A 72,089-nucleotide genomic window follows, 5' to 3' on the forward strand; every position below is an offset into this window, starting at 1 on the left:
ACTTGATGCCTTATAGTCTATTCTATGCAACATCTGGAGTAAAACTTTTCAGAACTGAGGACACCGCCCCTAGAAACACTACAGTGTTGCCCTCTCATACCTAGAATAAAATTCAGTCTTCTTAATAATTGCTTCTGAGGTCATGCAAGATGACGCTCTTGTCTATGTTTTCAACATCATGTCGTTCACTCCCTTCCTAACTTATCATGCTCTCGCCACACTGGAATCTTTTCTATTCCTTGAAGATTTGAAGCTTTTCTACACCAAGCCTTTTGCCTCTGGAGTTCTGGGTCTCAGTTCAAATGTCACTTTCTCATAGAGACCTTCCCTAAATTCTTTATTTATAGGGGACAACCTTAAACCCCTGTGTAGTCCCTACCTCCCACATCAACTTATATATATATATATATATATATATATATATATATATATATATATATTTTTTTTTTTTTTTTTTTTTTGCGGTACGCGGACCTCTCACTGTTGTGGCCTCTCCCGTTGCGGACCACAGGCTCTGGACGCGCAGGCTCAGCAGCCATGGCTCACGGGCGCAGCCGCTCCGCAGCATGTGGGATCTTCCCGGACCAGGGCACGAACCCATGTCCCCTGCATCGGCAGGTGGACTCTCAACCACTGCGCCACTGGGGGAGCCCCAACTTATATATTAACTTGATAGCACATATCAATTTATAATTACCTTGCTTATTTATTTATTTTTTTATTTAATATTTCATCAACGGTATACTTTTCAATATTTTTTTTCACTGCTTTTTGTCAAGTGACTCTACTCTGTGTTCAATAGCTACATATGAAAGGAATAAAAACGTATGTATCTGATGTTTACGAGAGATGTCTAAGTTGGAAATACTTAGACTTGTGATAGAGGTAGTATTTAAAATTACAGGAGTGGGGGACTTCCCTGGTGGCACAATGGTTAAGAATCCACCTGCCAATGCAGGGGACATGGGTTCGATCCCTGGTCTGGGGAGATCCCACATGCCACGGAGCAATTAAGCCTGCGAGCCACAACTACTGAGCCCACGTGCCACAACCATGGAAGTCTGTGCGCCTAGAGCCTGTGGTCCACAACAAAAGAAGCCACCACAATGAGAAGCCTTCACACTGCAATGAGGAGTAGCCCCCGCTCGCTGCAACTAGAGAAAGCCTGTGCGCAGCAATGAAGACCCAACGCAGCCAAAAACAATAAAATAAAATAAAATTACGGGGGTGGGATCGGGCCAACTCACCTCTTCTCACGGGCACATCAAAATTACAATGATTTACAGAACACCTATCAATGAAAAAGACCAGAACCTACAAGAAAACATCTTCTACAACTAAAGATATAAATAAGAAACCACAACAAGATGGGTAGGAGGGGCAGAGTCACAATACAATCAAGTCCCATACCCCTGGGTGGGCGACACACAAAAGGGAGAATAATTACAACTGCAGAGGTTCTCCCCAAGGAGCGAGAGGTCTGAGACCCAAATTGGGCTCCCCAGCCCAGGGGTCCTGCACCAGGAAGATGAGCCCCCAGAACATTTGGCTTTGAAGCCCAGTGGGGCTTACTTTCAGGAGAGCCAGAGGGCTGTGGGAAATAGAGACTCCACTCTTAAAAGGTGCACACAAAATCTCACATGCTCCAGGACCCAGGGCAGAAGCAGTAATTTGAAAGGAGCCTGGGTCAGACCTACCTGCTGATCTGAAGAATCTCCTGGAGAGGCAAGAGGCAACTACAGCTCACCCTGGGGACATAGACACTGGTGGCAGCCATTTCTGAGAGCTCTTTCTACCATGTTGACACTGGTGCTGGCAAGCACCATTTTGGAATCCTCCCTCTAGCTTATTAGCCTCAGGACCCAGTCCCGCCCATGCCCACCAGCCTGTAGGCCCAGTACTGGGACACCTCAGGCCAAGCAACTAACTGGGAGGGGACACAGCCCTACCAACTAGCAGACAGGTTGCCTTAAGACGCCCTAAGCCCACAACCACCCCTAGACAAGGCCCTGCCCACTAGAGGGCCCAGAAGCAGGCCCCACACACCAGTACATGCAGCAGATCTGGGACCACCAGGTTCCTGTGGCCAGAGACCCTGGGACCAAGCTCCACCCAACAGTGGGCAGACACCAGCCTCAGAATCCCAGGCCCTGCCCACCAGCAAGCATGCTGTAGCCCAGGGAACAGCCTCACCCACCAGCAAGAGGACACCAGCCCCACTAAAACCAAAGCCCCACAACCTGTATACCCAAGTCACTCACCAGCAGGCCAGCTCCAGCCCTAGTACTAGCTGGGGCCTGGCCCTGCCCACCAGCAAACTTCCTCTAGCCTCAAGACAAGCCTCACCCTCCAGCAGGTGGACACTAGCCCCAGGAAAACCACAGCCCCGCAGCCTGCAGACCCAGACCAACCACCAGCAGGACAACACCAGCCCTGGGACCAGCTGGGCCCTGGTCCTACCCACAAGCAGGTCAATACAAGCTTCAGGGCACTCTGGGACCTGCTGCTAGCTCTGTCAGGAACCAGCTCTGGGACCTGAGGCCCTGCAGCCAGATGCCAGGACCTGGCTTTACCCACCAATGGGCTGGCGCTAGCTCCAGGACCTTGCTTCATGCACTGGTGGGTGGGCACCAGCCCCAGGATCTCCTGGACCCCAACTCCACCCACCAGTGAGCCAGCACTAGCCCCAGGGGCCCACAGGGTTCTGCAGCCAGCCACCTTGTGACCTAGCCCCACCAAGCAATGGCCAGCAGCCTCTACAAAAGGCAGGGTCTGGCAACCAACTGGATCAGGGGCCAGCCAAGCCTACTGGACCACCCACAGTAGCCACAACAGAAGGACCCAAGCAGCCCCACATAGGGGGCGCCCCTAGAACATATAGCTCTAGTGACCAGAGGGAAGTGTGCTGCTGGGATGCATAAGACATCTCCTATAAAAGGCCACTTCTCCAAGGTAAGGAAACATAACCAACGTAACAGGCACATAGAAATAAAAATGCAAGTTAGGCAAAATAAAGCAACAGAGGAACATATCCCAAATGAAGGAACAAGATAAAACCCCAGAAGAAGAACTAAGTGAAGTAGAGACAGCCAATCTACCTGAGAAAGAGTTCAAGGTAATGATCATATAGATGATCAAAGAACTCAGAAGAATGGATGCACAGAGTGAGAAGTTAGAAGTTTTTAACAAAGAGTTAGAAAATATAAAGAACAACCAAACAGAGATGAAGAATACAATAACTGAAATGAAAAATACACTAGAAGGAATCAACAATAGACTAAATGATACAGAGGAACAGATCAGCGAGCTGGAAGACAGAGTAGTGGAAATCACTGAAGGTGAACAGAAAAAAGAAAAAAAAGAATCAAAGGAAATGAGGAGAGTTTAAGAGACCTCTGAGACAATGAGACAACATCACTGTTTGCAGATGACATGATACTACACGTATAAAATCCTAAAGATGCCACCAAAAAATTACTACAGCTAATCAATGAATTCAGTAAAGTTGCAGGATACAAAACTAATATACAGAAATCTGTTTCATCTCTATACACTAACAACAAACTATCAGAAAGAGAAATTAAGGAAACAATCCCATTTACAATTGCATCAAAAAGAATAAAATACCTAGGAATAAACCTACCTAAGGAGGTAAAAGACCTGTACACGGAAAACTATAAGACACTGATGAAAAAAATTGAAGATGACACAAACAGATGGAAAGATACTATGTTCTTAGATTGGGAGAATTAATATTGTTAAAATAACCATACTACCCAAGACAATCTACAGATTCAATGTAATCCCTATCAAAATACCAAGGGCATTTTTCACAGAAAAAGAACAAAGAATTTCAAAATTTGTATGGAAACACAAAAGACCTCAAATAGCCAAAACAATCTTGAGAAAGAAGAACAGAACTGGAGGTATCATGCTCCCTGACTTCAGACTATACTACAAAGCTACAGTAATCAAAACACTATGGTACTGGCACAAAAACAGATACTTAGATCAATGGAACAGAATAGAGAGCTCAGAAATAAACCCACAAACTTATGGCCAATTAATCTACAACAAAGGAGGCAAGAATATACAATAGAGAAAAGACAGTCTCTTCAGTAAGTGGTGCTGGGAAAACTAGACAGCTACATCTAAAACAATGAGATTAGAACATTTTCTCACACATATATAAAAATAAACTCAAAATGGATTAAAGACCTAAATGCAAGACCTAAAACCATAAAACTCCTAGAAGAAAACATAGGTGGAACACTCTTTGGCATAAATCATAGCATTATTTTGGATCTGTCTCCTAATGCAAAAGAACAAAAAGCAAAATAAATAAATGGGACCTAATTAAACTTAAAAGCTTTTTCACAGCAAAGGAAACCATTAACAAAATGAAAAGACAACCTACTGAATGGGAGAAAATATTTGCAAATGATATGACTGATAAGGGGTTAATACTAAATAGCTCATACAACTCAATATCAAAAAAACAAACAACTTGATTTAAAAATGGGCAGAAAACCTGAACAGACATTTTTCCAGAGGAGACATACAGATGGCAAACAGGCACATGAAAAGATGTTCAACAGCACTCATCATCAGAGAAATGCAAATCAAAACAACAATGAGATATCACCTCACACCTGTCAGAATGGCCATCATCAAAAAGGCCACAAATAACAAGTGTTGGTGAGGATGTGGAGCAAAAGGAACCCTTGTACACTGTTGGTGGGAATGTAAATTGGTGCAGCTACTGTGGAAAACAGTATAGAGGTTTCTCAACTAAAAATGGAACTGCCATATGATCCAGCAACTCCACTCCTTGGTATATATCTGAAGAAAATGAAAACACTAATTTGAAAAGATACATGCACCTCAATGTTCACAGCAGCATTATTTAAAATTATTTACAATAGCCAAGATACTGTAGCAACGTAAGTGTCCATCAACAGACAAATGGATAAAGAAGATCTGAGATGGACTTCCCTGGCGGTCCAGTGGTTAAGACTTTGCCTTCCAATGCAGGGGGTGCAGGTTCAACCCCTGGTCAGGGAGCTAAGATCCCACATGCCTCAGGGCCCAAAAACCAAAACATAAAACAGAAGCAATACTGTAACTAATTCAGTAAAGACTTTAAAAATGGTCCACATCAAACAAACAAACAAAATCTTAAAAAATAAAGAAGATCTGAGATACACATACACACACACACACACACACACACACACACACACACACAGGAATATGACTCACTTATAAAAAAGAATGAAATTTTGTCATCTGCAACAACATAGGTGGACCTGGAGGGTATCATGCTTAGTGAAATAAGTCAGACAGAGAAAGGCAAATACTGCATATTATCACTTATATGTGGAATCTAAAAAATAAGACAAACTAGTGAATATAACAATAAAGAAACAGACTCACAGATATAGACCACAAACTAGTGTTTACCAGTGGGGAGAGGGAAGGGGGAAAGGAAAGATACGAGTAGGGGATCAAGAGGTACAAACTACTATGTATAAAATAAGCTACAAGGATATATTGTACAGTACAGGGAACATAGCCAATATTTTATAACTATAAATGGAGTATAATCTATAGAAATTTTGAATCACTATGTTGTACACCTGAAACTAATATAGTTTTGTAAATTAACTCTCTCTCTACATATATATGTGTGTGTGTGTGTGTGTGTGTGTGTGTGTGTGTGTGTGTGTGTGTGTGTGTGTATAATATAACCAGACAGGATCTGGGGCTGTGATTGGGCACAGACTGTTAGAACTATGACTCCACACCACCACTATTATGACTTCTCTTAGCAGCAACTATCTAATCATTGCAATAAGAATTAACATATTATAAACACTTTATAGATTATCATATTTAATCTTCACAACCCTATAAAGTAGGTCCTATATTCCCATTTTACAGCTGATGGAATTGAAGCCCAGAGGAAAAAAGTAAAAGTAAAATAAAATTATAGGAGTGAATAAGCTCATCCAAGGAGAACATATAGAATGAAAAGAGGAGGGGTCTGAAGACAAAACTGGGAAAATACTAACTTTGGAGCTGTGGGAAGAAGAAGAATAAATAGTTCAAAGAAACAGAAAGATAAGCCAGAGGAATAGGAGGAACATCAGAAGAATTTGATGTCACAGAAACCAAGACAGTATTGAGTGTCAAGGACGGAATGGGAAAGAGAATCAAACCCTACTGAAAAATCACGTGAAAACTAACTTTCAAAGTATCCACTCGCTTTTGTACTGAGGTAGGGACTGCTGGTGACCTTATCAGAGAATTTTCACTAAAGTTTTGGGGGATGAAAACCAAAGTGCAGCAGGTTGAAGGGTTAAGGGAGCACAGTGAAGTGGACATAGTGTAGACTATTCTCTAATGAGAAGAGAGAAAGGCCAGGACTTGGGTTAGAGGGAGGAAATTATTCCAAGTACAGAGGGAACTTGAACAGGTTTACCCTCTGGGAGAAAAATATCCAGTAGCACAGGAGGGGGGAGGGGCGGCAGAGAGGCAGGAAATACAGGGGAAATAAGATGTAATGAAGTCCCTGAGGAAATGGAATAGGAGAGACTGGGATCTAGAGCATGAAGGTAGGGTTTAGCAAGGAAAACCGAGGGGCTTCATGGCTCAGCCACTTGATTTTCTTGATGAGACGAACTCCAAGGTTGTCTGCTTTAGGATGAGGTAAGAGAGCAGACAGCTTGAGACCATATAGAAAGTTTGAGATAGCAGCTGACAGTTAAGCGAGAGGGAGCTGAACCAAAAGAACCCCCCCCACGCCCACTCACCTGACTTCCGGGTTTGAAATTTGTTGCGCCGTATCCAGGTGCCGTCCTTCAGAAGCTCTTGGAAACGAGAATCATTGTGAGGCGCACTGCGGTCCCTGGGAGCACAGTCACCAGCCAGCCTGCCCTGTAGGAGGTTCTGTGCCAAGGAGAGCGCGTCCCAGGTGGACCCTGGAGCAGTCACCCAACTTGCCCGCCCAACAGGGGCCGCTGGGTAGAGTACGGTGGTTCCCAACATGCTTTGCGGCGTGAGTCGGAGCCCACATCTGAGAAGTGCTAGCTCGTCGCCCTGAGGGGGTTTGGTATGGCGAGTGGGTGGCTTCACTCTTTGTTAGGAGAACGCACGGGTGAGAGGGGAAGGAGGCTGAGGAGGAGGCCAGGACTGAGCTAGGGCTGAAGGAGGACTGAGTGAGGAGCAGAGAGGCGGATCGGTTGAGGGCCACCGCTCACCACAGAGGCAGTGGCTCTGCCGACGAGGCCACGGCGGCCATGGCCGTGGACTTCAGAGACCCCAGCAGCGGTTTCCGCCACAACGAGGTAGTTATGTTCATCAACGAAGAGGTGCTCAGTAATGGAGGCGGCCCAGACTTCTACTTGACCTTCCGCTCACGGCCCTGGAACGAGATCGAGGACGAGCTGCAGTCCATCCTGGCCAACCTGTAGGTACCACTGGCCATCAAGAGGGCCTGCGCCTGGAGTGTGCTGGCCTTGAGCGTGCGTGTGGCCACGAGGCACCAGGATCAGCAGGCCCGCCAGGTCCAGCGGCTGCAGGAGCAGGTGGGGCAGCGGGAGACGGCCACCTGGGCTCTGACCTCTCAGCTGCAGCGCCTGCGCGAGCGCGAGGCGCGCGAGGCGCGCGAGGCGATTGTCAGGCGGTTGCGTTGCACCCGCAGCTACCTGCAGCAGATGCTGAAAGAGCACGAGGCCCTGCGTAAGCAGCTGCTCCAGGCCGAGATGCAGCCTCAGGAGTTCGTATCCCGGTCTGAAGCCCAGCAGCTCTGGGCTGACATGTGGCCCCTGACCCCAGAGGAGCGAAACACGTTGCTGGTCTCGATGTCGCAGCGCAGGCAGATGGAGGAAGCCCAGAATGCCTCGGCAGGTGGTGTGCTTTACGTGCCGCTACCCCCGAGTTCCTGGCCCCACGTTGTTCAGCCCCCTCCTCCCATGCCGTTACACATGCCATTCCCATACCCACCACCTCCCGCACCTAGGGTAGTCTCAAAAGCAGAAGCAGCAGCCGCAGCAGCAACATTCCCACCCCAGATGCCTGCTGGGGGGATCTACCAACCTGGCATGCAGCCTGCAGTCGTGTCCCAGGAGGAGGTAGCCCTGCAGTGGGACCTGAGGATCCAAGGCCAAGAGGAAGGTCCTGTGAGGCCCCCACTTCGTAAATCCCTCGGGGCACAGCTGGAGCCAAGAAGACCCAATGAAGCAACAACCTCAGGAACAGACGCCCAGGCCACCAGAGGTAAGAAAGCCTTTAAACCCCAGCAAGAGGAGAAACCTGCCCCAGACCTCAGGAGGAGGGATTGGGACTGCCTAAGGTATAGAGTGGGATTAATTTTTCCTGATACTTGCCTTGCAATAAATGCCAGAAAATCTAGATACTAAGTGAGGTGGAAAGTCTTGGCCAAAACAAGCTCCTCATTAAATTCAGGGATGGGATGTAGAAAAAGAATGGACACATAGTCTAAAGAGAAATCAATTTCTGGAGGCCCTCTTCTGCTCAAAAACTAACTCTTTTATTTACATCATAAAAAATTTGAAAATCCATCAAACAAAAATTTTCATTATCCTACCATCAAGCAATAACAGATATAACATAATATATCTGTTTCTACATACGGATCTCTTTCTCCCACTTTCATATTATACATGTATATGTATATGTGTGTATACAATGTGTATTGTTTTAAAGGAAGATGAGATTCTATTGAATATGTTAATTAATCCTTTAAAGGAAAATTTCTCCAATTGCATTTAAGTTCACAGGTTGGTAGACTTTGGATGGCTGCTACCGATTGGTTGACACCCTCGAGAGGCTGATGTGATTAAACCTTCTCTTTTTCTCCTTTCTGTATTCTTCTAACTTCCTCTCTCCCATAATACCAGGTCTTTGGCTGAGAATAACCACGCTCTTAGAACATAAGATACACTTTATTCTAGGAACACTGCTTTTCCTTGAGAACGCTATTGTTATGCTGTATTCTGCGGCAGTGTTCATATTTGTTTCTTGATTTGTTTTTATAACATTCATTGGTTTGGGCCTGTTCTTTGTGTCTCTAAGCTCCAGGAACTTCGTGTGAAGCTGAAGGAGGTCCAGCTCCCAGTGTGTGAATCCTTAGGAAATACCCTTCTGGCTCTCAGCAACCTTCACCTCAGTGAGATCTCAACTGGCTGGAGGTAAAGAGTATCAGAGAAAAGGAAACATTCTGGCACACATCTTGCAACAAGGGAGGGCAGACAAATTTTGTTAAACTTAATGCTTCTGTTGGGGACAAGAGATAGACATAGCAGATTTTCAAAGAGGGGGTGGGAGGGTAGTATTAAACTGTAGGGGTTACAGAAAGTTTGTCAAATTGCATTCATTAATTCATCGAACAAATAGTGATTGATTGTCTATTATGTGCTAGGAACTACTATTGTATGTTATTATCTGGTACACACATTTTAACTCAGTTGGATAAGTTTGGTTAGATGACAGGAGAGAGCCTAATTTGGCGTACAAATTATATCAGGAGTGACTTCTTTGCCTTACACATAGTATGGCTTTAGGGTAAACCCAATTGAAATAAAGTCAAGATCCATTTCTACGATTCTGGGGGCAATGTCAAAGAGACTTTCATGGAAGGATTTGAATGACTGAACTGCTCATCACATTGATCCCCGTGGAAATGAATGAGCAGGGGCATATATTGGGAATGTAGCCTCACAAAAGTACAGGAGGACTTTTCTCATACTCCTGCTGATTTCCCCCCTTGAGAGGGACAGCTATTTTCTCAGTTGTCTGAAAGACGACTGCACTGTCTTTAAGAAAGACAGTGCTTTGGGAGAGTGTTGGCTACACACTCGAACCCTCAGCTTCAGGCTGCCCCCATCCCGAGCCCCTTTCCAATCAAGAGTAGGTGAAGAATGAAATGGATTCCAAGGACAGGCATTATGCTATGGATGGTGCTTCCCCTGGGAGTACCTACTGGATTAAAAATAGAACTGGACTGGGACAAGCACCCTAAGTCTTGACAATGCCCCTGGGCCTTTCTCTTCCACTTGGTGTGTTCTCTGCAGGCTCTCTGCTCCCCTGAGGCAGCTGCTGCAAGCCACGGGGAGCCAGGGTCGAGCCCAGGGGCTGGGAAGTTAGGTCAGCCTCCAGGCTGAACAAAAAGTGTCCTTGAGTTCCCCCAGGAGATCCCCATTCACCAAGCTCAACATTTGTCAGAGGTTTTCTGATTCTAACTAGTAATGAAGAGTGTGCACTTACTTGCTGTGTCTTCTGTGTAGTGTGTACCTCGGGGCAGGTTTGCTCAGAAGCGGCAGTTTGAATCTGCATCTTCCCTCCATCCCACTGAGGTGACAGAAAATCCAATCTCATTCACTATTGAAGGGGCCCTCCTCTTCCTGTGAGTTACTCAAGAATGGGAGGGCAGAGGGTGTTCTACAGGGTCGTCAATCCATTGTGATTGTCCCTGCTCCCCTCACTGTCCAAGTCCCCACGGTTCCTTGAAGGTGGGCATCTCTGCTACTCCTGGGCCCGTGGGGCACGAGAGGTGAGGTGAGGAGGGGGCTTCTGCCTAGGCTGGGAGCCCTAATGCCTGGTGTCCAGCCTCCCTACAGGCACCGAGAAGCCATTTCCCTGAGGCCCTGTATCCCAGAGGTCCCTTGAGCAGAAATTTCCCCCCTGCATTTCTGCCCTGCAAGGCACTGCCCCCTCCCTCCTATGCATAATCCCATCAAGGTGCTCAGGATTCTGCAGAACAGCCAGGCTTAGACAGTCAGCTAACAAGACAAATGTTCCCTGAGGCAAAGGGGGGTAGAGTCTGGCTACCTGCTTGGTGTAGAGACAGGGAAGGGGCAGAGAACAGACGTGAACCTGACCCACCAGCATTCTCTCTTCCCTCGGAGTCCTGATTACCAGGAGGCCTGGGTAACTCGGGAGGGCGCTGGGGAGGAAGGGGACCATCAGGGACATCCACCCAAAGCTAGGCTTTCTGGGTTGGAGAATGGCTTTGTGATACTTGTGTATGCTGATAGCTCCCTGGAATTTTGGGAGGATGGGACACAGATGAGACTTGGGAATATTATAGTACATTTTAATCTGGCAGTTCTCAATGCATGGTTTCTGAGCCAGCAGCATCAGGATCACCTGGAAACTTATTACAAATGCAAATTCTCAAGCTCCACCTCAGACCTCCTGACTCGGGAAGTTGTGGGAGGTGAGGCCTAACAGGTGTTTCTGGTGCTTACTAAAGTTTGAGAACCTTTGTAACCCCTAGTGTAGTGTGAACAAATCACCCTGGATCTCGTTATGGTTGGTTCATTTAGGGCTTCACAACACACTCTGATGTCCATTGGAACATCTGTAGACCTGTATGAAAGCAGACAGCCCAGGCACAACTCTTCCATAGCTCAGTGTGATCACCTAATATTTCAGGGCTGACTTTTTTCATAGCAACCTGCATGAATCTTTGGCCAGAATCACTGAGGTTGGCTGTCAGTCATCCCTTTGTTCTAGGCTGGGCACATGCAGGTAAAGGCAGCAAGTTGTTTAAGAGCCTGGGCTTTGGAGCCAGAGAGACTGGCTTCATACATCTGCTCTACCATTCACTAGCTGTGTGACCGAAAACAAACTAGTGAATTTCTCGGATTCCCGAGAAATTGTATTGGCTCCCTTCCCCCACTGTTAGGGTTCTTCTCTGTGATGATGGGGTAATGGGTATAAAGGATGCCCACTGTGTGCCTTCTCATACCACTGAGTACGTACTATGTGACACTGTATGGCCATTATCCCATTGGTGACCATCACAGCTCCGGAAAGTATAAGTATAATAGATAGCTATCAATAGTTCTTCAAGGAGGATATTTTACTCCCATTTTTACAAATGTGGCAACTCAATAAGTTACCCAGAGTCATTCAGTTGGGAGTCGGTGAAGCCTGGGTTCTAACCCCAGTCTGCCTGGCACCAAACTCCATGCCCTTTCTACTATATCACAGAGCCTCAACCTTGTACCCTTACCAATTAATAGCAGTTAACAGGGTCTGTCAATACCTTGATGGATATAATTGACGATAATGGAAGGACTCTGAATCATAGGCCGTCTGGTGGAGAGGGAAGTGAGTGGAGATGGCAAAAGAGTCAGGCTTGGTCGCTGTGGAGTGTTGGTGCTAGAAAAGAAGGTGCTGGAAGGAGTGTGGACATGGCTTCTAGGGGTGTCAGCCTGGTGAAAGCTGCAGAGACAGAGATGCAGAAGGCTGAGGCAGCATGCGGTGGCTGCCACGTTCCCTGCCCCACCTCCACCGAGCCCCTTGCCATCAACACTTCCACTCCCATTCGTCTCACTCAGCTGCAGAAGTAGTGGGCTCCAAGCTGACCCTTCCTGCGGGGGCCTCTGCAGGCAGCAAGTGTAAAGTTTAGGGATTGGGAGAAGCACCTCAGGTGTCACAGGAGGCAACAAAAGACCGATCGATAATAGGTGTGCCTCTGCATCCCTCTGTGGGTGAGAGAGCTGTGCCCGATGCATGGCAAAGGGCAGCTAACCAGACTAATAAGCAGTGTCAAATAAAAAGTTTCCTTTGATAAAAACAAGTTTCAAATGAGGGCAGAGCCCTGATATATGGTAGGAGTGGAGGCTTTGTCTTCTCACAGAGCCAACTGTTATTTATAAGCAGGATGCAAGAGAGAACCAAGGAGATTAAAACCCACTCTCTTGGGAAATCATTTTCCTGAGGGCCTTTCTGACTGTCAAAGTAAACTAGATTCACCAAAACAAGAAGTAGGAAAAGCAATTAAAACCATGCACAATCCCAAAACCTGGAGGCAACTGCTGTTTATATTTTAATGTATTTACTTTATATACACACACATATGCATATATATACCCACATACATATATACCAAGACACAATACGGTACATACTTTTTTGTAGCCTCCTCAACTGTGAAAGTAGTGGCTCAAATCTGGATCCTTTCTGTGGTGGGCTCCGCACCCCGCATGGGGGAAAGTATAGGGATTGGGAGAAGCACTTCTTGGATGGCAGAGGAGCAGTTATAGATATAGATACATAGATATAGATTTATTTACCAAAACAGAAAAATGGTACATACTTCTTTCCTACATTTGTTTCTCACTTAACAGTAAGACACGAACATTGTCTCATATTTGAATTATTTGAGAATGTGACTTTAAATGGCCGTGTAACGTGCTGTCATGTCAATGTTTCAATTTATTTAAGCTGTTCTATCTCATTGGGCATTTAGATTGTTTCCAAATTTTCATTTCACACTCAACACTGGGTTAGTGTGCAGAGTTTTCTGTACTGTGCCCAAGAGTAAATATAATCATTTAAAATATCTTTAACCAATTTGAAAGATATCTTGTTTTGATTTATATTTCTTTGCTGATTAGAAAGATGGAGTATTTTTTCAAATTGCTTATCCATTTGTATTTCTTCTGTCATGACTTAGCTATTCATGTCCTTATTCCAGTGTACTCATGGAATATTCATCTTCTTTTGTATTTATTTGATAGTAACGATATTAACCTAACCCTTTGTCATACTTAAGATGCAAGTATTTTCCCTTGTTTGTTGTTTATCTTTAAATTTGTGTGTGGTGGCATTTTGATAGTCAGAAGTATTAACTTCTTATATATTGAAATCTTTTCCCTGTCATTTCTTCTTTTTCTTTTATTAGGAAGGCCTTTATTCTGAGATAAGATACAACCATCTATATTTGATTCTGTATCTTTTACAGTTTTTAAAAATTTAACTCCTTAATCATCCTTGAATTTATTTTGGTATTTATGAGGTAAGTCTCAATGTATTTTTCCCCTAAATAATCAACCTAGTATCTCAGCATCATTTTTCAATGTTCCATTCTTTCCCCATTGATCTGAAAAGAACATCTTTATCAAATACCAAATACACACACAGTGTGTGTGTGTGTTGTCCATTAAATTGTTGGTCTATTATTATATCCATCTAACATTTGATCCTAGCTTTATAGCACATCTTAATAAATGCAGTACAAGTTATCACTCATTTATTTTTTTCTAAACTTTCTTGGTAGTTTTCACCTGTGTATTCTCAGTTGAAGCTTTATGATTTAACTCTACTCCTTTGAGTCCCAGATGTACTTCTTCAGTTGGATTCTGTGAGGCTTATCCAATCACTTCATAATTCATTCCTTTTTTAAAAATAAATTTATTTATTTATTTTTGGCTGCATTGGGTCTTCGTTGCTGCACGCGGGCTTTCTCTAATTGTGGCGAGCGGGGGCTACTCTTCGTTGTGGTGCACAGGCTTCTCATTGCGGTGGCTTCTCTTGTGAGCACCTGCTCCTGGCACGCGGCTTCAGCAGTTGTGGCACGTGGGCTCAGTAGTTGTGGCTCTCAGGCTCTAGAGCGCAGGCTCAGTAGTTGTGGCGCACGGGCTTAGTTGCTCTGTGACATGTGGGATCTTCTCGGACCAGGGATCAAACCCATGTCCCCTGCATTGGCAGGCGGATTCTTAACCACTGTGCCACCAGGGAAGTCCCATTCCTCTTTTTTTTTTAACCTAGTTTGAGTAGGTTTCTGTTCCTTAAGTCTTTAATCTCAGCCCTATTCTTTCTCTTCACTTCCTCCTTCCATGATCTTATCTAAACATTTGACACCTATCATCTTTAGGAAGAAGATTCCAATCTATATAATAAAAAAAAGCTCACGCTTATTGCTTACTATGTATATTTGGTGGCATTATCTTATTTAATTCCCTTTAAAACCCTACAAGATAGGTAGTAGTACCACCTTCATCTTACAGATGTAGAAACCTAGGCTTAGAGAAGTTAAGTAACTTGTGCTGCGTGTTAAGAGCCAGGATTCAAATTCTTTTCTGATATACCTGCCATCCTAAGCTATGTAGCATTTAAAAGAAGGAAACGTGACTATTAAAAATTCTGTCTGCTTTAAAACTGAAAATCATAGCCACCACAGATACAGACTTCTGTTTTTGGAATTGAAAATGACACAAGCAGTATGTCATACTAAAAGGAGGTTGTAATGGTAGCGTGCTGAAAGGCATTGGCTCTGACCACTTGGGTCTGAATCCCAGATGCATTCAATGGATTAATGGTGTTATAATCCACATACAGCACTCTCCACAGTGCCTGGTACATATCAACTCTAAGACATACATTTTTGGGAGTTCCCTGGTGGCCTAGTGGTTAGGATTCCGGGCTTTCACTGCCGTGGCCCGGGTTCAATCCCTGGCTGGGGAACTGAGATGCTGCGTGGTGTGGCCAAAAAGGAAAAAAAAAAAGATGTACTTTTTTCACATTTTTGAAACCAGTAGGTCTCTCACAGTTTAATTGGCAGTATTTATCTTACAACTGATGGCATCTTAGATTTGATGAAATAAGGTAGAAAGTGCTTAATAAGTGTTTAGCTATTACACAAGATGACCACTCATCCATCAGCAAATATTTCTTCAGTGTGAACTATGTGCAAGGCACTGTTCTAGGGACTGGGACGGACTAGTAAACACAGCAAAGATTCTTGCTCTCATGAAGTTTACCTTCTAGTAGGAGACAAACATGAAATACAGATTAACAAGTATATAGTATGTCAGATGGTAAGAGGTGGTAAGTAACAGAAGTGAAACAGAGTAAGGGGGATGGGAAGTGGTGGGGGCAGGGAGTGCTCTATTAGACAGAGTGCACAGGGAATGCTGCCCTGACTAGGTGACATTTGAAGAGACCTGCATGGGATTAGAGGGTGAGCCATGAGGATAGCTGGGGGAATATCTTTCCAGGTAGAAGGCAGAGCAATTGCAAGGGCCTTGAAGTGAGGGCACCCTTAGGGTCTTTGAGGGGTAGCAAGAGGGCCATTATGGCTGGAGAGAAGCGAGTACAGGAGGGTAAATGAGGTGGGAGGGGGAAGTGCTGCAGCTTATAGTTGGAAACTTTAAGTATGTGGATAAGGATTTCTTGAAATCCTCTCAAAAAGGCTCTAGATCTAAGAGTAGGAACTGCGTATTGGGGCTCACAACCACCTAGCAAGGATTGCCGAGTGTCATGGCTACACTGCACTTAAGGCTGGCGGACGGCTGGGGGGTAGAGATGGCATTAATTTAGGTAAAGTGAGGAGAGAGACAGTTCCATTTAGTCTCTTAAACACACTAATGCACAGTCAAAATGATTCATGGTGCAGAACAGTTTGAGGGCAGAATGATAATGATACGTGATCAGAATAACTAGATGAAGCTACTCTGAAAAAAAGAGTGACATTCAGGGCTTAACATTACTAATGAGGTACAGCACAAACTGGCCTTGGTTTGATCTTTCAGAAGGCATGCTGCCACAGCATCCGTCCTTGCTTCAAGTGGGCTGGACAAAACTAAAGTTATTTTAAGAATACGGAAGAACATTTACAGGGTAACTACATGTAGGACAGAAGAGTACAGAAGTCAGATTTCTGTAACCATTTAATGTAAGGTACATGGTTTTTAAAAAATCTTTTGCTTCTTAGCAGCCAGGATGCATAGTGGTTAAGAGTATGGTCCTTGAAGGCAGACGGAGCTGGGCTCAAATGTCAGTTTTGTTACTTACTCTTTGTGGGACTTTTGTTAAGTAACCAACTCAAGCCTCAGTTACCTCCTCTGTAAACTGGGAATGATACTGCCCAACCTCAGAGAGTTGCTATGAGGATTAAATGAAATGTGTGTAAAGTGCACAGCATTGTAACTGCTCAATAAAACTATAGGGCTTCCCTGGTGGCACAGTGGTTAAGAATCCGCCTGCCAATGCAGGGGACAAGGGTTCGAGCCCTGGTCCGGGAAGATCCCTCAAGCTGCGGAGCAACTAAGCCCGTGCGCCACAACTACTGAGACTGCGCTCTAGAGCCCACGAGCCACAACTACTGAAGCCCGCACACCTAGAGCCCGTGCTCCGCAACAAGAGAAGCCACTGCAATGAGAAGCCCGCGCACCGCAACAAAGAGTAGGCCCCGCTCGCCGCAACTAGAGAAAGTCCGCGCGCAGCAACGAAGACCCAACGCAGCCAAAGACAATAATAAATAAAAAATTATAAAATAAACAAATAAAACTATAGCTGCATTTTCCTACTAAAAATGTATTGTATACCAAGATTTCTCCTGTTCATTATCTCTTGAAAGAGAGGAACTCAAATTTACAACTGCCATCAAAATACATACAGACAATAAAAGCAAAGAGAAAGCGCAACGTTTCCTTAGAATTAGGCAGTTCTAGCATTACAGTGTACACACTGAATTTAAAAAGATGGACCTCCAAGTTGACTTTTTAGATACATGGCAACATACATAGAACCACTCTACTTGCTATCAATAATCTTAAAGTGCTTCTTTCAGAGGCTCTATGAGGTGCAGAGTTGCGCAATATATTCAGCAAAGCTGAGACAAGACAGGTTCTATTGAGAACCCCCTCCCCAGTCCCACAAATGCAAGGTAAGGCCATTTTTGGACTGAATTAGAAGCCACTAAACATTTATCAGAAAATGAAACCCTGTTACTCAGGAACTGTGGAGAGATCCAAAGTTCAATTCCTTCTCCCACCAAAAATGTCTCTTATGTAAAAAGGAATGTATGTCATTTAATCCAATCATATAACATTTAAGCATTAGGCTGGGTTATAAGGAATTTTCAGAAAATGGATAGCTCCTTCTCAGCCCGTCATATCCCTGAGGTGTATCTTGCTCAGAATGGAATGAACTTCAACAGTGAGTACATTATATCAATGCAGACATAATATGCTCAAAGTACATTTATTATGAAGCTCTTAAATTTGATTTCCATATTTTATTTTCAATACTTTCTTGTAATTTTCATGACTACATAGGCCCCCATATTTGAAATGTCTGCATTAAAGGTTCTAATGCCTTCTTAATGACGGCACTTGGTTAATTTGCAGACCTATGAGATCATATGAGTCCTACTGACAATTCAAAAGACAATAATTTGAGGAACTTAGATTTTATAAATCAATCCAAGCTCTTAAGACTGAGAACATGGAATAAAAATGAAGTTATCCATAGTGATATAGATTGTATGATCTTTATTATATTTTAATCCATCAATCTAAAATTGACACACATCAGATCAAACAGGAGTACCACAGTATTTATTTTGTAGGTATTAATTAGTTTACTATATTGATATATACAAAACTTTAGGTAGCAGCAGGCATCAGTTCTTCCAAAGAAGCTTAGGTAAAAACAATTCTTTATGAGTTCAAAGTCCTACTATTTGACCCCCCTGTTGTACTGACAATAAAAATGAACTCAGTGAGCAAAGCTTATTGAACACTCAGTTCATAGATTTTGGGCTTCCTGTATTTTATTGGAGTTGAAGCAGTTATTGTTTGAACCCTCTGTTAATATTTTATATTTCAATTAATCTTAATTCTCAAAGAATTAAAACATGTTTGCTAATTATCTAAGATAAAACCATGATACCCAATGAAGAATTAGTGATGTTAGTCTCCTACCCCAAAAGTAGAAAACTTTTAAATGAACCCATAATTTTGAATGTATCTGAATTTTCCAATCCATATACCTAGCAAGGTCACAAGCTGATTTAAATAATCTGGCTTTTAGACAATCATCTCAAAAATATTTTTTGAAACAAAGCCACTGTTCTTTATGATGCCATCATTTTGACCAAATAACAAATAAGCAATTGTTTTCAAAGGAGAACATTTTAAAAGGAAACATTCTTTATATACTTAGCAAAGAGAGGAGAGCTTGAGTCTACAAGTCAGAACCAGAGAGTTCTAAGGGAAATGTAGTTGAGCAATCTATTTCTACTCCAGTTTGGAATATATGCTTTTGAGATGCACTGCATATAAAGATAGTAAAGAAAGATGTTGATGAATTTTCTTTTTAAAAAAAAAAACAAAAATTTCCAACTTCACTTATCGGCAAAGAGTTCTGGCATCAGTTAATGGCAGCAATACAGTGGTGAGCATCTGCATTGTGCTAAGAGGTAGATGGGGACCTAATCCTTGGATGTAATAACTAACTTTATTTAAGGTTTAGGCTTAATTTTTTAATCCAAGGAACATTTTAAAATTTATTTATTTTTGGCTGTGTTGGGTCTTTGTTGCTGCGCACAGGCCTTCACTAGTTGCGGTGAGCGGGAGCTACTCTTCTTGAGGTGCAGTAGCTTCTCTTGTTGTGGAGTACAGGCTCTAAGCACATGGGCTTCAGTAGTTGTGGCCTACGGGCTTAGTTGCTCCGCGGCATGTGGGATCTTCCCGGACCAGGGCTCGAACCCATGTTCCCTGCATTGGCAGGCGGATTCTTAACCACTGCGCCACCAGGGAAGTCCCAATCCAAGGAACATTTTAAAAGTGAAGGCAGATCTTTGGGAAACTTTTCTTTTTTAGTTATATAGAGATAAAATAGTTTGATAAAATAAACATCTGCCTTATGCTAATAACAGGAGTGCAAAGCAGCCATTTGGACACTAGAGAAATACAACAGTGTGCTTCCAAATCAAAGGACAATTCAATAGCCTAGCCAATCAAGCAGACACTGGGAGGAGTGGCCTCTAGTACCTTACTCCAGTAGCCAGAGCCATTAGAGGTCCCTACAGGGATATAAGTCTGTATCAAGATCAACAAATTTACAGAACAATCCTGGTCCAGCTCTGGCCAGGCAGCCATCTGACTGATGATACTTCAGGGCCACTAGCCTCTAAAGTTAGCACATGCTGCTGTGAGAAAAAAGAAACCAATACATTAAAATTATCAATTAGAACTTATTCATACAGGGGATGAGAGAGTACAGGAGGCACACAAAATAGAGAAGCTTTGTTTTGTTTTTATAGTGGAAGATGAATTAACTTTGTGAACAAGTTAAGGCTGTAAGGGAAAAAAAATTCTAAATCATAACTCTAAAAAAAAAATAACCCTTTCTGTATCAACACCTTAAAAAAAAAACGCCATAGATCTTACTTCATCCTTCAGCATAAATGGAAAGTCTGAGGTAATCAATATATTCCAAACTCCAGTAGGAAAAAAAAAAAGACATCCGTGTTTGTTTGGGGTTTTTTAAAAATATTTATTTATTTATTTTGGCTGCACCGAGTCTTAGTTGCGACATCCTTGTTAAAATATAGTAGCCACTAACAGTAATAAAGAAAACAGCCAGACTTTTGCTATTAAATACAATATTATGAAGACATTCCTTTCTTTCTTTCTTTTTAACTAGCAGGAAAATTAAATCAGAATTTAAATAATCTTGTTTAGGCGGTTCGGAATCTAAGTCTTATTACAAACCAAATTTTATGTTTGCCACCAATGAAAACGAATTCACTATGTTCTTGAGTTTATTTCCTGAAGCAAGTTAAGTTCTCTAACAGCTTTGATTATGCAAATAATGTCAAAGAGGCAAAATACAAGTAACTGCAACATATAAAATTATACTTCAGTAGAAATGCTTTCATAATTGGATCCAGAGGCTTAGAATCATTATTCACTAAAAAAAACATATTCTAAGCCACAATTTTTCTTTCAATTACACTTTTACAAAGGAAGAAAAAAATAGGAAAAAAAGAAGAAATCGGCCCTAATAGTGCTACTCATGCCCAAGTTAGCTAGCAACTCACTGAGGTTAATCTGCGTATCTCAAACAATCAATTGCACAGCATTTCCTGGCTTTTTAGCCAATGGAAAACATAACTTCTAATGGCAAAAAAAACCCCAAAAAGCACTAGATTTAATTGATTACACAGACTGATAACCAGTACGACTTTTCCTTCTTCCAATCATATAAGAGATAAAGACAACAATTATAAGGAAGCCCAAGGCCACACCCACTGCAACAGGAATAAGAAAGTTGAGGTCAGAGTCAGCAGAACATTCTTCAGCTGTTAGAAAAGAACAGACAGAAAGCAAGGAAAGGAAATTAGTAAGGAATGCAATTAAGCAGAAACAAGAAACAAGCATTTTGAAAGAGTACATAGGTTAGTCTTTTACAGCATTACCCTTATTTTCTTATTTTCCACTATGTCCACCCAAGTATTTCCAAGCAACTGATCCTCCTGTATCTCTCACTGTCACTTCATCTCAAATCACACCTAATTCCTCAGTACGAAAAGCAGAAGTTAAGGGAAGAACGGGAAAGGGTCCAAAACAAAGAATTGTGCTTGCCTAATATGGGAAGATTTTATGTTGAATTGTCTAATGGCACTGCAGGGAAAGAGCGGCACTGCGGGGAAAGAGCAGCACTGCGGGAATCTTCACTTAAAACCACTACCTGCGTATTTCCCCACTCCCTTTCTCCCCTGCCACGGCTATCGTGAAAATACAAATAAGAATTCTGTATGAGTAATAACATCTAAGTTAAAAAGGACTCATGATCAAGAAAAATGCAGTATAATTTTTTTCATACAAGCATTAGGTAGCTATCAGGTTATATGTAATTATTTTTAGCTGAGCAGTGGCCTGGAAGAATAATAGCAGAGTCCAATGGACATTGCAGTCCACTCCACTGGACCACCAGGAAGGCGGTGTGCACATGCAATGTAGCTTCTGAGCTCTGGACTGAGACAGAACTGAGTTTGAATCTTGATTCCTTCAATTACTAGCTAAAGGACCTTGGTCAAGTAATTTAAACTGCGCCTCACTTTCCTCATCTGTAAAAGGGGGAGAAGAATACCTATATTATAAGGTATCTGAGGATTAAATGATATTTCTAAAGTATATGATACACATCAGGAGGTCAACAAGTGTTCATTCCCTTCTCTTTTCCTCCCATGTTTGTGATCCCATCCAAGGAGGTTTAGGCTTTGAAGTAGCAGAGGTCAAAATAGGAGCCATTGAAAAAGCCAATATTCAGTACTTTTAAAAATACTTAAGCAAACAAAGTTGGTATCATGTGTCATTTATTGAAATTAGTTAGTACAGAAACTCAAAGTGCCCAGTTCTGATCTCCCAGTTTCAAGTTTAAACTATTCTTACTATTGAGTGACTAGACTTCATTGGGACAATTTTTAATCAAAATGCTAATAATGGTTTTGTTGCCCGCTAGATATGTAACCTCAGTGAAGTCACTCCTCTTTCTGAAAAAATTATGGGGTTATAGTAAGGAATCTTTAAGGTCCTTTCCAGTATAAGTCTAATGCAATTAACAAAATGTGATACTTGGTGTGATTTATGATTGAATAATAACTTGCATTTTTCCTCGAATTTTATCTCTTCCTCCTCTTGCACTTTTGTCATTCATAAAAAAATGCTGCTGAGGTTCTGAGTATATAGAACAGATTTTAGTAATGACATTAGCTTTTATTAAAAAGATTTACTGTATTTTACTGAAAGCCTTCAGAGACTGATAGCTGGGTACCAAAATGCTGTAATCAGTGAATTACAAAAATTCTGAACAAGCCAATATATACACAGAATGAATTAATAAAATAATCACTTCCATGTGAAATTCTCGAGTCTACTGATTAAGCTTCCTTCTTATTTATTTGTCTATACATTCAATATCTGTGCTGCACTTCTAACATGGAGCGTGCCTCAACAGGGGCTGAATATCTAGCTCATTTTCATGCCAACAGCTTCTGTCTACACCCCATCTATGCTCTGCCCCACAGGGGCTGTCCTGGAAAAGGCAGGAGCCGAGTTGCTGCTTTGCTTCGCTGCCTCCCTTCTGAGATTGCTGCTGCTTACAGCTCATAAGTACCAGTCTGATGACAACACTAAATAGATTTTAATGCTCTAGAGACCAACAAGATGAGGTAGAGAAACACAACACAATCTCTCCTAATTAGTTCATAGAATATTTCTATCTTGCAATGCTAATCAGGCATCCAAGGAAGAGAAAAACATTTTTAAAAAGGCAACTGGTTAAATATGCTTGAATCCTTTCTGTCTATTATTGCTGAAAAAGAAACAGTTTTTTGAAAACTCTAATTCTGAAGCCAGTTGAAGCTCTGCTGCAGCCTCTTGGGTCTGTTTTTTACCTAGGGAAAAATCACAAGCCAAAGATACTGACTTCATCTTCAAAGAAAGTCACATAACCTAAAAAATGCTGATGGTCCTGAGGACATTCAACTGAAAACCAAGTTTAAGCATCTGATGGGCATTTATGCCACATCAACATTTATTTAATGAACTATATGCAAAGGCACTGCGATGAGCTTAAATCAGGATAATTCTTATATACTGAAACAGAACACCGGTAGTGAAACAATATTTATTAATTCCATTAGGAGACAACTACATATTTTATCTTCATAATGGCCATGTTAATAAGTTTAAGGCATCTTGGGTTAGAATCAAAATTTGGCCAAGGCTTCTTAAGATAGACCTTAAAACACTGCACACCGATGTTCTTTTCAACAAGTTTGTCTTCAGGACCAGTAAATACAACATTTAAAAAAAAATTATGCTGTTCTATTAACAGTTTTTATTAATAAAGAATTATCTCAAAATGCTGGGACTGATTTAAGAATTAAAGTTTCAATATATCAATCTTAAAGAACAAAGTATTTCAAAACTGAAAGGGAAGAAAATCTTGTTATGTGCATGTATTTTTATATAATCAATCAGACTGCAGGTTCTAAAATTGCTCATATCCAGCATGATGGCGCTTGAGACCAATAAAGTAAGCCAGTAACACTAGAATAAGCACTCCTGCCAAGGCTGCTCCCACCGCTATGGGCACAAGGAAGTTGTCGTCATCTGCACTGCAGTCTTGAGCTAGATGTGGAGAAAGCACAATTGAGAACAGAAACAGTGACAAAATTTCAGATCTGTACATTTTAAGTTAATATGACAATACTTCCCAACACACATATTTGTTTTTTACACCAAGGCAACAAGTCATTGGAATTCATTACCAGCAAATGAGATGTTCCACAAAAGTGATTTTCCAAATAACCAAATCATATACTTTTAAGTACCCCCAAAAATGCAGTCATTTTGGATGAAAGATATATAAAATGATCACATACTTCACAGATTTTTCAAATGGAAGATAATGGATAAATATAATTAGCCTTTCCTTGATGATCAGGCTGTGAGCTTTCAGAGGCAAATTGTTATGATGTTGAAGAAGCACAGTGCCTGGAACACTGCAGATTGGGAAGTATTAATGAAATGAACCAAATGAACAACTACATAAAGCAGATGTAAGAACTCAATGCATAGGAATATGGGGCCATTTAGTAGTAAGAAAAAGTATAAACTGGCCCTGATTGCATAACTGTTTGCCTCAAGATTTCAGTCTGGTGTAGGAGTCAGATAAGAAAATCAGCGGTTATAATTTCAAAATGTGCTGTAATAGGGGCAGGGAACACACAGTGTCATCGAAATATTTCAGAGGCACACTCAACTCAGCCTTGTTACACAAGACACAGTTTGAAAGAGGTGACACCAGAGCTGAATTTTTAAGAATGAGTAGGAATTAACCATGCAGGTAATGGGTGAAGGGTGTTCCAGGTATAGAAAGCACAGACAAAACTATGGAGGGTAAGAAAACAGCACTTCGGGTGAAATGCAAGCAGGTTGGCATAGCTAGAACAATGGATTAAGAGGTACTCTTGGGGCTTCCCTGGTGGCGCAGTGGTTGAGAGTCCGCCTGCCGATGTAGGGGACACGGGTTCGTGCCCCGGTCCGGGAAGATCCCACATGCCGCGGAGCGGCTGGGCCCGTGAGCCATGGCCGCCGAGCCTGCGCGTCCAGAGCCTGTGGTCCGCAACGGGAGAGGCCACAACAGTGAGAGGCCCACGTACCGCAAAAAGAAAAAAATAAATAAAAGAGGTACTCTTGGAAAAGAGGTGGAAAATGGTACTAGGATCAGCTCACAAAGGCACCGTATGCTCTAGGTAGTTTGGCCTTATACTGATGGCCCCCCCCAAAAAAATTTCTGCAGAATTTTAAGCAGGATATTTTTTTCAGAAGTTATGGCAGATGGAAGACTGGAGGTATTAAGTTGGGAAGCAACTCTACTGCTAGAAGTCAGATGACGAATAATATGGTCCTGAACTTGGTTAATGAAGTGCAGATGCAGAAGGGATGGACTAGAGATCCAATTAGAAGACAGAACTGACCAAACAGATGTAGGAGGAGACAATATTGTAGAATGGCTTCCAATCCCTTGATTATGTAGACACTGGTGCCATTCATAGTGATAGGGAATACAGGGGGAATATATGCATTTCAGTTTTATTTGTAGTTATTTTTGTGTGGGTTTTTTTAAATTTAATTTTTAAAATTTGCATGTCGGGGGAGGGTGGAGAGGGATATGTGGAAGAGGAAGACATTCCGTTTTAGATCTGCTGAGTTTAAGATACCTACGTCCTAACCAAGTGGTTGACGTGCTAGTTCAAACCAGGGACAAAGATATTTCTCAGCAAGGGCAGATAAGAGTAATAAGAGGATCAGAGATAAAACCCTTGGGAACACCAATACGTGAAGAATCAAGGAGCAGGAAAAAGTAGGAAAGGCAGGTAGAAAATGGTGCCACAGAAGCCAAGGAAGGAAACAGTTTCAATTATCATGGGAGAACAGTGTAAAATATTAGAGACGCCTGAGAAATGTCCACTGGATGTAGCAATACGGAGGGTGGGGGCTAGGAGTCAAATTGTTGCAGGTTTAGGAGTGAATGGGAAATGATTGACTGGTTAGGAGATCAAGAACTTGGGATGGGGAACACACAGTACTCGTTATGAGACGTTTAGAAGAAAGGTAGGTAGGTAGAAGGGGGACACAGGGTCAAGAAAGGATACCTTCAGGGTGGAAGAGACTTGTGGTTACAGGATGTGGGAAAGAGCCATGAGCATTTTACAGGTTGAAGACGATGGTACAAAGTCTCCTGGGAGGCAGGGGAAATGGGATTCCAGAAGCACTGACCAGAAGAAAACCTACTGAGACTGGAGAAGAAAGGGATAGTGCAGATGGAGATATGTTTGCAGAGAGAGGAGGTGGCTAGCGTGTTGAACCACCGCTTCTATTTTCCATTTCCTTGCCTCTTATTGCCCTAGTTCTCCTCCTAGCTTGCAATTTACCAGGGATTGATAAATCAGATAATTAAACTTATTAGAACTGTGCCGAAAATAAAAATGAATAGCTGCAAGGCACATCTGATTGTGTTTGCATGTAAGAAATGTGCCAGCCTTTTGCTAGTCTCTGGGGCAATAACTGGGAACAAGATGCAATCCTAGAGTTTATGGACTTTATGACATCAATTTTGGCTGCCAGCTCAATGATCTTTTTTACTTGCTTCTTGGTTTTGTTAAAAATCCAGATAGCTGAGGTTGCCAGATGTGACTTGTGAATATATGGTGTTAAGAGCACCCAGTTAGCTCCTCCCCTTCAATTTCCCAAATTACCACCCAGCATATAAACTATTAGGTGACATGACCATAAAGTATTATGTCTTGGATTTAATATAACTTGGTTTTTAAAAAATTCATTAGATTAATTTCTTATTCTGGCAACGAATTCATAGTCCTCTTTCCCAAATTGGGTATTTGACCTAGTACTGAAATGACTTTCATAAATACTGCCAATAAGGCTTTCTTAAGGCTTTCATGCAAGACAAATATTCCCAGAGTAGATCAAAAAGGCAATTCTGCTAATACAAAGATCTTTCTAGATGCTGTCATTTACTTAAAATGCTCTCAGTATGTGAAGTATTAATTTATAATAATTGATTTTTATGAATTTGGCCTTTAAAAATTCTTTAGGTAATGAAAGAAATTTTGGTAGAACAGTAATTTTAATAAAATCACATCCAAGAAAAGAAAACCTCATTCTATAAGTCATTTTGACCTGATCTATTTGCCTCATGTACACTTGAGACCTTTCTGGGGAAAGGAAAAGTGTATTTGTAGAAGAGTTTAATAGTCACGGAAGCAGTGAAGATTTTTAAAGACAAAGTTTCATTGACCATTGAAATTTCAATGGAAAGGTTCATGTAGATTTTTTAAATGCTGTTAATCTTCAATTTTCTGTTAGTTCAGAAATTTTTCAAATCCAGTTTTCAGTGTGAGGGCTGAAAAGCCAAGATGTACATTTATAATAAAGTATAAAACAAACACCTCTTCAAAACCAATGTGTCAAAAATTCTCTTTGGAAGAATCAGCATTTAGAAGCACATCCTTATGTGACATCTTATCTATTATATACCTTTTAGATCTATAGTCAAACTGTTTGAAATATATTACATGAATCTGAAAAGAAACTTGAAGCTACTCTATACTAGTTTCAAAAATAAGATATGGTAATTATTGATGCAGAAAGTTATATACCAGGGTAAAAGATCAGGAGATAGGTAGGAGAGAGCTGAGCCCAAGACAATGTAACATTATCTATCTAAATAAACAGAGATAAAAGGCTATAATCCTAAAAATATCTGAGTCTCATAATAATTCCTCCTAAAAAAACGCAAGAAACTTCAGATGGTGTGTTTTACACTGTATGTAAATATGTTCTTGATGCCTAAGATGTAGCTTCTAATCAGGTTCTTTCTAAAAATACTCAAATGTATATTTTTCTTCACTGAAATGAAAAACTATCACTCAAAGAAATAAGAGTAACAGGACTTAACAGCCCTCAGTCCCCAGATGAAAAAACGAGAGAGACCCCAGTTGAGTAGCTTGACCAAGTCACATGGTAGCTAGTAGAGCTGGGAGCTCTGATGAGTAACTGGCAGTCACGTGGCTTAACTGGGTAATCCAGAGGAAAGCGACTAGCCAGGCTGCTAAATTTGTGTGTGTGATATACTAAGGTGGACTGGGAAGCTATCTGGAAATTGGAAGGTTCAAGAATTTTAAGGTGATCTGAGAGAAAGATTAGGGCTTCCCTGGTGGCGCAGTGGTTGAGAGTCCGCCTGCCGATGCAGGGGACACGGGTTCGTGCCCCGGTCCGGGAAGATCCCACATGCCGTGGAGCGGCTGGGCCCGTGAGCCATGGCCGCTGAGCCTGCGCGTCCGGAGCCTGTGCTCCGCAATGGGAGAGGCCACAACAGTGAGAGGCCCGCGTACCACCAAAAAAAAAAAATTACACACAATCCTATTTTGGCTCGGATCAATAGGTCAGTTTGTGTGGCTGACCTAGTACAGATACTAAATATCAGCCTCAATTTAGGACCTGAGAAAAGTGTACAGAGATATTCTGTCACTTTTACTATGAAATAAATATTCTAGATCACTGGTTTCCTAATTGCCTAAACATTAGATTCAGCTGGGGAGTTTACACACACACACACACACACACACACACAAGTGCGCGCCACACACGTCTCATCCCAGACCTGATTCTTACTCTGTAGCCACTCCAACATCAGTAGGGACCTATGTATGGGACCACTCTTCCAGACAGCAATACACAGAACATTCTGGAAATAATTAATTCTACTTCTAAGCATTTCTTAAGTTTTTCCTTTTGGAAGAAATTGCCATTATGTAGTATACAAAATCTAGACTTTAGCCAATGGGAAAGAAATGTGAGCAAATTTCCTTAAGAAATAAAAGAATCTTTATTGTTTGTTTTAGAAGCAATATGTTGAGCAAATGGACAGGCAAATATCTGAAGAGAAATACCATACATCAACTAGTGGTTTAAACATCTGAGGAAAAAACATGGAAAGTATTTACATGGACCAGTTTCTTTATACAAATGCTAACCCATGAAAAACACCCAGAAACCAAATAGAGTGTTAGATCATCAAGGTGTAAATCCGTTAAAGCAAAACTACAAAAGGTACAAAGAACACATGGCTATAGGAAATGATAGTGTAAATGATAGCATATAAACTGGCCCATGTAAAATACAAAAATATTCAATTAGGTCAGATTTTCTATAAAACAGTACTAATTAGAGGTATTTTAATATAAATCAGATATATAATCTAAAGGTAGAAACTTTTAGAAACATTAACAGCATTAAGCCAGTGTGCCACCCACTTGTGCTTCCAATTTTTATTTTTTAAAAAAGCTGCTTTGTTTTGACTCATGAGAAATATCTAAGGCTCACATTCTTGCAAGCATTATCCATTCTGACAACGTTAACAATCTTACACTAAAACACTATTTAAATAAAAATTTTTTTTAAAAAATCAGATTTATATTTAGCCTTTAAAAAGTGCCTTAAGCTGGCAATGCAGCTCAATGTAGCTTTTAGAGAGGGGCTTAGTCAGGAATCTTATTCTGAGCCAGTAAGATTTTCAGGCTACTCTAAACAGAGAGCAAATTTAGGTGGGAGAAAATATTTATCATGCCAATATAACTCGAAAGGTAGTTATAGACATACACATGCTAACATGCAATTGCCTCTGCGCGTGTGTCACTAGACTACCAAATTTATTCAACGCAAACAACATTTTGGAACCCAGATATCTCATTTTCTAGTGAATGGGAGGCACACATAATCTCCCATCCCCCCAAACACGGAACCTGCCATATATTGCTGCATGTTAACAATTTTTTAATATTTGCTCAGCCATCTCAATACCAAAAAAAAAAGGAAGAAAGACAAAAGCAGCAAGAAATACTTGATGTGCTAACTATCAAGCAGAAATGTTTTGCTTTCTCATATAAACATTAGGTGGTGCAGGTTAAATGGACAATTGGTGCAACTCCCCAGAGCACAGAGCTGAACACAAAGTACATGAATTAATGATGATGCTACCATAATGAAAAATAATAATGTAAGTTTTGATTAGCACAGAACTATTTAAATGTGAAAGCCAAATTAGTAAATGTTGTAGCAATCAACACAAGCTGGAAACAAAGAACAGCTTTTTCATGAACAAAGAGAAGGCCAAGACTTTTGGGTTAGGTGCAAGTTCTTTATCTAGGTTCTAGGACATACTGGCATTTCTTCTTTAAGGAAAAGAAAAGAAGAGAATAAAACAAACCATCACCAACAAGGATACTAGAAAGCTAAAGAGAAATCTACATTAATTTTAGCACTGCATGTAGAAGCCAATTTACGGGTACAAGGGACTAACACCCCAAATTGGCACTGCCTAGCAATTATCTCTAAAACATCTAGAAAATGGATTGAAATGCCCAGTTGGAATAGTCTTGTGTCTTACAATTTAAAAGACGGAAATATCCAGTTTTTTTCTTAAAAAGATTAAACAATAAGATTAACACCTATTCCAAAATTTTAAAGCTTTTGTATCTTTTGTCACTACAGCCACGTTAAATACAAATGGATTCAAAAGGCATTAGAAAAGCATGCATTGCTAAGAACATAATAATATTAGACCCTGTTCAAATCTATTGGCATATCTCTCATAGTCAAATACACAGCAATGCCAAAGCAGCTAAGTTAACCTGCAAACAAAATCACCAAAAAATGCAAAGGAGCAAGTACAAATCCACCGTAGAATGTGTTGTCTCAAATCGACTACATGTGGAGGTGCGGTTAACCCTTTCCTAAGCTGTATATTTCCAGTCAGAATGTTTAAAGTGAGAACAATGCAATACTAATTCAAGACAATAAAATAGAATCTATAATCCACGTGATTTTGCACGTTTTTTGTTGTAGAAATAACTTTTAAATTCCTTAGTTGGGAAAACCAAAATCATGTGACTAATTTATAGTTTATAGTTTTAGGGGTATTTTTATCTATTTAAGTTCAAAATCCTCTGTACCACCTGTTGTTAAGATCAGAACTGCAACTATATATACCTTAAATCGAATAGTATTGCATGTTGGATCTTGGATCTTGTACTTGCTTTATTGTTTTGTAACAGAGTCACATGTGGATTAGTGTTACAGAGTCTGATATCCAGCATAACTTTTTCTTCTGCCAATTAGGTAAGCAATCACTATAACGATAATCAAGCCTGAAAGACCAGCACCAACTATAATTGGTATTAGAATGGTGTCATCATCCAGCGAACACTCTTGGGCTGTAGGTGAGAAAAAGTGTGTAACAAATAATGAGTATAATAAAAAAAATGATGTCCAAAAGTAAAAGATGTTGATATTCAAAATTCAGAAATGCTCTTATAAGATCAACTTAAAGTAATTAAGACAGGTATATTTTAGTGATAAAGCTACATAAAATTATGCAGTGTCCTAGAATTAAAATCCTAAACCTTATTTGTCCTTTCATTCATGTATGTGTATATATATAGATATATATGAATATACACTCATTTATATCTGAGTAAAACACATACATGTGTCTGTATTTCTTTGTATATATTCCAAGTGCTTTCCAAAATAGGAGTATTACTTTATCAGAAATGAAGAGAGCTAATCTAGCCACATAGCTACATAGCAGGATTAGACTCTTGGTGGTAGAGTGAATGTCTTTTGGGAAACTCGGAGCAGATCAGGAAGGTTTAACTGTGGGATTAAAACAGCCATGCTGGCTCTGGAATCCTTTAGAGCAAAGATCGGGCAAACTATAGCCCGTGAGCCAAATCTGGCCCAAGGGCTAAAAATGCCTTTTGAACATTTCTAAATGATTGGAAAAAAAACAAAAGATGATGATTTTGTGATTCATGAGAATTATATGAAATTCAAGTTTCAGTATCCACAAGTAAAGCTTTACTGGAACACAGCCTCACTCATTTGTTTATTGCCTGTGGCTGTTTTCATGCTACAACAGCAGAGCTGAATAATTGTGACAGAGACCACATGGCCTCCAAACCCTAACACTTACTGTCTGAGCCTTTACAGAAAAAGTTTGCAGATTCCCGACTTCAAGTATATGCTTTTAGTGGCTGCAAAAGTCAAGAAACTGGGACCTCTTACTAATTTGAGTGTGTTTACCACATTTATCAATCTGGTCAGGGCTGGCAGCCCACAGGGGCTATTTTCCCCATTTCTAGACAGTAGTCTGATCCAGTAAAATCCAATCAACACTCTTACCTTACTGAAAGTCTATTTCCTCTCCTAAACAGTGAATTATTACCAGTGTGTTGTATTTATAGGTACCCACAGTCAAGAACCTAGCTCCACAAATAGATTACGCATTCATTATCAGTACTAAATGTTGTATACTCCTTTGGGTGACATTTCTAATTCTATGTACATAAAAACCAAAGTTTCAAATTAGAGAAAAACCACAGCTCATGTCTATTACAGCTGACTAGACAAACAGGCTTGAGCGGATTTTACACTGCAAATGATTTTAAGTTCTAAACACAAATTTGGACCTAAAATTAAGGTAATAATGTAGGGGAGATCAATAAAGACTCAAAAGTAAAACTATTAAAGGATCAAAATAATTGAAGTTTGTAAGCAAAACTGACAAAGGGGGAAATGAATTCTTGAAAGTACTTTTAAATTGTGATTAACCCTTCTAATCACAAGAATGGTAGGGTGAAGAGCCCAATTTATTCTGGCCTAACCAAGTCAGGCTAGGTGTTCAGCACTACTGCAAAACTGCTGAGCAGCTCACAGCACGTTCACTTTAAACACAGCTTCCACATTTCCTTCTAAACTATAGAATTAATTGTTAAAAAGGATGTGGATGACTGGGATGGCTCTGCTGGGCAGAACTGTGATCCACAAACCGTCAATTTTAAGTAATTGCTTTTAAAGGACAAGTCAATTAAGGAATTTTATGTACTTTTTCCTCTTCAAGCAAATTTTAATCTTGTAATGCCAAATGCATCTTTCATATTCATATAAACACACTGTAATAAGCCCTTCACAAAGCTTTCGCTAAAAATCTGATAAATACCACCATTAGCCCTGAGTAGACCTTCAAAAAGCCTCATTCACACTGGCACATGCTTTTAAAACTCTCCAGATCTTTCTGGCTGGCCAAAACATAGGTCATGATATCTGAGGCTTTCCTACTGCAATCTTTTGTCTTAACAAAATGAGACCAAACTGCTTTAATTCTGGTATGAAAATGTTTCCAGCGAGAATATGGCCCCAAGAAGGCAGAGCAAGATGCTCAAAAACTGCTGCTCCCAAGTGCCACCCTTCCCACAAACTACAACCCATGGAGAAATGTCTACACCTTAAGTAAAGCTCACTTAAATCTCCTCAGTTTTAGCTTTAAAAACTTTGTTGCAAATGGTTTTGAGATCACAAAACAAATCTAATTTGAGCAAAATGATGAGCTAAATATAGTTACACAACTTGCTCAAGGCTATGAGAACTCTACAACAGAGTCTAGAGGTGAATTCATATTCCTGTATTTCAGTGCTTATATTCCCATGACTCAAAGGAAAAGCCACCCAGCAGTCAACCTAAGACCATAAATTATTAATAAAACTTGCTTGATTCTTACCTGTAGAATACTTTCCTTCCATCACATTGAAAGGCTGAACCCTTAGATCAAAGGTATTTATCTGAAATGCTCCAGACACTGAAACAGTCTGCTCTTTGTTGCACATGTAAGAACTTCCCAGGGGGGCATCCCAGTAGCTGAGATTGTTATTTGCAATGCTAAAAACTTTAAGGGGAAAAAAAAAACATGTTAGTAACTTCTTATCCCATCAACAACAACAACAACAAAAAAATGGGACAGTCCCCAGGATTTTTCTGTGAAATATGGGGGCTTAGGGTACAGGGTCTGCCCACAAAAAGCCATTCTTAAGATCACTAGGTTCCGTATCTTTCTATAGATGTTTCTACAGTCTAAAACTCACTCACATCGTTAACTATTATCTACCATGCTTTGAAAATATGGGATACTGCAAAAGATAGAACACTCTAGTTCTAAGTTACTGATTTTAAGTTATGGTCAAAGTACAATTTTGACATAGAATCTTCTGGTCCATTAAATAAGGCACTATTTGGTAACAAGATAATTACAGTTTCTATTCTTTCAGTGTAACCCATACTCTTTTTCCCAGAGGCCAATGTTTTGCTTACCAGAGCCGTTAACCAAATACATGCTGACATTCACCTCCTTTAGATAGAATCGGTTTTCATTTTTCTGTGTGAAAAAGAGCTTCCAGTTAATCAATGCATCACAACTGTCTACAGGTACAGTTAATGTCTACAGAAAGAAAGCAATCTAATACTATTACCCAGAAGATAAAACCATGGATTAGACCTGGACCAGTAGAATAAACTGCAACTAAGTAAAGGGACTCAAAACGTGACAGAAACCCTTTCCCTCTTCATTTTGTTTCCAACTTTTGGACCAGAGGTGTGCTCATATGGTTCTTAGACACTCAGCAATTCACTCCCTCCATTCTATTCTTTCTATCACTTTCCGAGCCCTCACCACCTCTAGCCTGGATCACAACAGCCTCTTAACGGGGCTCCTTGCCTTTCAGCCTCTCCAGCTCTAACCTTTCCTTCGCTGCTATTTTCTTTCTGAAGCACTCATCTGATTAGCCAGTCATTCTAATTATTTCAGTGCTTTTAGTATGTACAAGGTAACATATCTAAGTGTTCCAGGGAGCCATCAAAATGGACCAGATATGGTTCCTGCCCCCACCGCGTTTGCAATCTGCCGGGTAAGAGAAGATAGATATAAATAAATAACCATATTACAAAAAAGTGATAGGTTATGAAAATTAAAAGACGAGACGTTACTTCCAACTAAGGGAGGAGCAAAGATAACACAAGCTTAGGGGTGGGACATTTGAATTGGGTAGGATTCAATTAGGAAACAAGCAGAAATGAGTATTCGAGAAAGCAACCACATGAGTAAAGGTAGTCAGAAAATGAGCATAATCACAAGCACACGAGCATTTGAGAACTTACAAAGTGACAAGCGCTGTTCTTAAAACTTTACATATGAGGCTTCACGGAACGGAAGAATTACAACACCCCATTTTGTAACTGAATTATGGAGGGTGTTGAGTAACTTCCACAAGGCTACACAGTAGTCGGTGAGCTGGGATTTGGCACCAGGAAGTCTGGCTGCAGAGCCTGGGATGTGCACAGGGAACAGGGTAAGGGAAGCATGAGATTCATATAAAGGGAAAGAAGGAATCATAAAGCTGGATATGCAGGTTACATTGCATGGCAGGGAGGGGAGGCGTGAACTACCCTGGCATGGAATTTAGATGTTTTCTTGTCGGCAAAACAGAACCACTGCAGGTTTCTGAGGAAGAGCTGAGCTTCAGGAAGATCAAGCTGATGCCAAAGTACATTGGGGGAGGGGAGGAAGAGATGGGACTAGTTAGGAGGCTGTGTGAAACATCCAGGTAAGAAGTAATGCAGGCCTGAATCAGTAGGGAATGAAAACCAGGGGGCAGACTAAGAGAATTTCAGGAGGAAGCATAAAGAGGACCTGAACAACCTTATCGCATCTCTCCTTGGCTTGGCATTCAAGGCTCTCTACAATTAGTCCCAAGTACTCTTCCAAACTTATCATTCACTAAACATGCTACATGTCTCATTCTCCACCTGGTCTTGATTGTGTTCCTTTATCCAGGGGTAGCTTGTACTTTTTCACTTACTCCCCACCTTCTCCCCCATGTGTACAAATCTGACCCATCCTTGAAGGTCCAGCTTAAATGCCATCTTCTCTGTTAAACCCTCCTGACTCTACCCTAGCTAGAATTAATGGCTCATTCTTCTACACTCTTATAGCACTTTGTATCTTCCTCTGGTCTAGCACTCATCCCACAGCACTCTACTTGCCCAAAGAATCAATTCCAAAAGCCAGCATGACATTCAAGGCCTTCCATAAAAATGGTAATTATTAGTACATTGCTATCTTTACCACTAATCCATGGGCATCTGAAGAATACAGGCCTTCCTCTTTGTATCCCACCATAACATCCTGCATATACACCAAATTCAATAAATTATCCTTAGAAGTAAGTGTCATGATAGGATTGAAGGTGAGATGGGCCCCACTGAACTCTGGTGACACTGCAGACGTTTCTTGATTTTTCAAAGTACCTATATCATGGTTAAAATGTCACTATTTTGAATTACATTTTAGAATAGTCTGCTGGGCAATTAAATATTGTAATCATTAAATATTACATGTTTCCCCATGAGAGTCAGAAGAAACCATGTTCCTGTTAGGATCTTACCTCAGCTAGAAAGATCAAGCTCAATCACTCAAAAGGGGGTGAATCTAAAATATTACTTTCTTCATTCTTATTGACTATAATATAATCTCTGTGAGGTAACCTGGGAAGCCTGCTTTTATCACACTGAAGATGACAAGCTTAACTAGACATTCTTAATAGTGATTCACTGGTCATATATGTACTACAACGGAGTAATTATTTGAATGCTGGAAAGGGGAAGGTTTTTATAAACCTTTCTAAAATATAATCCTCAATTACTCAGCATGTATTCCATAGAGAAAAGAGGCTTTAGACTCAAAATACCAAGTTCAGACACAAAACAAAGACATGCCTAACTTTTCATATATCAGACGTTGAGACTATTTCCCCATCCCTAGATAAGAGTAATCCGATTTGAAAGCAGAACTGTTTTTTAGGCCCTTATACAATAACTTTGGTGGTCCAACATTTTCCCTCATTGATAGCCTCTCTTCCCCATTCCAATCTGCTGTAACATGTGTACATACACACACACACACACACACACACACACACACACACACACTGAAAAATTATGGGGTAACAACTGCTTCTGAGAAGGTGGAAATAAAGGTCCCCAATGATCAATTTACGCTACCTAGAAGCAGAACATGCATGGAAACTTCTGCTTAGGGTTCAGCCCTTGATGCGATCATGAACAACAAAAACCTGAATGCTGCCATTATAAACTATCCTGACGTAATGCACGTAAAGTACTTGCACAGAGCCTTGTACATAGTTGAGTACTCAATAAGTGTTAGCTATCATTATTACTGATACTATTATAAATATATAGCCTTGAAAAAGCCTAAAATATTATAACAGACAAACATGAGAATTTTCTAACCAATAGTAGAGAAAATATTATGGAACTTACTTTGTCTTTTATAAATAAACTTTATTGTAACATATATCTATATGGATAGATTAGACTTTTTTTTTTAATATGGGTTAATTCTTACTCCTACCCTAAGGTCTACATAAAAAGAGAAGAGCAGAATTCAAGTCCAGCCCACAGAACATCGAAGTGACCCTGAGGGATTAACAGGGATCAATGGACTGTATACACTTTATAATTGAGTAGTGTTGAAATGGAAATTAGAGGTAATTATCCCTCTCAACAAATACACACACACACACACACACACACACACACCTTTTTAGACTTTCAGATGTGCTCCCCTAAGTTTTGATAAACCCGTTACTCACCACAGCAAAGACAAAGTCCAGATACTTGATGCTGCTGCTGCTCAGCCTAAGGAGAGCAGTTTGAGGATGGCAGCTGCCAGTGAAGTTGGTTGTGTTGGGATTGATGTTAATAACCGAAGCAACCTTCAGGGGAAGAAGAGGGAGAGAGGTACAGATGAACCATAAAAATCTACAGCAAAACCTTATACTCTAATAAGACCAAGTTCGTGGAGAACAAAAAAATCCTTTTGTCTCCTAGATATGGATACTTAAGTGTTTGATACCTTACTTTCAAAGCTGGCCCAGGTCCTCAAGCTATGACTCAGAAGACTTAAAAAAAAAAAAGGAAGACAACAGGAAAGCTTCCTCAAATAATGAGCCAAATGAAAACACATTTTTTAATGGAGCACAAGAGCCATCTGTCTAGCTTGTTTAAAATCCCAGGACTCTGAAAATGGGATTGGTTTGCTGGCACGCCCTCTGTAGCCCCAGTAGAGCACTGCAACCAGAAGTGCCATCGTACACCCCTACCTCTATCTGCCTATCTACCTATACCATTCAAGTCACCAAATAGCTGGAGAAACAGCTGCACTGTTCCACACCTAGTGTGGTTCAGGTAAAAGTGTGAAGGAGTTATATTTTAAACTAACTGAAATAAAGATCAACTGCTCGTATTCTGATCTACTGATGGCAAAAAAAATCTACACCCCAAAGAGTCCTTTAAACTACTAGGTTTCCTGCTGGCCAATACAACACCTTGACAGTGACATTAACTCTTCACGGTTATAATAACTCAAATTAATCAAAACTCTACAAGTCAACACAAATCTCTATTTAAAACTGCGTCATTCTAATAACACTACTCTTGGGGTGAAGTCTGGACCCACTACATTTGAAAGGAGATACAGAAAGAATGTATCAATAAAAACAGGCAAACTATAAACTACACCTTATCATGAGTAATGTTCAGCTGCAGCCCCATGGTAGCCAGAAGACATGTCCCATTGCTATTTACAACTGAATAGGATCCAACCTCTGGCTTTTCCTTTGGAGAGGGTGTTGTAGTAGGAGATGGCACAGTGGTGGGAACGATGGGCAGCACTGTGGTTAAAGTTTTATCTTTATCACACAAAAACTCTGAAACAAAGGACAAAATAAATTTTTTAATTCATAAGGCCAGGGAAGAGCAAAATATTTCTCACAATAAAAGTCCAAAAGGGTTATATTTAGGGTAGAGAATATCTTAATAGTATTATTTTAAACTAAATGAGGCAGAGGTCCTCAAACTGCTGCTTCATATGCAGACAGTCTTAAGAGTTATGACATGGCAGACAGGCTCCAGACACATACAAATGCATTATCTACTCATGCGTGGCCACACACTCATCTTTTCATACCCTTAAGTCCCTTTGTTCCCCCAAAACTTCATCTGCCTCTGAGGTGAAAATCAGAGGTTTAAGTTTGAAAACAGTTTGCCCCTACCTAGGCCTGCCCTCTTCTTTTCCACATATAACCACTATAAGGAAAAATACTGTTTTTAACTGAAAAAAGTTTAAAAATCATTGAAGGATTTAAATACAAATGAACCTTTTATTTCAACCTCTTCTTAGGAAGTGTTGGTAGTTTTCCAGAACTGGTGCACGAGAAATTATTGTATTGCCAATAAAGTCACATAAAAGTCACAAAATCAATTTATAAAAGTCAAGATTAGAACACAGAAATCCCATTTCTCAGCCTTCGTCTTGGATCTTCAAAAGCTGAAGAGCTGAGGATCAAATGCTATCTGAGGATTTGTTCAAACGAAGATTAGGTTTTATCCAGTGAAAACACTGCAGGTAGCACATTTTAAAAGACCATTCCACAACATGTACATCAGAAACTTAAAAGTGCAAGTTCCACAAGAATAAGAATTGCTGTTATTTATAAAAACTTTACAGTGCAGAGTAAGGTGTAAGTCTTAACATATAAATACTTTAAGATAACGACTTCAACTAAAGCTACCTGGTATACTCTAATCTTAAGTTAGGACCCAAGTATAGAAATATATATATTTTAAGTACTCACCTTTTGTGCTCACTGTGCCATTTTGGACAAAAGCTTGTACATGAACATCCCAATAGTGCTGGACAACATCATTCTTTCCTAAGGTTAATAAACTATTGCATCTAAAGATGTCATTCAATGGAACTCTGAATGCCACATGGTCAGAAACAATAAAAACTCCTGTAAAAGAAGATTAACAGTAGCTATTTCCAAGAAGGTAGGAGGAAAGTGATCATATAAATATACATTAGAATTTCATCTCCTTCTGTCTGCCTGCCCCACCCCATTCCTGAAGTGACAAAAGACAAGGCCTGTTCAGGAACTGACAAATTCACTGTGGCTGAAACACAAGGAGTAAGAGGAAAGACGTGATGGGGATTAGGAAGGAAAGGTAAGTTGCAGGTGGTCACACTTTGAAGCATCTTCTATGATCTAAGGACAGGTTGGGCTTTATTTTGTTAGCAATAGCAGGTCAGCTTCAGTTTTTAAAGCTGGGAATAACAAATGTATCATTTATTTTAAGGAACATAGCAAAACTGCAGAGGTTAGGCAGAGCAGAAAACTTTTAAGGAAAGTCATTTAAGAGGGAAACTAGTTAGAAGGCCAATGAGCTGGTTAAGGGGAAAGGCGAGGAGGAGTTGCCTAAACCAAGATAGTGAGGGGCAGTAAGAAGAGAGTAAAGAGGCCAAATTGAAGACACAGAGCTAAGGTAGAATCAACAGGACTTAGTGATAAAACAAAGAAGAGAGATGGAATAATCAACGATTATTTTTGTGCTACTATCCCAAAGTAAGTTATAGTAACTAAAATGAGTTTTCGAAACCTTTTCCTGGATAGGATTTAAAGACTATTCCATTTCAGGAAAATTTCAGAATATGAAAGCAATAAGTTACCACCTTTCTGTGCAGAGTTATTATAATGCCTATATGGTGAAACTTCAAAAGACTATGATCACACTTATCCACCCAAATGGCTTAGCTTCTTTTGGAGAAGCAAGGAAGGAAGGTATTCAAGGCCCTTAATATAGGCTGCCTTCTGTGCCTCTCCGTCACATAGCAAGGCAGGACTTATGCGCCTTGGCACCCCCTAACGGCCAAAGGAAAAAAAATTTTAAACCAATGAACCAGAACATTTTTCTCCAAAACTGTTTCCCACTGTTAACATCAGTGAATAGATGTATGAACTAGCTGTATGTAGATAGGCCTCAAAAACAAAACGAGTGCAAAAACAAGCTGTAGACATACTGGAGTTACACTATAAATCTATGTCATTTTTAGGGCTTCCTTGGTGGCGCAGCAGTTGAGAAACTGCCTGCCAATGCAGGGGACATGGGTTCGATCCCTGGTCCGGGAGGATCCCACATGCCGCAGGGCAACTAGGCCCGTGCGCCACAACTACTGAGCCTGCGCTCTTGAGCCTGCGAGCCACAACTACTGAAGCCCGCACGCCTAGAGCCCGAGCTCCACCACCGCAATGAGAAGCCTGTGCACTGCAATGAAGAGTAGCCCCCGCTCACCACAACTAGAGAAAGCTGCACGCAGCAACAAAGACCCAATGCACCTAAAAATAAATAATAAATAAATTTATTTAAAAAAAGAAAAAAACATCATCAACAGTCTATTTAAGGAAACCATTTAAAAATCTCAAATAGTCGCAAATATTACACAGAAGCTAGCAATAAAAATTGCATCTTTCCCTGTTTAAAATAAAAGGGATGAGGGAATTCCCTGATGGTCTAGTGGTTACGACTCCATGCTTTCACTGCTGAGGGCACAGGTTCAATCCCTGGTCAGGGAACTAAGATCCCACAAGCTGCACGGCGTGGCCAAAAAAAATAAAATTAAAATAAATAAATAAATAAAGGGGGGAGAGACTGGCATTAACCTTTCAGAGTCCACAGTTTTTCCATCAAATCTGTCAAATTAAACCCCATCTGCTTTTACTGCCACCCCCCTTGGTCTGGCTACTCATTACATCATCACTTGATTCCTATAACAGCCTCTTAAACTGGAATCTCTGCCTGTAGTCTCCTCACTTCCAATTAATCCTGCAGAACATTCTTTATAAACTACTGTCTCTGCTTTTGTTACATCATTCTCCTGCTTAAAAACCTAAAATGGTTCCCCAGTGCCTACCCCATCAAGCTATAAATGCCTTTCCTTGGCTTCCAAGGCCCCCTATAATTTAGACTCACTGCACCTAGCCAACTTGATTTTCCTTCTACTACACACACAGCCTCTACTTTAATCAGGCAGCTCTCCACTTACTGCTGTGCAGACTATGCTTCCCCCTGCTGGAAATATGCTGCTCAAAATTCTCCACTTATTCAAAATCTACCATTAGGCCGAGTTTCAGCTCAGGCCCTCCTTCTCTACACCAAGCTTTCTCACTCCTTCAATGCACGCTGACCTCTGCTCCTCATCAGGACCTCTTGTCCACAGGCATCCACTGATGGGCTCAGGGACTGTGTACCATATACAGTTTACTCTGTACTTTGAGAGGGTCTAGAGCTTTCCTCACATTGTCAGAAAGATTTATGAACCCTCCATGCCCAAAACACAAACAATAACAAATTCACAAGGATCTCAATGCTTTCCAATTTATCCATGTAACTTGGGTAAACAACTTCACTTTGTCTCTCCAACTAGTTTTTAAGCTCGGTGAAAGTCAGGGGCAAATCCTAATACTAGTTCTGAAAGACAATATATGGCAGAAAGCTAAATACCAAGATACCCAATAATAAACTTTCTTTAGTTATCCTCTCAAGCGAAGATATCAGTAAAAAGAAAACTAGGATTTAATTTCCAAGTCTCAGTTAGTGATACCTCCCAAGTTTTACACGAGCTCATTCACTTCTGGATCTTTAAAGTATGATCTTTTGATATCCCATAAATCCAAATGAATCACTCATCCCCAAGTCCAGGAAACTAAAGCCCATCTACCTGTGCTTCTGGGGTCAGGATGAAATACTATCTGTGAGAAATGCTAAGCTACTACAAACACCGTGTTAATATCCCAATCTCAGTGGAGGGGGGAGAAAGGAGAGAATTATATCCCTAACAAGACTGAAATCTCTGGGGGCTTCCCTGGTGGCACAGTGGTTGAGAGTCCGCCTGCCGATGCAGGGACACGGGTTCGTGCCCTGGTCTGGGAAGATCCCACATGCTGCGGAGCGGCTGGGCCCATGAGCCATGGCTGCTGAGCCTGTGCGTCCGCAACGGGAGAGGCCACAACAGTGAGAGGCCCGCGTAATGCAAAAAAAAAAAAAAAAAAAAAAGACTGAAATCTCCATTATCCATGCCTTCAAAATATTTTAACACACATTTCAGTTCTAGTAGTCACAACACGGCCTAATTCCCAATGCCTTCCCAAGTTCATTTTGACCTAAAATTCTCTCAAAATAGCAGCAAATGTTGATTTCAGTCATCTTACATTTTTTTAAAACTTTTTTCCCTTACCTTTTTTACTTTTCAGCCAAAATCCTACCTAAATGGTAAAAAAGATTTGAAGATGAACTATTTCTGCTGGTCTCAGGTTACTAAACTTGTACACATTTAAAATAGTTGCAGCTCTATTTACAATAGCCCAGAGATGGAAACAACCTAAGTGCCCATCATCAGATGAATGGATAAAGAAGATGTGGCACATATATACAATGGAATATTACTCAGCCATAAAAAGAAACGAAATTGAGCTATTTGTAATGAGGTGGATAGACCTAGAGTCTGTCATACAGAGTGAAGTAAGTCAGAAAGAGAGAGACAAATACCGTATGCTAACACATATATATGGAATTTAAGGAAAAAAATGTCATGAAGAACCTAGGCGTAAGACAGGAATAAAGACACAGACCTACTGGAGAACGGACTTGAGGATATGGGGAGGGGGAAGGGTGAGCTGTGACAAAGCGAGAGAGAGGCATAGACATATATACACTACCAAACGTAAGGTAGATAGCTAGTGGGAAGCAGCCGCATAGCACAGGAAGATCAGCTCGGATGCTTTGTGACTGCCTGGAGGGGTGGGATAGGGAGGGTGGGAGGGAGGGAGACGCCAGAGGGAAGAGATATGGGAACATATGTACATGTATAACCGATTCACTTTGTTATAAAGCAGAAACTAACACACCATTGTAAAGCAATTATACCCCAATAAAGATGTTAAAAAGAAAAAAATAAAAAATAAAATAAAATAAAATAGTTATTAGTAAAGGATTTTCTCATTCATTCAACATTTGTTGAATGCCCACTATTGAATGAAATAAATAATAGTAGTTAAGTGCATGGACTCTGTAAGCTCAACACACTTTGGTTCAAACACCAGCTCATGCACTTACTAGCTTGTGTGACCTTTGGGAAAGACATCTAATCTCATCAAGCCTCATTCCCTTTACCTGTAAAATTGAGATAACATCTACTTCCCAGGGTTGCTGTTAAAGATTAAGTGAGATGCTGCTGGCAACACACTTAGGATACTATTGATACATGGTACATAGTAAAGCACCAAGCAATGACAGCAAATATCCTTACTGTGTCCAACACTATGCCATGCAAGGGAATACAAAGACATGATGTTTCCATTACAAACAGGAGGACAGACTTGCATAAGGATGGCTTTTAAATTATTTACATTTCTTTTTATTATTAATCAAGAGCAAGAGAACACAACACAATCCAATTCTTAAGGTTACCTTTTTCTTTCGCATCAGGAAATGTTGTGTTATCATTCGTGTTGTAGGAAAATGAGATACTGTCGATTGAATAAAAAGACTTCTCCTCTGTAAAATTCACAATCCAGGAAAAACCAGATCCAAACTGCACTGCGATTTTGGGACCATTCTGGTCATCCCCACAAGAGCTTCCATTGTACGTTGCAGGACCAAGGTCTGAAATGGTTACAGTTTTCTAAAAGAAAAAAAAATCTGGGAGTTAGGCCCAAACAGGCAGCAATGAGCACAAGCATTTCCAAGTGGGGTGCCACTGCAGTTGACTTCACACCCCCCGTGGCCAGCCTGGCCCGTCTGTGCTGACCAGTCTCATATTCTTCAGCTACACACCAGTCCCTCTGGACAAATCCATGCAAGTCTAAAAGGAAAAGGAAAACCGACCTGAACCTCTGTTATTAAGTTGATTTTTTTAAAAAAATCAGATTGTAAGCAGGCAGGACCTTAACCAAAAGAAATAAGAAGGCAAAAAGGATTGAGAGGATACCCCACCCCCCCAAAGGAGACTTTAATAGCAAGCTATTAAAAAAAGGACAAGCTTTGATGTTAGTACATGTTACAAACACGATAGAAGTAGTTAGACCATACAGAAACACCATACAGTCTTCAGATTATTTGCCCTTAACCAACTCCAAAAAACCTCTGAAGAACTGATGAATTAAAATATTCATTCCTAAATAAATAAATAAAATAAAAAATATTCATTCCAACACTAAATAGAATACCTTCAAGTGTACATGCTAAAATAGCTCCACAGAATTTACACGTTAAGTCAGTTAACATATGAAATCTTATTTGTATAAATGAATACAAAGGCTAAAAAAAGAGTAGAAGTAAATTCCTACTATAAAACTCAAAGACAAATAAAAATACTTACATTATGTTTGTCTGTGGTCTCATAGCGTATTGTGAAATTCATCTGCCATTTTGCATAAAGGCAAGTGGCGTTTTCTGAATCTGTCAAATTAAGTTCCAATGCATAAGACGAGACAGCTCCTAGATTAAAAAGAGTAAGATTTTTAAATTGGACTACAAAAACATACATAAAATAAAAACAAGCTCTATCCAGCACTGAAGTTCAACCAGCTCTAAAATGAAACAAAGTATTTTTAATATATATGGTAACTTGGTGATTATCTTTTTATCGAAATCCTGTTGATAAAGTTAGCAATACCCCTTCCCCAAAAAGTTTACTCAACATAGGATGCTCAGGTAATGGCACAGACTGGTGACGTTTGCCTTTTACCTCCTAATAATCGTTTCCACACTCTGTGCTTTGCTAGTTTTGTTTTGGGCAATTATAGTTTACTTGTTAGGACTTTTGTTTTTTAAGGTAAATGAGGTGAAGGGGAAGTGTGGGAGGGGTGTTAAACTCCTGCTTTTCTCAAATCAGCTGGTGGAACTTTCTCTACATAAATAATGATAGATCTGATTTCTGTGGTCTTGCTGCTTTAAATCCTGTCACAAGCTATGTGACCTATGACACTTAGAAGTCTTGGCAAACTATTTTATTCCAACGTGAAAAAATGATGATGTGGGCCAGGGCTAAGCGTGTGTACCATATGACCAAAGGAACAGTACTGCAAAGGTTGTTAGATCCATAAGCAAAAGGTTAATTTTTATAAATGCAGCATTCATCATTTTTGTTTCATAATAAAATCCAATTGATTAGAAAGCCTAATTAATCTTTTGACATGGGACTTCCCTGGTGGCGCAGTGGTTCAGAAATCCACCTGCCAATGCAGGGGACATGGGTTTGAGCCCTGGTCCAGGAAGATCCCACATGCCACGGAGCAACTATGCCTGTGCGCCACAACTACTGAGCCTGCGCTCTAGAGCCGGCAAACCACAACTACTGAGCCCGTGCTCCGCAACAAGAGAAGCCACCGCAATAAGAAGCCCATGCACCACAAGGAAGAGTAGCCCCCTCTCGCCGCAACTAGAGAAAGCCCGCGCGCAGCAATGAAGACTCAACACAGCCAAAACTAATAAGTAAATAAATTAATTGATTAATTAAAAAAAAATCTTTTGACACGGACTTAAAGTCCCTTCCTACATTCTCAACCTGCTACCTCTCTTTTAGCAGAGAAACCTTTCAGGGACAAAAGAGCCTTGGGACTTTTCAGCTAACTTGACTCTGATCTTCTACACTAGGTTAAACATGGGGACATCACCTATTGCACTGAAGAGCCCAAGGACTCAAAATACGATACGCCAGCACACTTACCAGCAGCAGAAATGATGGGCCATCATCTAAGGATTTTCTTCACTGTCTCACACATATACCCAAGGGGTGAGCTGTTTCCTGTTAAGATAGCTGCATAGCCTTGAATGATACCTGAGCACACCAGCGTCACCTACAAGTGGGGACATGCTATAGACTACAGAGAATAAAGTCCTAAGAGGAATACCAAGAAGGCATGCCTCAGCAACAGCTTTCAAGCTGTACACAAAGCTCCCGTCATGCTCTGCATGCTCTGGAGACCGGGCTGCCTCACCAAGCCTGAATCTGATATGCTAAAGCTTGTGGTTGCTGACAATGCCTAAATGTATTGGCTAAGGTCCCAATAAGACCTTGTGAGGCCCAAGTAGGTTTTACAGGCTTTCTTTTCTCAGAACAATCTGGAATGGAGCTGGCATCACTGATCCAAGGCTACCCTGCAGTGGTGTTGAGAACTGCAGCTTAGAATTCTTCTAATCACCTGGAGGCCTGCTTTCCATACACAATCTCTCTTGGTCTTGTTTAAAGTCCCTCGTTTTAACATATTCTCCTTGTGAATATTCAAAGCATTCAAAACTATCAGAAACAACCAAGAAAAGCCTGGCACGTATTAATCATTTTCTTTCCAAAGATATTAGAGTAACAAACAAAACAGTGTAAAACAATGATTAGTATCAACGTGTGCTGGGGTGGAGAACTCCACGCTATGGAGCAGAAGGCACAGGTTGTGGTTCACATTTGCCACTACATTAATATCAAAACAGCCTATCTGCCAACCCATAAATGAGAACTGAGAAATGCTCTGAGGGTCCAAAACATTCTGTTCTCATGCCTTCATAGTCCTTGTCGCTGTGAGAGCTATGCCTTCACAGGGCTTCCTTGGCATCCCAGTCTACATCTCCAGCTGCACAGGAGCCACTTTTACTCAATGCCTATCACCTCAAACTCAACAATTCCACAATGAAAATCTACTCTTCGACTTCCTCCAATCGGAGCCCGCCTTCTCAGCCTCACTGGCTTGAAAGGAAAGGCAGGACCTTGTCCCGACACTCAGGCTCAAAAGGTTTTGGGAATTAGCTTCTACTTCATTCTCTTTGTTAAGTCCTATTGATTTTTTTCCCTTCAAATCCCCTCTGAAATCCAATCCCTTGCCTTTTATTTCTTTTTTTTTTTTTTTTTGCGGTACGCGGGCCTCTCACTGCTGTGGTCTCTCCTGTTGCGGAGCACAGGCCCCGGACGCGCAGGCTCAGCGGCCATGGCTCATGGGCCCAGCCGCTCCGCGGCATGTGGGATCTTCCCAGACCGGGGCACGAACCCATGTCCCCTGCATCGGCAGGCGGACTCTCAACCACTGCGCCACCAGGGAAGGCCCCTTGCCTTTTATTTCTATTCCAACTCCACCACCACACCCCTAACTTACTATAGATACCTCCTAGCTACCCCTAGAACTGCTGTCAGATTAATGGTCCTTAAATACCTCTTCCTGGGGCTTCCCTGGTGGCGCAGTGGTTAAGAATCCGCCTGCCAATGCAGGGGACAGGGGTTCGAGCCCTAGTCCGGGAAGATCCCACATGCCACGAAGCAACTAAGCCCATGCGCCACAACTACTGAGCCTGTGCTCTAGAGCCCACGAGCCACAACTACTGAGATCTGCGTGCCTGGAGCCTGTGCTCCACAACAAGAGAGGCCACTGCAATGAGAAGCCTGAGCATCGCAACGAACCGCAACTAGAGAAAGCCTGCGCATAGCAACCTAAGACCCAACATAGCCAAAAATAAATAAAATAAAAACTTCTTTTTAAATTAAATACCTCTTCTCTCAGGATACTTTCTTGATCAAAACCTTTTACTGGCTCCAAAATTCCCACATTAAATTTAAATTCCTCTGCCTGACTTTCAAAGTAATCTTTAATCTTGTCCCAACCTATTCGTTCAACTTCTCTCAAGCCATGTTCCCAGAACACACCCTTTAATTTGCCTGAACTTGTTCCACTGGTCCCATTCGCCATGCTGTAGTCAACCTCCCAGGCTTCTACTGCTCCTAACATTTGAAATCTACTTGTTCACCTCAGGAGGGATTTCACTCTTTCTCGCGGTCCCAAAATCTGAAACACCCGCCACCCTGCCTTTTTGTTACAATTTCTGGCAAATATCCCCACCCACTACAACAGCTGAAAATGTTAGATACTTGCTTTCCCAGCCTCCCTTGTGGTAAGGATGGCACTTACTTATACTAGGCTCACCCAGCAAAGGCATCCACCCCAGATTCTGAATAAGAGGGCGGTGAAATGCAGCCAAGAAGGGAACTATCACACTCAGATGGAAGTAGCTACAGCAGGATCAGGGTCCCAGGCAACAAGGCCAGAACAGCTAATGGCAGTGGCCAGCAGTGCAAGCTGCAGGTTAATGCTTGGTGATGGCAGTGCAGTTCAGTGGCATGTGTTAGGGTACTGAACTAGGCTTTGGGGTATATAGTCAAGAGCTCCAGTAATTCTGAGTTACCTAATGAACATTTTTTTATAAAGTAAAAATTTACTGATGTGTTACATACAGAAAAGTACACAGCATACATTCGGAAGGGATTTAAAGTGCACAAAGTATACAGCTCAAAGAATTTTCACAAACTGAACCCGCCTGTGTCAGGAAACATTGTGTCAGGAACATTCCAAGTACTCCTCAAAGTCCCCCGGTTCCCCCTTCCAGTTACGATTTCCCTCCCAAGGGCAGCTGCCATCCTGTCTTCTAACAGTATAGTTTACTTTTACAACTTGGTGTAAATGAAATCATTCACTATGCTCTCTTTTGTATCTGGCTTCTTTCACTCAATATTATGTCTGTGAGATTCACCCATGCTGTTGTGTGTAACTGCAGTTTGTCATTTCTCTCTGTGTATAGCCTTCTTTCACTACTTGTCTATGCTACTGCTGATGGGCATTTGGATAGTTTCCAGTTTGGTTCTATTACAAATGGACACATCGGTGAACACAGGTGAACACAGGTGTATGTGTGTCTATTGGGTATGTGTCTAGGAATGAAATTGCAGGGTCAGAGGGTTTGCACATGTCCCAATATCTTTTTAATAAATTCCTTTTCTGCTTAAAAAAAAAACAGTGAGATTTTATTTGTTTCTTACAATTAAGAACCCAAACTGATATGCTGTCCACTTTTCAGCAGCCATTTTCTCCATAAAGATTTCCTTGACTACAAAAGCCCTCAAGGAGCAGTCATAGTGCATAGCCCCACACCTGAGTGTATTTTACACTATCATGAATTATTCATTTATTTTATGCCTGTAAATCCTGTCTCCCCTACAGTCATAAGCTCCAAAACAACAGTTTTCAACTGTTACTTCGCAACAAACTGATGTGCCATGGTAAGTTATAGTATACAGCAAGTAATTTGTTAACTAATAAAAAAGTAACAAAGTCCGTGAATGAATGATATACATGGATAGATTCAAGATTCCCTTTTCATAAGGTCTCTGCCACTCATTTGAATTTCAATATGCTCCCTTAAACAGATGATCTTATCTATGCCACAGCCCCCAGGCGTGTGTCTTTTATATGAATGTCATCCATCACAAGTGTCATGGTGGGGGAGACCATGTTTATTACTTCCCTCTATCTCCTATCATTCCTAGCAGTGCAGAATACGTATTAGATTCTCAATAAATACTGATTGATTAGATCAAGGTGAAAATACCATGCAATAACGACCCAGAACACAGCTTAATCTAATTACAGGAAGAGCCTTTAGCTCTTCCAAATCATGAACCCAACCTATCAGGCTTCTGGGTACTCCCTCAACCCCCATGTCCATTTTTCGCAATAAATTTTGACATGGATTTCAAGCTAGGAATAATCCTTTTCCCAGAAGTTAAGTTTATAGTTGAAACATTTACACTTTGGTAAAAAAATCTTCAGCAAGCCATTTCCATCCTTATTGAAGTGTTTGAGTTTCGAATAGCCAAACCATTTTTGTCTAAAAGGCTTTGACATTAAAAAACCACAGCTGAATATATCCTAGAGTGTGTAATTATAGAGCTGACAGTTTATTCTCCAAAGAGAAGAAAAAGGCAAAATCGACTTTCTCAAATTCAAATATCCTCTTAATCTTGTTTCCAAAGAGATCATTTATAGGTTCTTTTAGAACTCAGAACAAACTCTGTTCTCCAAGCATGGCACACTGCAAAAAGTGGCTAGGTTTTTATAAGTCTATTTGACCCAAAGTGTAGTTGAAAAACATACATTTGTAAACAATATGGGGGTGGGGTGGGAACATAACACTAGTGGTAAAACAAAACCAATAAAAAACAATGATCTAAGAGGCAATATAATGGGACGATTAGGAGTCCCATCACTGGCATTGAAGAGCTAGAATTCAAATCAGGCAGTCCAATTTACTAGCTGTGAGACTCTGGGCAAGTTAACCTTGCTAAGAATTGTAGTGTGTACTTCACTTCTCCAATACATTCTTCGAAAGCATGAAAGCCCTTCAGAGCTAAGAGAACTTTGCCAAGCAAGTTAGAGATTCCAGCTTAAAAGTTTCCCTTCTAGGGGCTTCCCTGGTGGCGCAGTGGTTGAGAGTCCGCCTGCCGATGCAGGGGACACGGGTTCGTGCCCCGGTCCGGGAGGATCCCACATGCCGCGGAGCGGCTGGGCCCGTGAGCCATGGACGCTGGGCCTGCGCGTCTGGAGCCTGTGCTCCACGATGGGAGATGCCACAGCAGGGAGAGGCCCGCGTACCGCAAAAAAAAAAAAAGTTTCCCTTCTAGTAAACACAGCACCTAAAGGGATCCTTCCCTAATTTTAGGTATGTCTACTTTCATCATACTTAGTTATGGACTCTTGTCCTCAAACTCATCAATTCAGAATGAGGTTGAGCAAAGGGTCTTAAAAACAAAACAAGCCAAAAAAAAAAAATCAGGACATAGGCAACAATATCTATTTACTCTTTCTTTTCAACTCATAGGTCTGTTAAGTCAAATTGACTGTTCCTCAATTCCTAATATAAGTACGATTACCGTTTCGGTTTCTGATACTCTGGATTTCTGGTAAATCTCTTAAAAACTAAAAGTAATAATAGATTTTAAGCTATGAAATAATTTTTTTTAAGGTCAGAGACTGGGTAAGGAAATAAGACTCAACACCATTCAACTAATGGAAAGGGCTTATTGCTGAGTGCTGTTTGGCAGACCTCCAGAATTCTTTTGCAATGCACAGCAGGATACCAACAAGTACTTATAAAGTACACTTTTGGATCTGATGGGATCTCTGATCATTTTAATCTGAAATTATGATTGGAATGCTTTTGTCACTACAGGAGGAAGAGCAGTCTTCCTGCACCATGGAGCACTGAAGTCAGATGTGAATATCTATAAATCCTATCAGATGTGATAACCAAGGACTAATGGATGAATAATAAGCCTGTCCTTTCAAGTATCTTTATTAAAGCTAGAATAATTTCAGCAGAATCTTGAAATCAAAGTTATCAGTGGTAAGGCTGATTTTTCTGTGAAAAATCTCAGTGCTTACTTTCTTGCTTTTTGATCACCTCCAAAAGATAGAGATTGGTTCTTTGTGGAAACCTTATTCTCCTTTTCACCTAGGACTTCCTAGCTCCCCAGGTGAACCTCCACTACTATGTAGGTGTATGTGAAGGGGTACAGGTAAGATACTAGCATTATTGTATGGGATTATAGTTTAATAAGTTGCTATCTGTACTGCTTAGCACTGATCTCGAAGTTCTCCAACGGAAAACACACACAAAATATCTTGCAAGACCTAATTTAAGGTTCACAGAAGAAAAAGGAGACTGAGTTGGTCTAGTTCACCGTCATATCCCCAGTGCCCACCAATGAAGACCCTCAACAAAAATTTACTGAGAGGTAACCATGTGCCACCTGGCCCTGTGCTAGGGAGGCAATGGGAAGTAACAGTACAGAAGACAGTCTCCACTCTCAGAGACTAAGACCACAGGGGAGACTTGACTATTACTGGGGGAAAAAAAGAGTGGAAAATAGGCTAGCCTAATAACCTAAGAGTTTGGGAAAGACAAGATTTACTCCTATTCCTCCAAATAAGTCACCTGGCTGGCCTCCTTCCAACACTCAGGTCTCTGCTCAAATGTCAGCCAACAGTGAAGGCCTTCTGACCACAAAATGTCAAAGAGGGTCAACCCCACCACCCACTCCCTATCGTCTGCTCTTCTTCCTCATTACCTGCCTCATTTTCTTCACAGTGCTTATCACTGAAATTCTATTATTTACCTGTTGGGCTGTCTTCCCCCACTAAAATGTAAGCTCCGTGAGAGCAGGAACCTGATCTGTCTTCTCCACTGCTCTATCTATCCCTTTCACCTAGTGGCTGGTACACAAAAGTCATTCCTTAAACAACTGTGGAAAGGAGGGACTCCTACCAGTGAAGTACACACTCAGGACACTTATATCAGGTTTTTTTCCCACCCAGAAAAGCCTCAACCCTATAAAAACCAGACGTCAGACTAGTTACAGCAATCAATAACCACAGAAATCTGAAATCTATGTCACAAAGGGAACATAAGCAGTGATGCTACGAAAAGTTTTTCACCACTACTCTCTTTGTAATGCCTCTATACAGCTTTTCTTCATAAAGGTCTCTAGTCAGTTATAATTCATTCAAATAAATACCAGCATAACTTAATCTCTGTGAAAAAGACAAATACATAGGCTCTGAGAATTCTTTTCTATATTTACTCTAGAGCAACTATTTTTAAAAGCTACCTGCTGCAGCTGGGATAGTGTTATAAAGTTACAAAGTGAAAACGGCCCAGCTGGAAGCGAATGAGACCATAAATTCAGGAACAGATCCTCCTTCGTTGGTACCCTCTGCAGTAGTCAGGAACAGCATGAAATTCATAGCAGGTACTTTACAAATATTTCTTGACTTTTCAAAAAACTATTCTTGGTATCCATTTTGATATATAAAAGTAACATGCAAAACCCACCACGCAACTGAAGAATTGCTAAATTCTTAAGGAAAAAAAGAACACATGGAAGGAGTTTGAGCTCCACACTGAACCAATAGCTGGCAGCACAAGCAACTGTAGAGAAAAGGGAGTTTCCATTTCATCCCGGTACCTCTGAAAAATCTGACCTACCTACATTATTAACTTTTACTTCTCCAAACCCTGTTCTGAACTTGAAAGTGGAGGGAATCAATCTTGGAAATCTTCCAAGAGAATGAATCTAGTTAGTCCCAATCAATAAATGGCAAACTATCAGATGAGCTGATGGGTTCTTTTATGTGCTTCTTTTTGCCTGTTTATTTTCTGCAATGAGCAAGCACTGCTTTTGTAAAAACAAAACAAAAAAAAGCTTTCATTAAAAAAAATTTAATGACATGAAAGTCAACAAGACAATGATTATTTTTTTTCACTTTCTCTAAACAATAACAGTGTTGTTTGTGCAGATCCAATTGGCAGTGAACTACTGATTACCAGATGCCTTGGTCAGATGTGTTCTAGTCAGTGATAAGGTGCTTTTCGTTGTAAACAATCCTCTCTTAGGGTCGCTTGGCCCTCACTGAGTACTTCACAGGGGAGTTAAGGCTTCGAACTGTGTTTGAGCAAAGCCTCTGTGGCCCACTTTCAAGAAGGGCTACAGAAGAGTTTCCTGCACTGTGTGCACAGCTGGACTCTCTTTTGGCATCAGGACCCTTTACTCTATCCACTGAAGACCTCAAAGAGCTTTGGTTTATGTGAGTTACATCTATTGGTATTTGCTGTACTAGAAATTAAAACTAAGAAGTGAATAAAACACATCAGACCCATGAGAGTGGTGATGTCATCACACATTCATTCTATAGCCTCTGGAAAACTCCACTGTACTGATGAGTGGATGAAAGTGAAAAAGACAAATGTCTTAATATTATTCTAGAAATAGTTTTGATCTGACAGAACCCCCTCCCCCGGAAAGATCCTTGAGAATCACTAGATTAGATCATCAAGACCCCTTCCAACGCCATGGATCTGGAGCGAGATTTCTCATCTTTTGGCACTACTGACGTTTTGAGGTGGATAATACTTTGTCGGGGGTGGGGGAGTGCTGTCCTGTGCATTGTGGGATGTTTAGAAGCACCCCTGGCCTCTTCCCACTAGATGCCAAAAGCAATCCCCAATTGTGACAACCAAAAATGTCTCCAGATATTGCCAAATGTCCCCTGGTTGAGAATCCACCATTCCAGGGTGTTGATTTTATTCTACTGAAATGTGAATTACAAAATGTGCACCTCTCACTGCCTTCTCAAGCCCCTAATATACCTACTTCCTCTCTACTCCCATCTGGATCTATTCCTTCTGATCTTTTATTAGGTCACAAACAGCAAGAGTCAGTGGTAGCAACAAGCACAGGATTTATCAGTTCAGGAAGAGATATTCTGGTCAAAGTTCACCTTTCAGGCATTAAAAGGCCTCAGGGACCCAATGCTTGGGGGTGGGGTGCATCATAGCACCATCAGCCAACATTCAGCCAGTCATTCTTAGGACCTGGTAACAACCCAATCCTTAGGAAATTACCTACCCTCCTCCTCCTCCGAAAACGAGGTAATAGGCCAGTTGTGTGAGAGGGAAGAAGAAATGGAGCTTCTGAAGGCAAAGAGGCAGTATACAAGACTCAGATATAGCATCCCTCTAAAACCTCAACATCTGGGGACATTTCTGTCAGGGTCTAGCTGGGAGGAAGTAACAAAACTGGTAAAAAAAAAAAAAAAAAAAAAAAGGAAGAAGAAAAAAAACCCCACGATGTCTTCAGCACCTCCAAGTCAGATATTCACTCCCCACCAAAGTTCCTACTCATCCCTTTTAGTCTCCAGAGGTTGGGTCCAAGTTTTCTCCCCTGGAAACTGCCCCAGCCACCTTAGATCCCTTCCCCATCAAAACCCCAAGTACCAAACTCCAATCCATCATCATTCTTCACCTCTTTAATCACCCTTCCTCCACAGCGTCAAATTCCTACCCCCCACCACCCAAGCCTCTCACTGCCTCTCAGAATCTACTCGTATCTGTTCCCCCCACTTACCCCAAGCTTTTCTCCACGCAGGCAGTCTCTTCCCTCAGTTTTCTCTCCCGCCCCACAGTTTTCCACCATCTTCAAAACTCTTGCCTGATACTAGGACCAAGATTCTAAATGTCTATGACACCCAGAATCTGCACGTACCGCCCTCCTATGCTCATCACTCCTTAGTATCTCCCCCAAGTTACTCTTTCTAACCCGAGGTGCTCCACTCCTCTCTCTTCCCTACCTACTCCCTCGGCGTCCACCCCCCCCCTTACTTGCCCCGTTATGGGCCCTTCTCCCCTGCCATCCCTCGGTCGGGCCTTCTCTAGGTCATCGCTCGTCACCTCGGGCCAAGCGCCGAGGCCCAGTGTCAGTCGTTCAGCTTCTCAACCCCCTCTCCCCGGACCAGTCTTTCAGGTTGTGGCCTCTGAACTGGGCGCCCCGGGCCCAGGCTCAGGGACTAAGCAGGAGGGCCCGACAACTCACCCAGGACGAGGCAGAGCAGAAGGAGCCCGGATCCCGGAACCGGGGCGAGGCGGAAGCACACCATGATCCCGCAGGGCAGGCTGCTGCGGCGAGAAGTGCAGCGACAGCAGAGAAAAGCCTCGCGGAACCGGGTCAAGAGCGCCGCTGACCACCGACCACAACGCTGCAAAACCCAGGACTCGGCGCTTCAGCACCGGTCATAAGACCAGGGGCGGGACTCTTTCTTGCCTTCAGCCAGTCACCGCGCTTGAAGGCGGCCAGAGGGGTGGTGATGCATGGCCCGGTGGGCGGGGTGACCACGCCCTGGCTTTTTGGTTCACACTCATTCTTGCGCTCCTAGGAGATGGGTGCGGACGGCCGTTTCTAAGGCTAAAGAGAAACGAACTTTTTTGGGGGGGCAGGGGGGCTAGATGGCAGAGATTATTTCAGTTCCGACTCCTTGAGGAAGGAGAGAATACTTTTGCTGGAGTAAAAATGGTTGCTAGGCATCGCAACGGAATACCTACAAAAATAATACATGATTATTCTCCAAACACTGATGCCCATGCAGTTCATGTCATTAAAAGGACAAGGGAGCTAGAGGGTGATACAGAGTCACTGAACGCCAGAGCAGGGCTTGGCCTTGAAGTTCACCTAGTTACAACACCCTGTTTTTCAGATGGGGAAACTGAACTCAGAAAGAGGAAGAGTCTTATTTAAATATAGAAAGAAAGAAAATGAGAAAGAAAGAAATAAAATAGAAGGACAAAGGGAAAAAAACAAAGATCATCCATGTTCCTACTACACAGAAAGACACTGTTATCTATCTATCTGTCCATCCTTCAGGTTGTTTTTCCTCTGCCTATACACATGTAAATATTCTTTAATTAGAATTCATACTAAACATACTACTTGGTATAGTTGACAGTTGGACGGATGAAACCTGAAATATTCAACAAACGAAAGCATTCAAAAACTATAAAAATCTCAAGTTGGGATAAAGCACTGATTCTCAAATATTAGTTTCCAAAAGAATTATATGGGGATTTTTAATAACATATTAACTCCTCAACCTCATTCCCCAGAGATTCTGAAACAGTAGATCTTTGGCAGTCCTAGGAATCTGTTTTTATTTTTTTAACAGGAACCCCAAGTAATTCTGATTCCTATGGTCCCCAGACTACATTTTGAGCAACACTAAAATAGAGCTTCAAAATCACCTAGTCCAGGAGATCTTAATCTGGTTCCAATGGATGAACTTGGGGTCGGGGGGTGTCTGTGAATCCCCAAAAATTACATGCAAGGTTTCTGTATGTGTATTTTTCTGGGGAAGTTTATAACTTTTACTGATTCTTAAGTGGGACCTGTGACTCCTCACCCTAACACCTGCCCCTGCTCAAATATTAATATCTAGCCCCCACTGTCTTTTGCTTTAATGTGATTAATTCCTGAAAGTGAGAACACTTAGCAATGAATGTGTTCTGTCATGGGTGAAACTGAGTCATGAGCAAGTGACTTCCTCTAAGAGGGACTGACATACACTACAGTATTAGGCACTGCCTTTAGCAAAACAAGGTCATTTGACTGCCCCACTATCAATAAGCCTAGGCAACAGCTATGTCCTGAAGAACCCACAATTGAGTTGAGCACTCAGAAGTTGCCCCCCCATTCTTTTTTTTTTTTTCTTTTTTTTTTTTTTTTTTTGTGGTACGCAGGCCTCTCACTATTGCGGCCTCTTCCGTTGCGGAGCACAGGCTCCGGACGCACAGGCTCAGCGGCCACGGCCCACGGGCCCAGCCGCTCCACGGCATGTGGGATCCTCCCGGACCGGGGCACGAACCCGCGTCCCCTGCATCAGCAGGCGGACTCTCAACCACTGCGCCACCAGGGAAGCCCTGCCCCCCCCATTCTTAATGAAGCAACTCTCTCCCTTCTCCCTCAGCTGTAAACTGCCTAACTTTAATGTTCAGTGAAATTCTAAGTTCCAGAAGAAGAGACAAAAGAGGATGATGGAAAGAACATTGGATGGGCAGTCAGAAGAGTTGGGTATGAGATACCACTTACTGGCAGCATGACCTTGGGTGAGTCAATTCATCTCTTTGAGCTTCTATATCTTTATCCAAAAATAACATAGTGTGACTAGAGCTGTTTCTCAATCCTGGCTGCACATTGGGATCACTTGTAGGGCTTAAAAACTAGAGATGCCCCTTGGTCCCGCCCCTTGAGATTCTGATTCAGTTGATATGGAGTTGGGCCTGGGCATTATGTTTTTCTCAAAACTCCCCAAGGCAATATTAATGGGCCAGACATGATCTCTCTAAGGTAGCCCCAGCTTTACAATTCTAGGATTCTATGAGAGTAAAAAGAAAACAAAGTGTCCCAATGAGTCAAACATTCCATTTAACAAATTGTTGTCCTGAACTTCTTGCAGATGTCATCAAATGAAAGCATGGAACACAGAGAGATATCAGCGGCCTTACAAGCGAAATCCACCACCATCACCACCTTTTCCCCTGGCAAAAACAAATGCTCATTCCTTGACTGGGACAGCCTCCTTCAGGAGACAGAACAATGTTTTGGGGGTGGTGAGTAAAGGTTGGGTTATTTTGTCAGAAGAAACAAGCCAAAAATTCTCAAACCTTTGTTTGGTCTGAGTGTCCATACTTGCAGTTGTTTAATGTCCCCTCCTCCAACACTGTGAGAACTACTCCCTTTTTTGTGCACTGTCTCCCATCACCCCCACCCAGTTGAAAGAACTTGACCAGAGCTCTTCTGCAGGAGAGGCAGATCCGTATGTGGGACTAGGGTCCATGGTTTGAGGAACTTTGTGAGATCCCCTGGGATCTGAGCTTCACATCTGTGGACTTGATTATTGATTCTGCTGTAAACAGAGCGCTTTTACGTGCACTTCCTCTCCTACCTGACCTCGTACCCCCACCTAGGGCAAAACTCCTCAGTCCCCCAACACCATAGGTAGATTCTGACTCTTTGGAGCAGCTCTGAGAGCTCATGACTTTTTAGCCAGGCAACAGGGAGTCACCGGCAAACACTGCCCTAAATGTGAACACACTGAATGGTGGCAGAAATAATGACCCTCTCAGAGTTGGTAAATGACAAAACAATGAGATGTGTGGGTCCGAGGGAGGAAATGAACAAAAAGATACAGATTTAGAATGGAAAAAATGACAAATGCTTATTAAATAAACGAGCGACCCTGAGGTACTGGTGCCATCTGTTGAACGAAGAAAAACCCACTGTCTAAAAGTTGGGAGTTCTGTTTTATTGGGGGAGTTTACTGAGCACTATAGCCCGCACCCGAGACAGCCTCTCAGAGAGCTCTGAGGAAGTGTTCCAAAGAGGCAAGGGAGGAGCCGCGATATAGAGGAGTTTTTTGCTGGAAAAAAAAAAATGTGGTCAAACATGAAAAATTACTGCTAATCACAAAAAAAAACAGACATCTCAAGTTAATGATTTTAGTGCTTTTCTCTGTATGGGAAGATGCAAGAATCTGGGCTCATTGCAATTATTCCTTAGATATGCATCTTCCCTATCTAGGGCCACTATCCTGTTTTCCTCCATCCTGAATGCCCCTGGGGCGCACTGTTGGGGGTGGCTGCCGAGGCTGCTGGCTTGGTGGCGGGCGACATTCTTTGTTTACTGAAATGGCAGGCTACATTTTTTTCTCCCCACATCATGCAATTATTTTATTTGCATTCTTTCTCTGCCATTTTTCCTTTCCCTACTCATTTTTTTTTTAGTTTCTCCTACACTCCTTTTTCCTTTCCCCTCTGGCATGGCCCCCTTTTCTGGGTAAGCCTCCAAACTGTGACTGTACGGTCATCACTCAGCCCAACGGAAAGGTCACAGTGGGCTCAAAGGGCTGCCAGCCTCGAGCTAGAGTGCGCTGGGTGAGTGGAAACAGGCCATTGGAGTTATTTGTTTCCCCCAGCAGGATTCTTCTCGACCTGTCCCCCAAAGATCTGGTCTAACCTGCTAATGATTCTCAACTTGCAGCATGCATCACAATCACCAAAAAGGCTTCTGAAAACACAGATTACTGGGCCCTACTGTGGAGTTTGAGCCAGTCTGGGGTGGGGCACGAGAATCTGCATTTCTGGCAACTTCCCAGGTGATCCTGATGTTGCCATTCTGGAAACTCTGAGTAAAAGACCCCAAACCGAGGTCACCTGTCCTCTGGGGAATGGGGTTAAGAGGTGGGGGAGAAGAGACTTTCATTAACTTCTACAGTATTTCAATTTTTACAGCAATCAGATTTTTTTTGTAATAATGGTTTTTAAATTAATGAGTGCAAATCATTTTAAGAAATCAAATAATTTTTTAAAGTATGATATTTAAGGGAAACACACTTTCTAAAAAAATTTTTAACATCTTTATTGGCGTATAATTGCTTTACAATGGTGTGTTAGTTGCTGCTTTATAACAAAGTGAATCAGCTATACATATACATATATCCCCATATCCTCTCCCTCTTGCGTCTCCCTCCCACCCTCCCTATCCCACCCCTCTAGGTGGTCACAAAGCACCGGGCTGATCTCCCTGTGCTATGCGGCTGCTTCCCACTAGCTCCTGGACTCCAGTCCCACTCCTCAAAGTAATAACTGGTAACAATCTCTTTTTCTCAACTCTTGGGAAAAAATTATGCATGTACCTGCATATATATTTACATTTTTTAAATTAGATAAATACGAGCATGCTCTACATATTGTTTACTGACTTGCTTTTCTCACTTAGTGGCATATCTTGAAGATGGTCTTTAAAAGTCGTATAGCTTTGCCTCATTCTTCTAACTAGCTTTCATTGCGTAGCTGTACCATAATTTATATTTATTTATTTTATTTTGTCTGTGTTGGGTTTTTGTTGCTGCATGCGGGCTTTCTCTAGTTGCAGCGAGTGGGGGCTACACTTCATTGCGGTGCGCGGGCGTCTCATTGCGGTGGCTTCTCTTTGTTGTGGTGCACGGGCTCTACGTGCACAGGCTTCAGTAGTAGTGGCACGCAGGCTCAGTAGTTGTGGCACACAGGCTCAGTAGTTGTGGCTTGTGGGCTCTAGAGTGCAGGCTCAGTAGTTGTGTTGAATGGGCTTAGTTGCTCCGCGACATGTGGGATCTTCATGGACCAGGGCTCGAACCCATGTACCCTGCATTGGCAGGCATATTCTTAACCACTGCGCCCCCAGGGAAGTTCCTGTACCATAATTTATAAAACGCAAATATTCTTAAACCCCTCTTCCCCAAACAAATCCCTAGATCTGTCTGCAGCATCACCCTGTGGTTAACATAGGAATTGCATCACATAACAACACCATTAATAATAAGGGAATTTTAATAAATTACTTAGACTTATGTCACTGTTTTGAAAAGTGGAAACTTGCCACAAGGTAAGCACTGCTGGTGTGGCCGGAGCAGAGTGAGGTCCAGCCATTGTGATGCTGAAGTGGATCTTTGGAACCCATTCAGCCATCTGATTATCATGCAACATTAGGAAGGTCATTCCATGCTCTGTGTGCATCTGATATTCCTCGCCACACACCCCCCTCCGACTTGGAGGAGAAGGGACATAGCTGATGGAAGGAAGTTACTTCTTAGAAGAGGGACAACTTTAAACACTAGTTGGTCTCGTGTGTGTGTGTGTGTGTGTGTGTGTGTGTGTGTGTGTGTGTTTCACTTTAATCATTTAAAGAGGGGTGGTATAGTGCAGTAGTTGAGAGCAGGGCTGTGGCATTGTACTGCATCGATTTGACTCCTGCCTCTACTACTTACTAATTGTGTGACCTCTGGGCCTCAGTTTCCTCATCCATAAAATGGAGATAATAATAGTAGTACCTATGACGTAGGATTATGGCAAGGATTGAATGAGGTACATGAAAAACTCTGACAAGTAGTAAGCACTTGACAAACATTCCTGTTACTGTTATTAGTCGTAGTAATTGTAGGGTTCCCTTCTCTCTGCCAGTGTGTCATAGACCTAATGACTTCTCACTGGTGCTCACTGATTAAGGAAGGGCCATTGCTATCCTTCATATTTAAAACTTTTTTCTATATAAATGCATACATGTCCAATGAAGAACGCTTGTAAAACATTGCTAAACACCAAGAGGAAGATTAAAATAACCTGTGGTCCTACTTCTGCCTAGAACATTCCTTCTCCTCCCACCTCCTCCAACACCAGGCTGGCTTCTGCTTCTCCTTCAGGTGACATGACTCTCTTCCAAGAAATCTACTTTAACCAGTCAAGGCTGAGTTAAGGGGGTTTCACCAACGTGCTCCCCTAAAGCTCTGGACTTCCCTCATCATGGCGTTCAGCACACTGTAATTGTCTGTTCACTGGCCCAGACCCCACCGGAGCCTGTGAGCTTCTTTAGGGCAGAGGACATGGCCATTTTTTGTTTAATTTATTTTTTATTGAAATATAGTTGATTTACAATGTCACAATAATTTATGCTGTACAGCAAGTGGGACATGGCCATTTTTTTCACCGATCTATGCTCATAGTAAGCGCTCAGTAAATGCTTATCAAATTCACGAATGAATGGCAAGTCTCAGAATAGGTTCTCGCTTTTGGAGATCATATGGCCTAAGTGCTGAGCTGGCGGAATGGTCTCCCCAGCAGAATATTTCCCAAGTTTTTTCCATCTGTGTCACATCAGGGAAAGTGGCAAGATACATGCCTTCTTTCCACTAGACCAGCCCGCTGACCGAGGACAAATTGCTAACTTCCGCTTCTACCACTTTCTCTTCGTCTATATGTCTCTCTGTCGCACTCTCTCTTTCTTTCTTTCTTTCTTTCTGTCTCTCTGTCTCTGTCTCTCTCTCTCACGCACACACACACACACACACCCCTCCCTTAGCTCTTCACTGGAATCTCCACATTCTCTTTCAACTGAATAGATTATGAAGGAGAGGGACATTAGGACCCACAAAACTGTGAGACTGTGTGTTGCTTAGGCAATAATGTCATATCATTCCCTTCCTTTGCAGTTGGGGTTTGGAGGAGAGGGTTCAGAGTCAGAGGTTCTTACCTCCCCACTTTATGACATTGTTGATAGTGACAATAACCTGAGGCTTCAAGTGTAACTGAGAAGGCTGCTGCCAGCTCTTTGGAGTAAGATGGCAGCCACTTACTGCAGGCTCCTGATAGGGAATGTTAGACATTTAAAATCAGAAGAGCTCTTGTCTGCTTCAACCCCTTCATTTTGCCCAGGGAGGTCAAGTTACTTGGCCAAGTAGGCAGCAGAGCTGGGAATAGAACTCTTACCTCTGTATTTGTTGCCTAGTGCCCTATTCTCAGTTAGCTCAGACCCTGTGCTCTAAAAGGCCCCCTTCATTAAAATTTCATGTCATTGAGAAAGGCCAGGAAAACACTGAGGGCCCTGTTCAGTTCCGGAATTTATTAAATGGAGACCTTAGCGCTCTTATGAATTGAAATGTGTAAGTTTCCTAGCAACTTCACTCTTCCAGATGTTATTTATTCCCTTTTCCGGCTGACTGTTCATGGAAGTCCTTGTTGGCTTTACAATGGGCTTTGAGGAAGACAGTCCATCTGGTCAACTCCTTCATTAGGGATGTAATAGGAGGCACGAACAATAAGTACACTTCACTTGATTCCATCCCTTTCCTTCCATCCATATCCCCCCCCCCTTTCTCTCCAGACACAGTGATTTCTGAGAGCCAGGTGGCTTCCAGGGTAGACACAGCCACCTGCAGACCTGTGAAACCAGGATTCAGATACCAACCTTCCTGCCGCATCCAGCACAGGGCTCGCACCTAACACTCGCTCACGCTCCTCAGCATAAAACCCAGGAAAGCTGGTTTCTGAGCCCAGTTTGGCCACTACTCACTCCGTGGCCTGTTCAGGTCACTTAATCTCTTTAGCCACTTAATCACAATTTCCTCTACTGTCTAAGGGTTTGGACAACAGCAGTGTTTCTCAAAGTGTGTTCCAGGGAGTCCATGGGCTCAGAGGAGGTTTCTCAGAGCAGATGGGCAGGACGTCCTGACTTTCACTCCACACCAACAAGAATGGCTCCAGTTTTCTCTGTTTTATGTATTTTTTTTAATTACTGCTAGATCTTTACTTATTTATTTTATTTATTTATTTTTGGCTGTGTTGGGTCTTCGTTGCTGCACGCAGACTTTCTCTAGTTGCGGCGAGCAGGGGTTACTCTTCGTTGCAGTGCGCGGGCTTCTCATTGCAGTGGCTTCTCTTGTGGCAGAGCACGGGCTCTAGGCGTGCAGGCTTCAATAGCTGTGGCACGTGGGCTCAGTAGTTGTGGCGCATGGGCTTAGTTGCCCCGGCATGTGGGATCTTCCCAGACCAGGGCTTGAACCTATGTCCCCTGCATTGGCAGGTGGATTCTTAACCACCACACCATCAGGGAAGTCCCCAGTTTTCTCTGTTTTAGATCATGGGTTTTTGTGGGAAATTTTGCTTGAACAAAGGGCTCTGTGGCTAAAAAAAACTGCAAGAAACTTTGGACTAGAAAATCGCCATGGTCACTTTCAGCTGTAACAGTCTAAAATCCTAGCTTCTTTCTGGGTTTCCAAGATAGGCCTGTCTGATAATGAAGGATTCTGGTATCTTTTGTTCTAAAAAGAGCAGCTAAAATGAGAAGACTTGAAGAGCACATCCATGGCAGGCCTCTAGGGTCACCTCTAAGCTGGTGGCACCAAAAAGATAGTAATGGCTACACGTGTCCTATATGCCAGGGATTGTTGTAAGCCTTTCACATGGAATTCTCACAACTCTATAAAGTAGGTATTATTGTCTCTGTTTTACAGATGAGGAAACAGAAGCACAGAAAGGTTAAATAACCTGCCTGTCTTTGTCAGCTCGGGCTGCTATAACAAATTACCATAGACTGGGTGGCGTAAGCAACAAATATTTATTTCTCACAATTCTGGAGGCTGAGAAGTCCAAGATCAAGGTGCTGGCAGATTCAGTGTCTGGTGAGAGCCAGAGCTGGTTGACAGACAGCTACCTTCTTTCTGTGTCCCCGCATGGTGGAGACATCATCTCTCTCATGTTTCTTCTCATAAGGGCACTAATCCACCCTCATGACCTAATTACCTCCCACAGGCCCCACCTCCAAACATCATTACGTTGGGCATTAGGGCTTCAACATATGAATTTAGGGGGGACACAAACATTTGATCATAGCACTGCCCATGGTCACATGTCTATTAAGTGCAAACCCTGGCAGTCTAGCTCCAGTGTCCATGTTCCTAACCATTACCCTGGTTGTACAAAGTCTCTAGCACCAGGTGCTGTTTCTAATCTCTGAAAATCCATCTGCCCATTGGACATACCCACTCAAACAGCTCATTGTCACCTCAAACTTAATTTCTCCTAAACCAAACTCATCATTTCTCTTGTTCCCCAAGCCAGATGACCCTTCCCATTTCCTTTGTCCTCATGAAGATTTCTAGACTTTGTTTTTAATGTCTTAACTTTATCTTTAATCCAGCTCCTCCATACCCAAACTAGCCACTCACCAAATGCTGTTGATGTTTCTTTTACTATTTCTCTTGAATCTATCCTTAGCACTCTATTCCCACCCTAGACCAGGCCGTCATTGTCTAGCTGCTCTCCTTGACTCTAATCCTTCTTACACACCAATGTCACATTGATCTCTCTCAGATATTGCTCTTACCACATCCTCTTACTACTCAAAACCCTTTCGCTAGCTCTCTCTTTCTGACTATATTAACTCTAGATTTTTCTGCTTGGCTTTTAAGGCCTCCACAATCTAGTTCCTCTCTACCAAGCCAATCTTATCTTCACAGTATACATTCTCTTCTCTAGCTTTGTCGGTCTCCTTATTGCTACATAAGTTTTCACTGACATTACATCTGTGGCAGACACGACTTGTTGCTTACCAAAGAGTCATTCCCCCTACTTCCTTAGTGACAGAACCTTGATTATGTTACAGGTGAAAATGTGCACAGCTCCAAGAGATGAGTCACAATTGCTCTAAACCACTCATGCAAGCCTTTGGTAGTGATGGATATAGGAATGACCAAGTGACCTAGTTCTGGCTAATGAGACATGAGGAGGACTCTGAGGGAGCTTCTGGGAGAGATTTTTCCTCTCACAAAATGAGATGAATTGGAAAAACACTCCATCAACCTCTTGCTTGAGGTACTAGAATTAGGATGTGATGTTTGGTGCTGTGGCAGCTATCTTGGAACCATGAGGGGAGACATCATTGTTGCACTGAGGATGTCAGAGCAAAAAGACAAAAATGTCAATGATATGGTTGAGTTGCTACACAAACCCTGGGACTGCCCACATCACAACTTCTTGTTAAGTGGGATAATAAAAGTCTGTATAACCTTAAGTCACTGTTAGTTGGGGAACTTTGTTGCTTGCACTTGAAGTCATCAGAACTAATATCCTTCATCCATGAAACTGTCCATTTGTTCCACCAACAATTCAAATCCTGAAATGCTTTCAAGATGCAGTTCAAACCCTCCTTCTCTGGTGAGCTTATAAACTAGCATTTAACATGTGTCCTACAGTTCGGTACTTCATTACGATGTTTTGTATAGCTTTTCACTCTAGCTTCTCCGAGGTCCATTTTGACTTTCCAACCAGACTAAGTTCCTTGAGGAGCATGCCTTCTACTAGCATATTTTTCCCCAGCGCTGCCAGCAGTGCTTAACATGGTGCTGCAGTCATCAACCTTCCTTGTCTGAATAATAATGGTGTCTGTAAACTATTGGAATGTTTAGTGCTGAATAAGAGGCACCTTATGTCTCTCCTCTCAATAAGTTCTTTTTTTTTTTTGCAATAAGTTCTTTTTTTACTCCAGCACAAATAATTCAAAGTCCAAAGTAAGCAGGTGACATTTTATGAGCTCAAAGGGGTTTTTTTTGAGATTTGACACGTTGTTAAATATTATTTAACCCCGAAATCTATACTGTGGAACGAAACAGACTCATAGACATAGAGAACAGACTCGTGGTTGCCAAGGGAGAGGGGTGTGGGGGAGGGATGGATGGGGAGTTTGGGATTAGCTGATGCAAACTAGTATATATAGGATGGATAAACAACAAGGTCCTACTGTATAGCACAAAACTATATTCAATACCCTGTGATAAACCATAATGGAAAAGAATATGAAAAAGAAGGTATATATATATATGTATAACTGAATCATTTTGCTGTACAGTGAAAATTAACACACATTGTAAATCAACTATACTTCAATAAAATTTTAAAAAAAGAAAACAGAACTTTAGGTATACAATTTTATATATAAAATATAGATTTTACCTAAAGATGTGAAAAAAATCTATATTGTGGAACATATAAATTCGTGTTTCTCAGTCAACTATACTTCAAAAAAATCTGTGTTTCTCAATAATGACTGCACAGTGGAATCACCTGAGGAACTTTTTAAAACATACAGATGTCAGGATCCCACCTCCAGAGATTCTGACTTAATGCCAGGTGTGGTCTGTTTGTCAGAGGTTTTAAAAGGTCTCTGCGTGATTCTCCTGTACAGTCAGGGTTCAGACCCACTGCTATAGATCACTGTGTGGAAGTCCTAAAGCAGGGTTCTTAAACTCTAGTGTCCATAAGAATAACCTGTGCTTTATGTCAAATGATAATTTCTGAGCCTCACTACCAGAGAATCTAAGAGTCTGGTTGGGGCCCAGGGATCTGCATTTTTAGAAAATAGCCAGGTGATTCAGGTGTATTTGGTCTGTGGGATACATTTTGAGAAACTCTATCCTAAATGAAAACATATCTAGAAAAGTCTGTGGTCCATTTACTTGCTTAAAAATATAGTTTTGGCAGAAAATTAATCTGTCGCTGTTGTAAGTCAGATATGGGAAAAGCAATTATGGTTCTCTGCTCTAAAGAAAAAAAAAACCCAAGATTTGTTCAGTGTATAATGAATCACACCGAAAGACAATGCTAATTTCCAATGCGTTAGAAGTAAGTATAAGTATGGAAAAGAAAGAAGAAAATTGTGTTTTAAATGATAGGAATATTTTCCTTAAAATTAAGTGGTCATAAACTTTGCAAATGATCCAAATCTAGGAGCTCGAGCTATTCTGATGATTCAGATTCAAATGCATCAAGATTTCTAACAATGTGGAACAGACTGGTACAGTGGGTCCAAACCACTGAGATAAAACTAAACAGAGATCAACATAAAGTCTGCTTTGACTTTTTTGTTTGTTTGTTTTTAGTGTTTCACAGGTACAGGATGGAAGAGACCATACTTGGCGAAAAAGATCTGCAGGTGCTTATTACTGACAAACTCAATGTGAGTCAACAGTGTGACTCTTAAAAAAAAAAAAAGGTGTAAAGTGCAAGCTTGGACCACTTAGGTAGAAAACTCGAGTCAAAAGAGGTGATATCCCCATGGACTCTGCCCCGGAGTCATAGATCCAGTTCTGGGTGGGTTACCACAGTTTTGGGACATTAAACCAGAAAGCCTCCAGGAAAGGGAGACCAGAATGGAGAGAACTGCGAGATCTCCCCACGGGGACTTGCTCATGCTGGAGAACAGAAGTCCTAACGGGGTAGCTGTCTTCAAAGTCCTACAGGTTGAACTGGAGAGGACATAGGAAGATTAGTTTGAAGTCAGCAGCCAGGATTCAGTTCAGTAGGAAGGAAGAGTTTCTAACCATAAGATCTTAAAAAGTAAGAACTCGCACTGACTTGTTCTGAGTCACTTAAAGTGTATTACAAAGAAGCTGAAGGAGCATTTATCCAGAAAATGCAAAATGCATTTCAGCACTAAAAGAAAAGTTAGATAAGATGACTTCTAAGCACTCTATCAACTTAGATCCCACAGCTTTCTGAAATTCCTCGTGCCTCAGTAGTTGTTAAAGCAGGGAATTTACAGTGAATGAAAATACAAAGGACGGCGATGTTATAAAAGGAAAGGGACCACGTGATAAAGAATGCAAGCAGCCTATAGAAACTGGAAAAAGCAAGGAAACTCATCTCCCCCCAGAGCCTCCGGAAGGAATGCAGCCCTGCTGACACCTCGATTTTCGGACTTCTGACCTCCATAACTGTAAGATAATAAGTTTGTGTTGTTTTAAGTCACCAAGTTTGTGGTGATCTGTTAAAGCAGCAACAGAAAACTAATACAACAACCCCTGTATGAAAGACTAGCAAGTTTTAGGGACTAAGAGCCCTGAGCATTTTGCCCCCAAAGTTGGCATTTATAAGATTTTGATGGAAAATGTTGTTTTTGTTTTTTTGGTTGGTTTGCTTGCTTCCTTTGCCACTTAAAAGTCCCAGAATAAGAGCACATGCCAGTTTTCAATGGTCTCAATAAAGAGTTTGGTTTCTCATCTAGCCCTCTAGAAACCTGCACATCTGGACAACAATTGTGGGGCAGTGTGAGGCCCTGTCTCCGTTTTCCGTGCCCTCCCCACCCTTCCCTCCCCTCTGCCACTCAACTTCCAGGAAATCTACCTAGAAACATCTTCATCTGATGACTTCTTTCCAACTCAGGGGCTGCTCAAGCACTCATACCTTCAACTTGCATCCTTGCTAACATCTTGCTTTGTAATCTAGTATCTAGCCATTTACTCACTTAAGCAAGATGCTCTGCCCCTCTCCATCCGCATTAACGGCCTTTCTGTTCTTCAGGTACAGTCACACCCCCGGGCCTTAACACTGGCTGTTTTCTCTGCCTGGAACATTCTTTTTTTTTTTAATTTATTTTTTATCGAAGTACAGTTGATTGACAATGTTTCAGGTGAACAGCAAAGTGATTCATATATATATATTTTTTCTTTTTCAGATTCTTTTCCATTATAGGTTATTACAAGATATTGAATATTGTTCCTGTGCTATACAGTAGGTCCCTGTTGTTTATTTATTTTATATAGAGTAGTGTGTATCTGCTAATCCCAAACTCCTAATTTATCCCTCCCCCACCCTGCCCCGAATAGTCTTCCCTCAGATATCCAGATGGCTCTCTCACTTCTTCCAAGTCTTTGCTTACCTGTCACTTTCTTAATGGAGCCTGTCTTGACTACTCTATTTAATACTGAAACACCCTCCTACACCCACACACACCCACACACACATACCCATACACAAACACTTTCAAACTCCCTTTTCCTGCCCATTTTTTTTCACAGCCCCTATCTCCTCTTAACATAAAATATAATTTATTAATTATTATGTTTATTGTTTAGGGTCTGTCTTCCCCCACTAAAATGCTAATGACACAAAGTGCAGGATTTGTGCCTTTGCTGTTCACTGATAGATCCTAAGCATCAGGTACAGTGCCGGGTACGTAAAAGATACTCAGTAACCATTGTTGGAGGAATGGATTTATTCTCCTCCCTGTGCTGACACTAGGCCAGATCAGAGGGTACAGCTATGAAAGAATAAGACGCTGTGTGACCTAGAATCGGCCTGCCCAATATTACACACAGGTTTGATTTTTTTTTAAAAATAAATTTATTTATTTTTGGCTGTGTTGGGTCTTCATTGCCGTGCGTGGGCTTTCTCTAGTTGCGGAGAGCGGGGGCTACTCTTTGTTGCAGAGCACGGGCTCTTGGTGCACGGGCTTAAGTAGTTGTGGCACGCGCGGGCTTTGTTGCTCCGAGGCATGTGGGATCCTCCCGGACCAGGGCTCGAACCCGTGTCCCCTGCATTGGCCACTGCAACACCAGGGAAGTCCCAGGTTTGATTTAGTTTGACCCGCCAGGCTATAAACACCTGGGGACAAGTACACTCTTACTTCCCTCTAGTCCCCAGGCGCTCAGTCCCTATCTCCCCTTCCTCCCCACGCCTAATCACTGTGCCGGTGCTTGCCTATTCTCTCCAAGTTTCTCTCCTCTACTCAGTGGAAAAGAGTGGGAAGGGAGTCACATCACTCCTGTCCCTGATCTAGATACTTATGGATATACATGGTGTTGAAGCGCTGTGGATAAAACACAAAGGATGCTTAGAACATAGTTTTGGGGTTTTTTTCAGACATATATTTGTAGGAAAACCTCAAACAACTCCCAAACTAAAAAAAAAAAAAAAAGTTCAGGTGTGTATTACCTTAAGCAAACCCAATAAATGAGAACTCAAAAACTGCTGAGGGGCAGCAGAAGAGATCAGCCCAAGATGTAACACTTTGCCATGTGTATTGTTTTGAGATGAAGGCAATTAAACCCCAGCAGACTCAGGAAAAGCTTTTTACCTCCCCCTTAACTGCCTGGAAGAATTGAGGTAGGGGGCCAATACGAGGAAGAGAGCTATTCCCAGAGAGAACTTTTATATCACAAAGACTCCCTTGCAAGGCATGGCAAACATTTGTTTACTAAACATTTCCTCTTCCCATCTTCCTGTGAATTGTTTTCCTCCCCTTTGAAGCCCCAGACCCCTACCCCCTTCTCCTTAGCTCAGGAAGGTACAGAAGCCTTAAGTACCTGGCTGCCAGGGACTCGTCATTTTCTTTGTGGGTCTTCTATACATATGTAATTAAATATAATTAAAATTGTTTTTCTCCTGTTAATCTGCCTTATGTCAATTTAATTATTAGATCAGCTAAAGAATCTAGAAGGGTAAGAAAAGCTTTCCGCCCTTACACTTATAAAGGTAGATTTGATCTGGGAGTGGTTATTTGCATTTCAAAGGATGCCTCACTTCACAGAAAGAATTTACCACAGGGCTATTTCAAATAGTTTACTCAATTGAAAATACTGAAACTGAATGTCTCAAAATGGAGGATTAAGTGAAGCATGTTACATTCATACAATGGACTATCAAAGGGTCATTAAAAGTTATACAATGGGAAAATGCAAACATTGTAATGAGGGAGAAAAAACTGGAAATAAACAAAATTGTATAATTACAATGATTTTTTTTTTTTTTTTTTTTTTTTTTTGCATTACGTGGGCCTCACTGTTGTGGCCTCTCCCGTTGCGGAGCACAGGCTCCGGACGCGCAGGCTCAGCGGCCATGGCTCACGGGCCCAGCCGCTCCGCGGCACGTGGGATCTTCCCGGACAGGGGCACGAACCCGTGTCCCCTGCATCGGCAGGCAGACTCTCAACCACTGCACCACCAGGGAAGCCCTACAATGATTTTTTAAAATACATGATAAAAAGCCTGGAAGGAAAGACTCCAAATTATTAACAGGGATTGTTTCTGAGTGTTGAGATTGTAAATAACTTCCTTTTTGTCTTTTTAAAAAATATATTGGTTTATTTAATTTATTTTTTTGGCTGCGTCAGGTCTTAGTTGCATGCAGGATCTTTTGTTGTGGCGCATGGGATTTTCATTGGGGCATGCGGGCTTCTCTCTAGTTGTGGCCTGCAGGCTTCTTTCTAGTTGCAGCACATGGGCTTCTCTCTAGTTGTGGAATGCGGGTTCTCTCTCTAGTTGTGTTGCACGGGCTCCAGGGCGCGTGGGCTCTGTAGTTTGCAGC

General features: G+C 41.6%; 1 protein-coding gene across 3 annotated transcripts; it reads right to left on the reverse strand.

Annotated features, from left to right (window-relative positions):
* Window positions 1-18,114: 18,114 nt before the first annotated feature.
* Window positions 18,115-55,894, reverse strand: LAMP2 (lysosomal associated membrane protein 2). Of its 3 annotated transcripts, none has more exons than XM_082680802.1 (9): window positions 55,687-55,845; window positions 44,824-44,942; window positions 43,914-44,127; window positions 39,245-39,403; window positions 38,130-38,317; window positions 37,202-37,324; window positions 33,846-33,909; window positions 33,259-33,423; window positions 18,115-20,908 (listed from the first exon to the last, which is right to left on the reverse strand). In XM_082680802.1, exons 1-9 carry the CDS (start codon window positions 55,748-55,750, stop codon window positions 20,766-20,768), a joined length of 1,239 nt encoding a protein of 412 aa, XP_082536928.1. In that variant the 5' UTR covers window positions 55,751-55,845; the 3' UTR covers window positions 18,115-20,765. The 3 variants fall into 3 exon arrangements, with proteins under 3 accessions (XP_082536928.1, XP_082536926.1, XP_082536927.1); XM_082680800.1 differs by lacking the exon at window positions 18,115-20,908 and adding an exon at window positions 23,225-23,744 and having other exon boundaries at window positions 55,687-55,844; XM_082680801.1 differs by lacking the exon at window positions 18,115-20,908 and adding an exon at window positions 28,516-30,913 and having other exon boundaries at window positions 55,687-55,894.
* Window positions 55,895-72,089: the final 16,195 nt, after the last annotated feature.

The sequence above is a fragment of the Grampus griseus genome (genome assembly GCF_964374135.1).
Source record: "Grampus griseus genome assembly, chromosome: X".
NCBI classification, from domain to species: domain Eukaryota; kingdom Metazoa; phylum Chordata; class Mammalia; order Artiodactyla; family Delphinidae; genus Grampus; species Grampus griseus.

Excerpts from the sequence above, each read along its gene's own strand:
- LAMP2 (XM_082680802.1), bottom strand. The coding sequence starts at position 55,750 with ATGGTGTGCTTCCGCCTCGCCCCGGTTCCGGGATCCGGGCTCCTTCTG. Across the intron at positions 33,910-37,201 it reads TGGACTTTGTCTTTGCTGTG|AAAAATGAAAACCGATTCTA; the intron begins GTGAGTAACGGG and ends TTTTTCACACAG. Across the intron at positions 20,909-33,258 it reads GGAAGGAAAGTATTCTACAG|CTGAAGAATGTTCTGCTGAC; the intron begins GTAAGAATCAAG and ends CTTTTCTAACAG.